This window comes from Mus caroli, unplaced genomic scaffold (assembly GCF_978045245.1).
Source record: "Mus caroli unplaced genomic scaffold, Mus_caroli_1 scaffold_8, whole genome shotgun sequence".
In the NCBI taxonomy this organism is placed as follows: Eukaryota; Metazoa; Chordata; class Mammalia; order Rodentia; family Muridae; genus Mus; species Mus caroli.
This window is the reverse complement of record NW_028227263.1, coordinates 132,864,705-132,936,793: the sequence shown is the minus strand read 5'-3', so window position 1 is coordinate 132,936,793 and position 72,089 is coordinate 132,864,705. Positions and strand designations below refer to the sequence as shown.

General features: G+C 38.9%; 1 protein-coding gene and 3 pseudogenes across 1 annotated transcript; 3 read left to right on the top strand and 1 right to left on the bottom strand.

Moving 5' to 3' along the window:
* The first annotated feature begins 17,506 nt into the window (after positions 1-17,506).
* LOC147003571 (vomeronasal type-1 receptor 4-like) lies at positions 17,507-18,576 on the top strand (annotated as a pseudogene).
* A 22,800-nt stretch (positions 18,577-41,376) lies between these two features.
* Positions 41,377-48,406, top strand: LOC110288449 (vomeronasal type-1 receptor 4-like). Its single transcript, XM_085842235.1, has 3 exons — positions 41,377-41,453; positions 42,590-42,683; positions 46,140-48,406. The coding sequence occupies exons 1-3, from the start codon at positions 41,433-41,435 to the stop codon at positions 47,060-47,062; spliced, it is 1,038 nt and encodes a 345-aa protein (XP_085698361.1). The 5' UTR covers positions 41,377-41,432; the 3' UTR covers positions 47,063-48,406.
* A 4,200-nt stretch (positions 48,407-52,606) lies between these two features.
* Positions 52,607-54,576, bottom strand: LOC110288448 (UDP-GalNAc:beta-1,3-N-acetylgalactosaminyltransferase 2 pseudogene; annotated as a pseudogene).
* Positions 54,577-63,857: 9,281 nt separating this feature from the next.
* Positions 63,858-70,842, top strand: LOC147003570 (MLV-related proviral Env polyprotein pseudogene; annotated as a pseudogene).
* Positions 70,843-72,089: the final 1,247 nt, after the last annotated feature.

The window sequence follows — 72,089 nt, the reverse complement described above, 5'->3', positions numbered from 1 at the left end:
GCTGACCACCTATGGAACAAACACCATTTGTTTTTAAAATGCTGTCTTTTTTTCAACTGGATGGTTTTAGCTGCTTTTTCAAATATAAAGTGATCATATGTGTATGGGTTCATTTTTGGTTCTTAACCATTGATCTGTTGATCTTCCTGCCTGTCTCTCTTTATATCACTATTCTTCTGTAGTACAGTTTGAGATCAGGGATGGTGATTCCTCCAAAAGTTCTTTTATTGTTGAGAATAGTTTTCTCTGTCCTGGGTGTTTTTTTTTTTTTTTTATTCCAAATGAATTTGCAAATTGCTCTTTCTAACTCTGAAGAATTGATTTGGAATTTTGATGGGGATTGCATTGAATCTGTAAATTGCTTTCAGCAAGATGGCCATTTTTACTATATTAATCCTGGCAATCCATGAGCATGGGAGATTTTTCCATCTTCTGAGGTCCTCTTCAATTTCTTTCTTCAGAGACTTGAAGTTCTTGACTTCTATCTTTCACTTGCTTGATTAGAGTAACACCAAGGTATTTTATATTATTTGTCACTATTTCAAAGGGAGTCATTTCTCTAACTTCTTTCTCAGTCTGTTTATCATTTGAGTAGAGGAAGGCTATTGATTTGTTTGAGTTAATTTAATATCCAGCTAGTTTGCTGAAGTTGTTTTATCAGGTTTAGGAGCTCTCTGGTGGAATTTTTAGGTTCACTTATATATACTATCAAATCATCTGCAAATAGTAATATTTTGACTTCTTCCTTTACAAGTTGTATTTCCTTGATCTCCTTTTGTTGTTTAATTGCTCTGACTAGGATGTCAAATACTATGTTGAACAGGTAGGGAGAAAGTGGGCAGCCTTGTCTAGTCTCTTGATTTTAGTGGGATTGCTTCCAGCTTCTCACCATTTTTAGATGTTAGCTACTGGTTTGCTGTATATTACTTTTATTATGTTTACGTATGGGCCTTGAATTCCTGATCTCTCCAAGACTTTCATCATGGATAGGTGTTGGATTTTGTCAAATGCTTTCTCAGCATCTAACAAGATGATCATGTTGTTTTTGTCTTTGAGTTTGTTTATATAGTGGATTACTTTGATGGATTTCCATATATTAACCATCCCTGCATCCCTGGAATGAAGCCTACTTAGTCATGATGGATGATCGTTTTGATGTGTTCTTGGATTCGGTTTGCGAGGATTTTATTGAGTATTTTTGCATCGATATTCATAAGGGCAATTGGTCTGAAGGTCTCTTTCTTGGTTGGGTTTTAGTGTGATTTAGGTAACAGAGCAATTGTGGATTCATAGAATTAATTGGGTAGAGTACCTTCTGTTTCTATTTTGTGAAATAGTTTGAGGAGAATTGGAATTAGGTCTTCTTTGAAGGTCTGTTAGAACTCTGCACTAAACCCATCTGGTCCTGGGCTTTTTTTTTTTTTTTTTTTTTTTTTTGGTTGGGGAACTATTATGACTGCTTCTATTTCTTTAGGGGATATGGGGCTGTTTAGATTGTTATCCATCCCATACCTCTTGCCTGGCCCCCTGACTCCATGATGATGTGCCTACCACCCACCCCCACTCCACCAGACCTTTAAACTCCCTGGGGCCTCCAATCTCTTGAGAGTTAGGTGCATATTCTCTGACTGAACCCAGACCTGACATTCCTCTGCTTTATTTGTGTTATGGGCCTCATATCAGCTGGTATATGCTGCTTGGTTGGTGGTTCCGTATGTGGGAGATCTTAGGGATCCAGGTTAATTGAGACTGCTTGTCCTCCTACATGGCCACCCTCCTCTTCAGTTTCTTCTATCTTTTCCCTAATTCAACCACAGGGGTCAGCAAGTTCTGTCCACTGGTTGGGTGCAAATATCTGCATCTGAATCTTTCAGCTATTTATTGGGTCTTTCAGAGGGCAGCCATGATAGGTTCCTTTTTGTGAGCTATCCACAGCCTCAGTAATAGTGCCAGGCCTTGGGACCTCCTCTAGAGCTGTATCCCATTTTGGGGCCTATTGATGGATCTTCTTTTCCTTAGGCTTCTCTCCATTTCCATATCTGAAGTTCTTTCAGATGGGAACAATTATGGGTAAGAGTTTTGAGTGTGGGATGGCAACCCCATCCCTCACTTGATGCCCGGATTTTCTGCTGGAGGTGGGGCTCAATAAGTTCTCTCTCCCCATGTAGGGCATTTCATCTAAAGTCCCTCCCTTTGAGTCCTGAGAGTCTCTGGTGCATTCTGGAGGATCCCTCCAACGTCCTATCTCCTGAGGTTGCCTGTTTTCATTCTTTGGACTGGCCTCAGGGCTTCAGTCCTTTTTCCCCACCCAATAGAAGATCATGCTCCCTCTCCCTCCCTCCCCCTTTGTGATTGCTTTCTTCTTCTTCCCAAGGGAGACTGAGGTGTCCTCACTTGGGCCCTTCAGCTTTTTGACCTTTTTGAGTTCTGTGGACTGCATCTTGGGTACTCTGTACTTTTATTTTTTTGGCTAATATCCACTTACTAGTGAGTACATATCATGTATGTCATTTTAGGACTGAGTTACCTCACTCAGGATGATATTTTCTAGTTCCATTTATTTGCCTGCAAAACTCAGGATGTCCTCATTCTTTATAGCTGAGTAGTATTACATTGTGTAAATGAACCATATTTTCTGTATCCATTCTTCTGTCGTGGGACATCTTGGTTGTTTCCAGCTTCTGGCTATAACAAACAAGGCCACTATGAACATAGTGGAAAACATGCTCTTGTGACATTGTGGGGCAACTTTTGGATATATTCCCAAGAGTGGTATTGTTAGGTCTTCAGGTAGATCTATTTTCAATTTTCTGAGACACTTCCAGATTGATTGTCAGAATGGCTGTACCACTTTGCAATCCCACTGGAAAGGGAGGAGTGTTCCTCTTTCACTACATCCTCACCAACACGCATTGTCACCTAAGGTTTTTATTTTAACCATTCTAATTGGTGTCATTTTGATTTGCATTTCTCTGATCACTAAGGACTTTGAACATTTCTTTAGATACTTCTCAACCATTCAAGATTCCCCTGTTATGAATTCTCAGTTTAGTTCTATACCCCATTTTTTTCATTGGTTTGTTTGGAATTTTTGGTTAGCTTCTTGAGTTCTTAATATATTTTGGATATTAGCCCTATATCAGATTTAGGGTTAATGAATATTTTTTTCCCAATCTTTAGGTTGCTGATTTGTCTGATTGACTATGTCCTTTGCCTAATAGAAGCTTTTATAAGGTTCCATTATCAATTCTTGATCTTAGAGTGTGAGTCATTAGAGTTCTGTTTCAGAAATTTATTCCTGTGCCCATGAGTGCAAGGCTCTTTCATACTTTCTCTTCTATTAGACTGAATGTATCTGGTTTTATGTTGAGGTCCTTAATTCACTCGGACTTGAGCTTTGTGGAAGGTGACAAATATGGATCTATTTCCTTTTTCTACATACAGACAGCCAATTAGACCAGCACCATTTATTGAAGATGCTTTCTATTTTTCTATAAATATGTTTGGCTTCTTTGCCAAAGATCAAGTTGAGTTAACTTTTGTAAGCCAGCCACTTTGCTGGAGTTGAGGATCATCCATAGTAGTTCTCTGGTAGAATTATATATAATACTATATCATCTGCAAACAGTGATATACTGACTTCTTCCTTTCCAATTTGTATTCCTTTGATCTCCTTTTGTTGTCTAATTGCTTCTGGCTAGGACTTTGAGGACTATCTTGAATAAATAGGGAGAGGGTGGAACACATTCTCTTTTCCCTGGTTTTAGTGGGATCACTTCACATTTTTCTCCATTTAATTTGATGTTTGCTATTGGTCTGATGTATATTGTTTATTATTATGTTTAGTTATGTGTCTTGAGATCTTTCCAAAACTTTTAACATTAAAATGTGTTGTATTTTACCAAAGGATTTTTCAACATCTAATGAGATGATTTGTGGGTTTTTTTTCCTTTGAGTTTATTTATATAGTGGATTACATTGATGGACTTCTGGAATTAGATCTTCTTTGAAGGTCTGATAGAACCCTACACTAAACCAATCTGGTCAGAAGACCTAATTCCAACTCCCCTCAAACTATTCCACAAAAGAGAAACAGAAGGTACTCTACCCAATTCATTCTATGAAGCCACAATTACTCTGATAACTAAACCACACAAAGATCCAACAAAGAAAGAGAACTTCAGAACAATTGTCCTTATGAATATCGATGCAAAAATACTCAATAAAATTTTCTCAAACCGAATCCAAGAACACATCAAAATGATCATCCATCATGACCATGTAGGCTTCATCCCAGGGATGCAGGGATGGTTTAATATATGGAAATCCATCAAAGTAATCCACTATATAAACAAACTCAAAGACAAAAACCACATGATCATCTTGTTAGATGCTGAGAAAGCATCTGACAAAATCCAACACCCATTCATGATAAAAGTCATGGAAAGATCAGGATTCAAGGCCCATACCTAAACATAATAAAAGCAATCTACAGCAAACCAGTAGCCAACATCAAAGAAAATGGAGAGAAGCTGGAAGCAATCCCATGAAAATCAGGGACTAGACAAGGCTGCCCACTTTCTCCCTACCTATTCAATATAATATGTGTAGTCCTAGACAGAGCAATTTGACAAGACAAAGGAGATCAAGGGGATACAACTTGGAAAGGAAGAAGTCAAACTATCACTGTTTGCACATGATATGATAGTATATATAAGTGAACCTAAAATTTCCACCAGAGAACTCCTAAACCTAATAAACAGCTTCAGGGAAGTAGCTGGATATAAAATTAACTCAAACATATCAATGGCCTTTCTCTACACAAAGGATAAACAGGCTAAGAAAGAAATTAGGGAAATAATACCCTACATACTAGTCACAAATAATATAAAATACCATGGTGTGACTGTAACTAAGGAAGTAAAAATTCTGTATGAAAAGAACTTCAAGTCTCTGAAGAAAGAAATTGAAGAAGATCTCAGAAGATGGAAAGATCGCCCATGCTCATGGATTGGCAGCATCAATATAGTAAAAATGGCTATCCTGTTGAAAGCAATCTACAGATTCAATGCAATCCCCATCAAAATTCCAACTCAATTCTTTACTGAGTTAGAAGGGGAAATTTGCAAATTCATTTGGAATAACAAAAATCCTAGGATAGAAAAAACTATTCTTAACAATAAAAGAACCTCTGGGGGAATCACCATGCCTGACCTCAAGCTGTAACTGTGATAAAAAACAACAACAACAACAACAACAAAAAAAAAAAACTGCATAGTACTGGTATAGTGACAGACAAGTAGACCAATGGAATAGAATTGAAGACCCAGAGATGAACCCACACACCTATGGTCACTTGATCTTTGACAAGGGAGCTAAAACCATCCAGTGGGAAAAAGACAGCTGCCTCCTGTTAGACTTTGCCAGTGCCTGGCAAATACAGAAGTGGATGCTCACAGTCATCTATATGATGGAACACAGGGCCCCCAATGTAGGAGCAAGAGAAAGTACCCAAGAGCTGAAGGGGTCTGCAACCCTATAGGTGGAACAACAATATGAACTAATCAGTACCCCCAGAATTCATGTCTCTAGCTGTGTATGTAGCAGAAGATGTCCTGTTTGGCCATCAGTGGGAACAGAGGCCCCTTGGTCTAGCAAACTTTATATGCCCCAGTACAGGGGAAATCCAGGACTAAGAATTGGGAGTGAGTGGGTAGGGGAGCAGGGTTGGGGGAGGGAAAAGGGGACTTTCGAGATAGCATTTGAAATGTAAATGAAGAAAATATCTAATAAAAATATTTTTAAATGTTAAAAAATAAATACATAAATATAGAACAGAGTTTATCAGGGCATGGGGAGGAGAGCTGAGAGTGTAATAGAGACAGAAAAAGAAAGAAAGAAAGAAAGAAAGAAAGAAAGAAAGAAAGAAAGAAAGAAAGAAAGAAAGAAAGAAAGATATAAAGGGGGAGAGAGAGAGAGAGAGAGAGAGAGAGAGAGATAGAGGAGTAGAGGCTGACCATAAGTATAGAGGGTGGGAGGGGGATGGGGAGAGGACTGAGTGAGAGCAAGATGACAAGATAGCCTTTAGATTCTTTTTTTGTTTTTCGGTTTTATTTTGTTTTGTTTTCATTGTCTTTGTTTGAGTTGCTAACACATACAGTATTTTATACAAATTAAGAAGAAAAGGTTTTTTTTTGTTTTTTTTTTTTTAGTTTTATCCAAAACAAAACAAAACAAAATCCAATCCATTTGTGTAAGGTGGGCATTGTCCTTGCTTGTACATTCCTTGTGGTTTCACACTTTCTACTACAAACCATATTCTTTTACCTTTGAACTCTCCTCACTCCACTTTGACCTTCATGACTCCTATGAAAAGTCCACACAGAAATTCCACTGTTCCCATAGTTTGATTTAGATAATTTTAGTTAGTTGTGGGTGTTTTAATTAGTTGTGATAAACACATTTGTAATCATTTTCAAGCATGTTTGTATGACTTTTGTCATCCAATTGTAATCAAGCTTTAGAACAAAGCTTAACTTTCATGAATATTGTTATATTCTTCTATAAAAAGTCTTGAAAGTTTGAAGCGGTGATTACATTAGATTAAAAGGTATGGTACAAGTAAGTTCTGCTGTTCTTCTATCATCAGAAACCATCTTCAAAAAAATAATTTATTGTTGTTATTGAAAAGGCTTTGAGCCTTTCCACTCTGTGCTGTTTTTTTTTTATTGTTAAACTTTTATATTTTTGAGATTTTAGTTTAATCACAATATTTCTTTCTTCTATTTTCCTTCCAAAATTTCTCATATGTTCCTTCTACTCTTCTTCAAATGTATGGGCTCTTTTTAAAAATCAGTTGTTATTTCATGCATACATGTATTTGTATATACATATATATTCCTAAATATAAACTAAGTTAAGAAAGAAAGAAAGAAAGAAAGAAAGACGAAAGAAAGAAAGAAAGAAAGAAAGAAAGAAAGAAAGAAAGAAAGAAAGAAAGAAAGAAAGGAAGAAAGAAAGAAAGAAAGAAAGAAAGAAAGAAAGAAAGGAAGGAAGGAAGAAAGAAAGGCTGTTTTCCTGAAGCAGACACAGGTGAATAGATATTTGGATATAGCAGACATGTGAAAAGACTCTTGATGAAGGGATTTAAATATGACCCTACAGACAGTGGACGATGAGCACTGAATCTTGGTTTGGTTTTCTCTGCCTTGCTATTCTTAGCTAATGACACACATGCATTGGTGGCCTTCCGTAGCGTTGTTGTACTCGACTTGTGATGATGCTGCCATTGAGAGAACCATGCCAAGAACTACTCATGAGGTTCCTGAAGCAGATTGCCACTTCTGTGGCCTTGCCTCATGCCAGTTGGAGAGCCTGACAATTTCATCAGGATTGAACTACTGCTGCCTGGTGTCTGCTTGTTGAAGGACTGGACTGTAGCTGCTGGTGTGTGCCTGGTGTCTGCCTGCCTAGAGGACTGGTCTGAAGCTGATGACTTGTGTTTTGAGTTTGCTGTGGAGCTGAACTGCTGTCAAAGAAGATCAAGCTGGCCCCTAAAGAGCTATTGGTAAACAGGTCCACTTCCCCCATATCTTAATAACTTTTCTCTTCTAATAACTCTGATGGGTGGTAGGCTAGAGGAGAGATTGAGCCCTTATTTTTAAAAAGTAGGTTGCAAAACATTTATGCCTACATGTCCCTCAGATAGAATTCAGATCTTCACATCAGGAAGCAATGGGTTTTATGCTCCAAACCATTTCCCTGGCCTGTTTCAGACTTTAGCAATGTACTCCAAGTACTAGCAAGTAAATAGGAGGTAGTAATGGCTGATAATAGAAGCTTTGTAATGAAATGTTTCTACAAAGAGAAACAGAAGAGGCAAATGCTTTCCAATAATTTTTTCCACAATGACAGTAAGAGAAGGAAGCTAACTTGTATTTAGGTAAATAAGTTAGAGAAAAAGAATACTGTGCTGATGAAGGTAATGGGTTTAGGCTGATCAATGAATTCACTGTAAGTTCACTTGTAGTAAGTTATTAAATAGGCATGGAGGAGGTGGCCATGTAGGAATTTTGGAGAAGGTACCATGAGGTGCTGAGGATAAGGTATATCCTCTTGTTTCAGGATAAAATGTTGTGTAGATATCTGTTAAATTCATTTGTTTCATAACTTCTGTTAGTTTCACTGTGTCTCTGTTTAGTTTCTGTTTCCACGATCTGTCCATTGATGAAAGTGGGGCACTGAAGTCTCCCACTATTATTGTGTGAGGTGCAATGTGTTCTGTGAGCTTTACTAAAGTTTCTTTAATGAATGTGGCTGTGCTTGCATTTGGAGCACAGGTATTCAGAATTGAGAATTCCTCTTGGAAGATTTTACCTTTGATAGTATGAAGTGCCCCTCCTTTTGTCTTTTTTGATAACTGGGTTGGAAGTCGATTTTATTCAATATTAGAATGGCTACTCCAGTTTGTTTCTTCAGACCATTTGCTTGGAAAAATTGTTTTCCTGCCTTTCACTCTGAGGTAGTATCTGTCTTTTTCCCTGAGATGGGTTTCCTGTAAGCAGCAAAATGTTGGGTCTTGTTTGTGTATCCATTCTGTTAGTCTGTCTTTTTATTGGGGAATTGAGTCCATTGATATTATGAGATATTAAGGAAAAGTAATTTGTAGGCTCCCCCAGCCTGGTATAGACCATGCTGCCACTGAGGCGGGGCCACCTGCAGTGTAGCTTTCTGACTTGTCAGGCTTCTTTTTGAAGTGACAACCGCCCTGTTCTTCTGCTACCTCCTGAGAGGCTGAACCTGTTTTCCTGAGAGATTCCTGAATAATCAACCAGCCTGGTTACTGAGTGCTGACAAAACGGCTCCAGGCATCAAGTGTGGAACTGGTGGACTAGTGCTAACAACTTGGCAACAATATGTCAAGAAGCCTGGCATGGCAGTGAGGGGGTCGGGCCTTCCCCCTTATAAGCATGGTTTCTTAATAAACGGGTGAGCCTTGATCAAGTTCTTTGTCATGGCTCCATTAATTTCTCTCAGCGGTCTAGTTTCTCTCTTTTTTAGCCCTAGCCTGCCTCCCAGGTGTACCCTGGTTCTTGTAAGCCACAGGCCGGCATACAACAGATTTGCGCCCGGACCAGGAAAATGAGGAACGGCGGGAGAATCTGAAGGCTGCTTGGTGTAGAGCTCCACAGGAAGAAATGTATCAGAGGATAGTATAGACACGGTGAGCAACAGGTATTTATGCTAGTGCTGGCTTTAAAATTCATTTTTTAAAAGTGTTTCTGGAGGTGTGGAAGGACATGGGCTAAGGCTGGAACAGTGCTAACCCGTCACTGGTTTCCACTTAGGTTTAGCAGCGAATTATCGGAACTAGAAACTTGGTATCAGGTTGTTGTCTGCAGTCAGGAGCTGTATCAGGCGAGAGGAATAGTGTTTAAAAGAATGAATCAGGTGGTTGTGCGCAAACAAGAAACTACATCAGGCAGGAGGAATAGGGTTTTAAATAATAAAATAAAATAAAATAAAATAAAATAAAATAAAATAAAATAAAATAAAATAAAATAGGAAAATGGATTTTGAATCTCCCCCAGACTCAGAGAGAAATCGGGAAATGCCCTGCTCTATTCTCTCTGGCTCTACAGCAGAAGTTCTCTGCCCTCTTTGTGTTGTCTAATGTCTGGTGCACCAAATCCGTTCACGTGTCAATCCATGTGTGTTTGTGTTTAGTTGTCTGAATCACTGAATGTTCTGTGTTTCCTGTTGGAAAATCAAAGATGGCTAAAACTTTATCTGCTGGTTCACAAAGCCACACTTTGGCCAGGGATCAGGCACAGCAGGGGAGCCACTGCTGGGAAAAGTTGCTTTCAAAGAAAGGGAGTCTGCAGCTTCTTAGTTTGGGGACAAAAAAGCTGATAGTGGGTTCCTTCCTAGAAAATTCTCTGCAATCGTAATTAATGTGTTTAGCAAGTGACAAAGTGCTTTTTTATCTTATAATTATAGCTAGAAAAAGTAAAATTCTTTAATTGGTCTAAATTAATAAGATTTGTATAGTCACTTAATTTGGGGTTTTACTGGTGTAATATGCGTTATGTGTCTTCATCATAGAGTATTAGCTTTTAAGTTATTGGGTTTTGCTTTCCCAAGGTTGTAGATATTATTCTAACGTTGCAAAAGAAACTTAAAAATCATGGTTAAAATTGCCAGTGTTCCATTGACTGCAGCTTGCAGTTTGATCACAAGCTTAAGATTTCAAAATCACCCATATATTGTTAATTAAGGTTATTACAAGAGTAATCATCTTATGAGAGCGCTACAAAACTAAGACAGAGTTATCTAGATATGTTTGTTTTTGTACTTAAATTAGACCCTCAGACAGAAGATTTTGGCTATGGTTGCAGCCAGGCAGGAAACTACAGTACAGGCATTTTTTTTTTAACAGCACCAGAATTATAAAGAAAGTTTTAATCATAAATCATCTTAAGACAGACCATCCAAAAGAGGCATAGACAGTTGAATTGTTCCCTGAGAATCTGTCCTCATTGCAGGAGGGCCGGGATGCTCAGATTAAAAAAAATGATATATATATATATATATATATATATATATATATATATATATATATATGTTTGAGGTAATACAAAGCTCAGAGCAGCCTCAGCTAGGAGGCTTGTGTGACTTTCTTTTGTCTTACAAACGGTACCTAAGGAAGCTCTTGAAACTCACTCCTCCCTGCCTTCAGGGAAAATTCCTTTTAGCTAAAAGAGCATTGTTGCAGATCTACCCAGATGTTGTTCTAAATAAAGTTTAAATTCAAAGTTTATAAAAGGTCAGTCAGGCTGTAGAATTTATCAAGACTTTACAATCTGGCTTACCTACTTCATGTAAAGTTATTATAGGTTTAAAAGTTTTTTTTTTTCCTTTGAATTCTGATATTGTAAAGAGTTTTGCTTCTAGTAAACTGGTAATCACTGGAAAATTTTGCCTCTAGGTATGGCTAATATAGCTTTACATTATGTAAGAAAAAATTTTATTGTCTCTGTTTCAATACAAGAAGCTAAGAATTTGAATCTTTCAGTGTATATTGTTTCCTAAGTGGAAAGTATTTTATTAGCTAACGCCTCTAAAGGGAAGTTTACTTCAAATGTTTGCTTTCACACAATGAGCTTTTAAGTTCTGGGGAGTAGCTGTTGCTTCAGAAAGATTCGGAGGCAATATCTTTATAATATTTAGGGCTTTAGTTATACTAGAAAAATGTGGTACAGAAAATCTAAGAAAGAAAAATTGATTTGCTTCAAAATTTTTATTTTCAAAAGCTTTCAGGAGATGTTAATTGGCTAAGACCTCACCTTAAACTCACCACAGGAGAACTTAAGCCCTTGTTAGGTGCTATTAAGTGAGATTCATATTAACTAGTGAGAAACAAAAAGGCTTTACAGAAAACAGAGGAAACTTCTGTGATCAATTGTTATCAATTATGATCAATGGTAGTTAAATATTAGCTGCCTATTTTAGTTATGGTTATTAAATGTGCCCACAGCAATTCTTTGACAGAGATCTTCACTACAGCCAGGTATAGCAGGCTACATTGCATATTAGAAGCAAGTTGGTGAATTCTTCTGACAAATGGAGATTCTCCACAGATACTTAAAAGTTACACTCATACTGGAATTTATCAAGGCCTAGGAAATAGGGGGGTTGTGGTATTGCATTATTCATGAGAAAGTCTGCTAGAGAAGAACCCCCTGGTGTTAGCTTTCACAAGGCTCAAAGGAATAGCACAAATTGTGACTAGTGTGTGAAATCCTTAGCTGTCATTAAGATGACCCTAAGCAGAGCTGCTTTATCTTTACTCTAAACATTTACCTGGTTCCTGTAAGTCCTTTTGAAGTCATTCCTTTGTTTTGTGTCAGGTAACTTCAATACACTTTGCCTGCTGTGACATCCTACCCACTTTATTTTCTGTATTCTTTGACAAGAGAAAGAATTGTTATAAAATCATCCTTCTTCACCTCAAAGCAAAGTTTTGATATCCTATTAAGGCTGCTGTAGTGCTAATAAAGAATTGTAAGATAAATTTGTATATTTTAGAAAACCTATAACCAAAATTGCGTCTTAAAAACCTGACAAAATTTCTGTTCCTTGTTCCAAACAGCACTTAATTTGGTTATTGCAGAATATTGATATATGGCCTATTGCATACCATCTTTTTAAACAAAATTGATAATTACTCTCCTAAAGATAAGTTGAAAATTGTTTTTATGCATGTTTTTGTACCTTCTATAAATTCATGCATGCATTCCATTTACTGTGTTTAAAAACAGCCCTTCTATGGGAGAAAGGTACATGTGAATTAGATCACATGTTTATTCTTTTGAGTTTCCTCCCTTTTTCAGCACAGATAATTAAATTGTGTGCTGTAGATGTTGTTTTAGTTGAATAATCAAACTTTAATTTGTATATTAATAGTCAATATATATCTCATAGCTTACAATTGCTAAAGATGCTATTAATTCTCAAATTTGCAATTGCTTATGCATATACAACTCGTAAGAATAAATGCTGTTCTTTTAAGAAGACTGTTTTTGGACATTTAATAAATTGCTCTGGATTGCCTGGACAAGACCTCTTGAGGCAATGCCATGCTGGATTTATATCTCAGACAGACTACAGGTCTTACATAAGAAGGATTGACTATATAATCTCGTTCTTTATATATTCAAAACAGTAATGGTTTAAGATAATATTTTGGTATTTTTGGAGAATGTCTATGTCAAATTGTAAAAAAAAATTGCTCTTGGTGTCCTCAGTTCCTAACTGTTTCCACATAATAGTGTTAATTCTTGAGGACTTATACTTAATCAATTGCTGCAAATGAATGCTCTTATTTCTGATTAATAAATAAATAAATTATGCACATGTGACTATAAATAACTTTTCAAGCTTTCTAGTTACAACCACTCTTCAAGTGAAACAATTGGAAGTGTAATTAGTCACTGCCTATGTTATATTAAAACAGACTATAACAGTCAAGTATTTGAGATGTTTTGTCAACAATTGTATAATTCTCAAAGACAGGTATTAAACTATATCTTCTTTTAAAAAAAAAAAAGAAGGGGGAAATTATATCCCTGTGCACATTATTTAAATCATACTTTTATTTTAAGAATTTTGAGATTTGAATGTCAAAGAACTTAATAAATGCCTCATAGTATCTTAAAACCAGACATAATCATGTCTAGGTGAGATGAAAAGGATCTACTTATTGGCATATGGCTTGATCCTGAACAGCTACCTTATTGAGGAAGGAGAAAGCTTAGGTTCTCTACACAGAATGCTGCAGAAGCATGACATCTGTCAGAAGAATTTGTGTGACAGGCTGACCTGTGAGTTCACTGAGTGCCCTGACTGTGGTGACAAGAAAGCTGAATTGGGTATATGTTTTCGACCCACCCTTGTTTGCCTTTGTCCCAGATTGGACGAGCTAAGCTGCCTTGCTTCAAGCCTTTTTAATCTTATTGGACATAGAACGTTTGCCTGCAAATTTCATGAAGTAATTATTTTTAATAGCTCAGTAGTATTCCATTGTGTAAATGTACCACATTTTCTGTATCCATTCCTCAGTTGAGGGGCATCTATCTGGGCTCTTTCCAGCTTCTGGCTATTATAAATATGGCTGCTATGAACATAGTGGAGCATGTTTCCTTATTACATGTTGGAGCATCTTCTGGTTATATACCCAGGAGTGGTATAGCTGGGTCCTTAGGTAGTACTATGTGCAATTTTCTGAGGAGCCACCACACTGACATCCAGAAGAGTTGCACCACCTTGCAATATGACAAACAATGGAGGACTATTCCTCTTTCTCCACATCCTCACCAGTATCTGCTGTCACCTGAGTTTGTTTTTGTTTTTGTTTGTGTTTTTTTCCTTAGCCATTCTGACTGGTATGAGGTAGATTCTCACTGTTATTTTGATTTACATTTCCCTGATGACTAAGGATGTTGAACATTTCTTTAGATGCTTCTCAGCCATTTGAGTTTCCTCAGTTGAGAATTTTCTGTTTAGCTGTTTCCCATTTTTTATAGGGTTATTTGATTGTCTGGAGTCTAACTTCTTCAGTTCTTTGTATATGCTGGATATTAGCCCTCTATCAGATGTGAAATTAATAGAGATCTTTTCACAATCTGTTGGTTGCTGTTTTGTTTTTTTTGTTTGTTTGTTTTTGGGTTTTTTTCCCCCTATTGACAGTTTCCATTGCCTTGAAGCAGCTTTGCGATTTTATCAGGTCCCATTTGTTGATTCTTCATCTTAGAGCATAAGCCATTGGTGTTCTGTTCAGGAATTTTTCCCCTGTGCCCATGTGTTCCATGCTTTTCCCCACTCTCTCTTCTATTAGATTCAGTATATCCAGGTTTATGTGGAGGTCTTTGATCCATTTGGACTTTAGATTTGTACAGGGAGATAAGAATGGATCTATTTGCATTCTTCTACATTTTGACTGCCAGTTGAACCTGCACCATTTGTTGAAAATACTTTTTTACAACTGAATGGTTTTAGCTATTTTGTCAAAGATCAAGTGCCCATAGATGTGTGAGTTCATTTTTGGATCTTCAATTCTATTCTATTGATCTACTGCCTGTTATTGCACTAATACCATGAAGTTTTCATCACTATTGTTCTAATGAAATTTAAAAGCTTCTGTAATGCAAAGGACACTGTCAGTAGGACAAAGAGGCAACCTACAGATTGGGAACAGATCTTTACCAACACTACATTAGAGAACTAATATCCAAAACACACAAAGAACACAAGAAAAACAAATAACCCAATTTAAAAATGGGGTTCAAAACTAAGCAAAGAATTCTGAACTAAGGAATCTCGAAGGGCCAAAAAAAAAAAAAAAACACCTAAAGAAATGTTCACTATCCTTAGTCATGAGGGAAATGCAAATCAAAGTGACCCTGAAATGACACCTTACACCAGTCAGAATGGCTAAGATAAAAAACTCAAGTGATAGTACATGCTTGAGAGGATGTGAAGAAATAGAAACACTCTTCATTGCTGGAGGGATGGCAGGCTGGTATAACCAATTTGGAAATCAATCTGGCAGTTCTTCAGAAAATTGGAAATAGTTCTACATGAAGACCCAACTATATCACTACTGGGCATTTATTCAAAAGAAGCTCCAACATATAACAAGGACACATGCTCAGTGTGTTCATAGCAGACTTATTTATAATAGCCAGAAACTGGAAACAACCCAGATGTCCTTCAATGGAAGAACGGATAAGAAAATGTGGTACATTTATACAATGGAATACTACTGAGCTATTACAATGACTTCATGAAATTTGCAGGCAAAATGGATGGAACTTGAAAATATCATCCTGATTGAATTAAGCCAGACCCAAAAGGACATACATGGTATGTAATATCCACTGATTGGTGAATATTAGCCCCAAAGCTCAGAATACCCACAATAAAACTCTCAGACAATATGAAGCTTAACAAGAAGGAATGCCAAAGTACAGATACTTCAATCCTACTTAGAAGGGGAAAACAAATAATCTTGGGAGGCAGTGGGAGGGAAGGATCTGGGTGGGAGAGGGGAATGAGGGAGTTGCAGGATCACATATGGGAAGAAACAGGAGAGAAGTCCAGAGGGCCAGGAGAATGAATAGAAACATATAGCAGTGAATGGGAGGTGGGGGCTGGGGGGACCACTAAGAAGACCCAGTTGCTAGGTATGCGAGAGGCTCCCAGGACCCAGTGGGGATGACATTAGCTGAAATATTCAACAGCCTGGAGATAAAAACCTTAAGAGACCACCTCCAGTAGATAGACATGGCTCCCAGTTGAGGGATAGGGCCAGTCACCTATCTCAAAACCTTTAACCCAGAATTATTTCTGTCTAAAGAAAACACAGGGACAAAAATTGGAGCAAAGACTGAAGAAAAGGCCATCTAGAGATTGCAACTACCTTGAGACCCATCCCATCTGCAGTCACCAAACCCTGACACTATTGCTGATGCCAAGAAGTACTTGCAGACAGGAGCCTGGTATAGCTGTCCTCTGAGAAGCTCTGCCAACACTTGACTAAGACAGATGCAGATGCTCACAGCTAAATATTGGTCTGAGCTAGGGAACCCCAATGAAAGAGTTAGGGGAATGACTGAAGGAGCTGAAGGGGATTGCTACCCCATAGGAAGAACAATAATATCAACTAACCAGACCCCTCAGAACCCTTAGGAACTAAACCACCAACGAAAAAGTATGCCTAATTTGCTCCATCACTCTGCTAGACAGGTAAAAGATGACTGTCTTATCTGGCATCAGTGAGAGGGGAGACATGTGGTCCCATGGAGGCTTGATGGCCTATAGAATGGAGGATGCTAAAAGGGTGAGGCAGGAGTGCGTGGGTAGGTGGGGGAGCACCCTCTTAGAGGTGAAGGGAAGGGGAATGTGGTGGAAGGTTCATGGAGGGAAAACTGGGAAGGGGGACAACATTTGAAATGTAAACTAATAATAATAATAATAATAATAATAATAATAATAATAATAAGAAGAAGAAGAAGAAGAAGAAGAAGAAGAAGAAAGAAAGAAAGAAAGAAAAGCCCATTTCATTAGCATGACGGTTGACTGGGAAGATTATGAAGAGAGCGTTTAATCATTATTTTCCTTTCTATATTTTATATTTTAAGGTCTTAATTGAAATGCAGAACTCAATGATTTTCTCTTATTTGACAGGTTAAGTCTTCACTTGGCAGGTAGTTTCATTTAATGCACAGAATTAATTTAATGTCATGCAGTTTTACTTCTTAGTTCTTGGTGCCTTTTCTTTGCTATTTATTATCTTTGCCTCTACCTACAGCTTACATTTCTAACATTTTCCTCTGAAACTTTTTCAGCTATAGAGTAATTTAAAATTTTTTATGTGTGCACAGTGAGGGACTATAGATATAATCCCATTGTGCAAATCAATATCCATTGTACACAAAGTCATTCAAGATCATAAGTTCTGATCATTGAGTTACACCAACCATTCAAGCAAGAAGTGATTGTGTCTTTCTGAATTTTATCCTGAGAACTGCTGAGACTCAGCAGAGCATTAGGATGGAATGTTTGATTCTTCCTTCATCTTTCTTACTCAAAATTAATCAGTTCCTATGTGGCTTTGTATCTTCTCATATCACCAGATCCCTGTGAATCATTTGATATTATGATTAACAAGAGTTAATGTCACAACATGTGGGAATTTAAGTAATACTTCCATTAGATCTTGATAATTATTTTAAAATTTTGTTGAAGAATACAAATACTAACTTATATTGTATCTACAACTTTTACTTTTCTGTAGAGTCAACACTAGGTTTCTTTATCTCCATAAATTAATCCATTTTAATTCCTGCTATATAAATATAGTATGGTGTTAAATGCTTTATTTAAGATAACTGCATGTAATAATACATACACATAACACATAGTACATTTTGATGGTCTCCAGAACATGATAAATTTATTTCCTTTTTTAATAGGAATAAAAATGACTTGCAAAAAATTTGCAATATGAATTTTTTCTTCTGCCAGTTTACAGTGGAAATGCTTGGCAATTCCTCAATATTATTTTATTATGTCATTTTGATATCCACTGGAAAGCATTTAATGCCCAAAGATATGATTATAGAACACTTGAATTTTTCCAACTGCATGACTAACCTCTTAAAAGGCATTCCACATACAATGTCATATTTTTATTTGTGATTTTCCTGGATGACATTGGATGCAAACAAATAATGTATATTTCTCAAATAACAAGGGATATGTCACTATGGGCCATGTGCCTATTGAGCTGTTTTGAAGCAATCACAATCATACCCAGCAACTCTAGATGGATGGCGCTTAAATATAGAGCAACCAAGTGCTCAATTAGCTGGCTTGTGCACCTGCTTCTAAACCTCAGGATTCCAGCAAGAGTGTCAGGCCACAGTTACAAGAATGATGTGACTAACAGATTGAGTTATGCATACTATTCATTGTTTACGTCTAGCCATGTGAGAGCTGCACTGTGTTGGTTCTTACTGTGCTTCTCTGATGTCTTGTGTCTGGGTCTCATAGCCTGCTCAAGCGTCTCCATGGTGAGTATCTGCTATAGACATAAGAGATAAGTCAAGCATGTCAACAGTGTCCAGTATTTTCTAAAAGTCTCACCTGAAGACAGAGCCACACAGGCTATCCTCATCCTGGTGTGCACATTTGTCATCTCTTACTCATTCTATTCCTTTGTGGCAGTCATTAGGACCTGATCCAAATATCTAGTGCATTGGGTAGAAAATAGTAGAACTGTGCTTTCTGATATTTTGTCCCTTTGTTCTTATCACCAATATGAAATCCAGTTTTATCCTGTTTTGCCCTGCTTTGGCTAGCAGTAATTTACTCCAATTAGAATATGAGCCCTGGTCATCTCTCTTTACTTATATATTAGTGGATATTTTTATATGTTGGACAATGCTAAAACTGCAATTTGAAAATATTAAGCTTCTCACAACAGACTACCTCATGATGTGCAGTGATCAGTAGTCAATTTGTGGTAAACAATTTCATATTCGTGTTATTAACTTTTCTTGTTTTTCTGACAAGATACATAACAAAGGTAACTCAAAGAAGGTTTCTTTTGCCCTACAGTCTGAAGTTTTTGTCCATAATGGTAAGGTAAAAGCAATGGGAAAGATGGATTTATGGAGGGAGGAGCATAATATATACAATATCATTGAATTTACAGTGATAAAGTACAGGTGCACATCCCTGTGCTCAGTTCTTTTTCTTCACTCCATTTTTATTAAGACTGTGCCTTAGCCTAGTGGATTATATCACCCAGATTCACATGGGATTTCTGTCTTCAATTGAACTTCTTTGAAACAGGCTCACAGTCATATCAACAATGAAATGTGAAGACCACAAGTCTATATTGTCAACTTGACAAACATTCATATGATTTTTAAATATAAAAATATTGGAGGATTCTTTTCTATGTCTGTTTGTTCATATGCTTTGTTGTGCCCAATGATATGGTTACAATCCAGGTCTTGGCATTGTCATGATCACTGGAGTATCTCCTTCATGAATGATGTGTAAAAATTGTTTTCCATCACCTCTAATTGGTTAATAAAATACACCAAAATAAAATGAGAAAAGTTCAGGAGTTATATTCCAGTCTTGGAATCCCAAGAAAAATTAAACAGAAAGAGAAGAAAAAAGGTGGAGAGATCATGTGGATGGACTAGGAGGATTTGTCATAAAGTTGTGATCAAAGAGTAGCCATGAGGACATTCAAGAACTAGAGTGAGCCAGGACAAGAGACCAGATGGCAAGTAAGGAGGCATTTGTTGCACATTAGCAGTCTAAATGGGTTAGAATAGATGAGAACCTTTCCAACATAATGCCAGCAACTTCTTAATGAAAATAGCATCTCTGTGTCTTTATTAGGAGCTTAAATATCCTCAAGCAGTAGTAGAAATGTGCTCCAGTTATTTGATGGGAAAGGGGGCATAAGAAAACCTCCCAAGTAATTATATTTATATTTGATGTACCAAATGTAGGGCACAGAATCCCAGCTTAAAACCTGAAGAGAAGTCCTAGATGGAATGCTGTTTCCTAGTGAAAGGTAAGGAAGAATGGGAGACCAAGGGATGTCTAGTGCTTCTGTTTTTTTTTTTTTCAAGGATTTATTTATTTATTTACTTTATATCCTGATCACAGCCCCCTCCCTCCTCCCTTCCCAGTCCCCCCCTTATAAATACCATCCTCAATTATCCCTTTCTGTTCTCCTCAGAGGAGACACACCCCTTGAGTATCATCCCACCCTAGGAAATTACTCCCAGCAAGACTAAGCATATTTTCTTCCACTGCTGCTCAATCAGGCAGTTCAGTTATGAGAAGTGTATCCAATGGCAGGCAACATAGACATCTGTGCTCCAATTGTTAGGGGACCCACATGTAGACCAACCAACACCTATGTGGCAGCTCACAACTATCTGTAACTCCATTTCCAAGGGATCTGACACCCTCACACAGAGGACACAAGGAGGCAGAGCACTAATATACATTAAATAAAAATAAATACATTATAAAATAAAACAAAAGTGTTTCAAATGAGGAATATACTATGGCAATAGATATATGAGAAAAATATGGAGAAATGTCTTAGAAAAAGTTACAAAATATTAATAATGAGGAAGATACTGCAAAAAAAAGACATGTAAAAAAATTATGAAAAATGTTGTTCCGTCCAGCAGGACTTAGTTATTCCGTGGGTCGAGAAGGACCAGGGCCTGAAAGAGAAATGAGCGGAGAAAGGGGAGCGAGACCAAGCAAAGAGTTGTCAAGGTCTGTTTAATGAAGGCTAGGAGCCTGATTATAAGCACACAGTGAGAGAAAATAGGGAGGGGTCGAGGGGGCATAATAAAATACAGAGAAAGAGATGGACATCTGGGGCGAATGCTGATTACAGGCTTCTTGCAGCTTATCTTGGAATGTCAGCCCTAAAACTGTCTGCAGTTTATCTTGGAGTGCCTTAAACAGTCTCAGGCACCAAAAGGAGACATGGAGGCAGTGAAGCTGCCTTAATCTAAGCAGTTCTAGGCGCCAAGTGAAGGAGGGAGTGAAGCTGGCAGTCTCCGGTGCCAGGTGGAGGCAATGAAGGAGGGGGAGACATAATTCCCTTTAAAGGGTCAGCCGGATCTTTAGGGTGAGAGTAACTGTGGGACCTAGTTACCCATGGTTTGGTCTCTCACAAAATGTAGTCACACCTGAGAAGAAAAAAAATTTTTAATTATAAATAAAATTGAGGAAGCTAGTAAGATAGAGATCAAGAAAGTGAAGCCAAAATTCATAGCATCACCATATAATGAAAATCAAGAGAGTTATCCAAAGGTTGTTAGAAAACTCATCTTATAATAAACATCAAATGCCAACAGACAGTGGCCACCGCCAAGAAGAATTTAATTGGCATGCCATAGAAATGATAGAGTTTTAAAATATTATGAATACAACTTTAATAGAAAATCTAATCTCTAATGGCTTTAGGAAAATCCAAACTGTCAAATGTTTTAATTATGGCAAGTAAGGGCATTCAAAAAGGGATTGAAACAATCCCTAGAAACAATGTTATTTATAGAAATAATAAAAAATCAGGATCCACAAAATGAAAAGCTATATCTGGCACCCAATGTGGGACATACACAACTGGCATCTACCACAGCTGGTGATCCACACAAACCCATACTGGAACTTCAGATTAAACAAAGACCATAAGTAACACCTGGCACTAGTTCCAAAGAGCCTTCCCACTCTGAAGACAAACACGCTGTCTTCTTCCCACTTTTGTTTTTGTGTTGGGCTACTGCACTGACCCCTGTCCAAATCCAGACAGTCCAACTGACCACTAACAAAAACCCTGATCTGCATTCCCCAGTCCCTGCAGCCCCGCCAATATAGTGCCACCAAGTCCCTATGCTCCTTCTCTGTCTGCCTTACTTTTAAGGTGTACAAAAAGCAGCACAACTCCCCACCTAAGAAAAAACAAGTGAAGATAATGATGAAAACTTATCAAGTAAAAATTACACTCACAATATCCAGTCTATTTATACTTGGCAGCCTTGGAAAAAGTACTCTAACAGTGAGATATGTCAGCTCCTGGCTGAATCCCAATTCAACTGCAAAGATAAGCATTGGCAAACCTTCACATGTAGATTATATAAAATATAGCAAGCTTGCCACTGGTCAAAAAACTGCTTTTGCTTCAACTACAGACAGAATATCACCCAAGCTATGGACAAACAGCAGTATATAGAAAAGTTGAGTGCTGAGATTTACGAAGACCATGTAAACAGTCTTTTATAACTCCTCCTTCACAGAAAAGTCTGTCAGATATACAAGATGAGAAGGCTAAAGATGATGCTCCTATGACACAAAAAACCCTGGGTAACTGTCCAGGACATCTTCAAACTCTTCCATTTCTATACTTTTGGGACATGCTTGATCTACACTTCCTGCATTCTCAGGTGAAGGTCTAAGAAGATATTCTGGATTTATAAATGCAAGTTTTAATACAAAAGGATTTAAACGCAGAACTCATCAAGTTAGGATAGCTGTTAGAGTAATTTTTCCAAGGTTGCCTGTAGGAAGCCGTGATAATACGTGCCGTCACTAGATGGCGCTAAGCTCCATTGTGCGCATGTGCCGGAGCAAATGCCTGCCAAGTCACTAGTCCGTCCCCTGGGACATTTGAGACTGTGGGTGGAACCGCCAGTAGTATTAACACGTCACACCTGTGGGTATATATAGCAACACGTTTCTATCCTTCTTTGTTCTACCTCACGATTATGAATAAAGTGTAACCACGAAAGGTCTTGACTTGTGTTCTGCGTGCGTTCCTGCGGGACGGGAATAGCGCAGGACAGTTGCCAAATACAAATAGACTGGATATTGTGAATGTAATTTTTACTTGATAAGTTTTCATCATTATTAGTATAAGAAAATACATGTTTTACTAGATGCAAAGTGTGAAATAATGGGGGGGGGGGGTTGAACACTGGACACATGCTAGTTGCTGTGCCCAGTGATTTGACTGCAATGCAGATGTTGGCATTGTCATGACTATTGGGATACCTCCTGTATCAATGATGTGTTAAATTGTTTTCATCACCTCTGATAGGTTAATCAAGTGCTTACGATTCTGATCCTAGTCTGGCACCTACTTTCATCCCTCCCACCACTCACTCTAAATCTACAGTTAAGCCCTCCACTTCTTTCTGGGAAGCCGATCTTCTCCCTCTTGGACACTGGGGCCACTTTCTCGGCCTAACAGAGTTTTGGGGGCTCACCTCTCCTTCTTGTTTCCCTATTGTTGGGATAGGGGAAAACCATACCAATCTCACCAGACTCCACCACATAGTTGCATTTTTAGGGGTGTTCCTCTCACCCATTCCTTTTTGATAGTGCCAATGTGTCCTGTCCTCTTATTGGGAAAGAATCTTCTAGCAAACTTGGGAGTCTCTATGTCTTTGTCTCCTCCCATTTACCTGAGCCATAATTAGCCAGTAGTCCCTCTTCTCTTCCTTCTAGCCACCCAACCTAACTCTGACATGTTGTTTCCTTTCTCTGCTGTCAGGGAAAGGCAAATGAAAATGGCTATCAGATCCCACTGTAACCCTGTCAGAAGAGATGAGATCAGTAACAAGTTACAGTTCATGACGAGGAGGATGGGGAGAACACTCCTCCAATACTGTTGGGAATGCAAACTTGTATATCCATAATAGAAATCAATATAGCAGTTTCACAGAAAATTGGGACTCAAACTACATAAAGATTCAATTATAAAACTCCTGGGTATATACTCAAAGGATGCTTTATGATACCACAAAAGCTCTTGTTCAACAAACTATGTTAATAGCTTTGTTGATAATAGGCAAAAACTGGAATCTATCCATATGTCCTTCAACTGAAATGTATGTAAAGAAAATGTGTTACATTTACACAGATGGGTTTTACTCATGTGGTAAAAACATTGACATCATGAAATTTTCAAATGAATGGATGGAACTAGACAGGATCAACCTGAGTGAGGTAACCCAGTCACAGAAAGAAAAACATAATAATTATTCACTTATAAGTGGATATTAGCCACAAAGTAAAGGATAACTAACCTAAAATCCACACACTAAGAGAAGCTATGTAAATATGTAAAGAGTAGAATTCAAGCTTGGGACACATTAATCTCACTATGAATGGGAATTATAATAAACATCTCCTGGGAATGGGGAGATAGTTCTAGGTACATGGATGGACATGAGAAGAGGAAGGATCATGTAGTGAGATATTGGAGGGAAACAGTACTAATCGAGATAATTGGATTCAGGGGGCATAACCATATAAGCTAGAAACCTAGTGTGATGGAAACTCCAGAGATCTATGATGATGACTCTAACTAAGACTCCTAGCAGTTGGGGATATGTAGCCTGAATAGGCTATCTCCTGTAACCAGAAAAGACTTCTTGTGGAGGGACTGGGACACCAACTCAGCCACAAAATCTTTGAACTAAAATTTGTCTGCCTATAAGATGTGCTGCAGTACTGATAATGCAGAAATTGTGGGACAAGCTTAAGATCTATACCATGAGATGGAGGAACCCATGCCTGAGACTGCCTGGGGAACCAGGACCCAGAGTGAGAATAACACAGTGACCTACGACAGACCCAAGCAAAACTAGGGGGAAAAGTCTACAAAATGATTCCTAATGCTATTCTTATATACTCATAGACTGGTAGCTACCCAAATTGACATCAGCAAAGCTTCACTGAGCAACTAATCCAACCAGATGAAGAGACATAGAGCCAAATATTAGTCAGAGCTTTAGGGAGCCAGTAAAAGAAGTCAAAGAAGTGTATAGGAGCCAAGGGGTCTAGGACACCACAAGAAAAGCCACAGAATCAAGTAACCTGGGTTCATAGGACCTCAGAGTCTGAACAATTAACCAAGGAGTATGCATGAAATGGATCTAGTCCCACTGCAGATATGCTACTGTTCTACAAATTGATCTTCTTGTGGTCCTTCTGAAAGTGGGAGAAGGGCAGTTGACTATTTTAGACTAAGTTGCCAGCTACTGGGACACTTTTCTCCTACGGAGTTGACTCCTCTAACCTTAATATGACAGGAGATGACTATACATGTGGTAACTTGATATGCCATGGCTGGTTGATATCCCAGGGAAGCCTGCTTTTTTCAGAACAGAAAAGGAGGAAGCATAGATGGGAGGTAGGAAGGGAGATAAAGAGGAGAGACTGAAAGGAGACAAAAAAGAGAAAGTGTAATTGGAATGTAAATAAATAATTAAATACTCTAATAAGTGCAATTGGTTCTAAAAAGTCTATACTTATCTATATAAGTTAGTTTATAAACATGGAGCATACTACAGTGTAGTTCACAAAGAATGAATGACAACTGCATAGTAAAAATTAATCCATGTTTTACAAAATGACTTGAAGAAAAGGAGACAAAGACCACTCACTGAATCCTCTTCCTTCATGACTCTCAGCTGCTCTTTAGAGTTTACAGAAATCCTTAAGGATGTCTGTGCATTAGAGAAAGCTCTCAGTTGCCCCAAATTTATCATTGCAATGGACCAACTTCATGTTCTTAGCATTGGCTCTTTTTGCCTTTGGCATCCCTCCCTGTGAGACTGTGGTCACACATAGATGGTCTCTTTTTCTAATTATGCCTAACTGTGTCATTGTATTTGCTCCTGTGATGTGGACACCTTTGCAATGACATGTAATTGGTGGAAAGTCAGTTACAATTTTCTCAGTCATGTAATTGGTGGAAAGTCAGTTACAAGTTTTCTCAGTCCCTTATATAGATGATGTTATGGCTCTAGATTTGAGTTGAAAAGCATTCCTAACAGCAATTAACATGGGATAGGAACATGCAAGCACAAATCCAGACAGAGCCTGGGAATAAGGATCACTGTACATGGAATATTATAACAGCAATGTATTGGCTTTTATTTTTCATGAATTATGATACTGTTTCCTCATATATAGCTGATTTCATAGTTGTCAAAAATACTTTTTTCCACAGTTTTGGATCCTGAACAGTTCAGTGACAGGTGGAATAAGACAGTGGAATAAGAGAGAGAGGCCACAAGGCATCCAGTAGGAGTTGGAAGAACATCATAGAAAAGATAGAGGGTGATTCAGGATAATCTCTCTCGACAAAGAGAGGGACATGTGGTTCTTTTGGGGAAACGTGTGATAGATATTATATAAGGACTGTGATCAGGGGAGGAAATATAATGGAGTAGACAGAAATCAGGAGTTTTGGGTTCCAGGGCAGCCTCACTTCTTAAAGCATACACTTTGTCTGTTATATTTTGTTTGTTTGATGTTATTTTCCTTTACGTAGCCTTTGTTCTCTTGGAACTCACTACTTAATCCAGACTGGCCTCAAACTCAGGAAACTACATTAGGCATATCACCCACATGCTGAGCTTAAAGACTACTGGCTTTCTACAAGCATTCTAGTGTTAGAATCAATTGTGTCCCCAGAAATCTATATGAAGAAAGAAACTATTGATACATAATGGAGTAAGTATTATATTTAGGAAAGCAATATTTTCATAGTAATGATTCTTCTGGCGAAAATTGCTTTAATTTACTATATTTCAAAAGATCATCAACAAGAATGAATATCAATACAGAAAAATGATGTATCTTTTCACTGAAGATTCAATCATTAGCATAATTTGTGGCTAATCCATGATCAGAATTTGGCTTTCTAACCCTACCTTGTGCCATCTTGTATTTTTGAAGCAGAATTGAAGCTTGAAGTTTCAATATTCAAATTTTCAATGTTATACTTTTAGAGTAACTTAGACTTCAGAATTTCTAATCCCGAAATCTCCAGCCTTCTTAGGCATAATGGCATTTAGGATTTGTCTTTTGGGTTTAGGTCATAGATTCTTGAAACAAGAACAGAGTCTTTGTGGTTAAGAACATGGCATGTGAATTTCAGTAGACACAATTCTTACCAAGAATTATATCTGTTAAGACAAAAAGACCACCAACAGATTGGGAAAGGATCTTTACCTATCCTAAATCAGATAGGGGACTAATATCCAATATATATAAAGAACTCAAGAAGGTAGACTCCAGAAAATCAAATAACCCCATTAAAAAATGGGGCTCAGAGCTGAACAAAGAATTCTCACCTGAGGAATACCTAATGGCAGAGAAGCACCTGAAAAAATGTTCAACATCCTTAATCATCAGGGAAATGCAAATCAAAACAACCCTGAGATTCCACCTCACACTAGTCAGAATGGCTAAGATCAAAAATTCAGGTGACAGCAGATGCTGGTGAGGATGTGGAGAAAGAGGAACACTCCTCCATTGTTGGTGGGATTGCAAGCTTGTACAACCACTCTGGAAATCAGTCTGGCGGTTCCTCAGAAAATTGGACATAGTACTACCTGAGGATTCCGCAATACCTCTCCTGGGCATATATCCAGAAGATGTCCCAACCGGTAAGAAGGACACATGCTCCACTATGTTCATAGCAGCCTTATTTATAATAGCCAGAAGCTGGAAAGAACCCAGATGCCCCTCAACAGAGGAATGGATACAGAAAATGTGGTACATTTACACAATGGAGTACTACTCAGCTATTAAAAACAATGAATTTATGAAATTCCTAGGCAAATGGATGGACCTGGAGGGCATCATCCTGAGTGAGTTAACATAATCACAAAAGAACTCACACAATATGTACTCACTGATAAGTGGATATTAGTCCAGAAACTTAGGATACCCAAGATATAAGATACAATTTTCTAAACGCATGAAACTCAAGAAGAACAAAGACCAAAGTGTGGACACTTTGCCCCTTCTTAGAATTGGGAACAAAACACCCATGGAAGGAGTTACAGAGACAAAGTTTGGAGCTGTGACGAAAGGATGGACCATCTAGAGACTGCCATATCTGGGGATCCATCCCATAATCAGCTTCCAAACGCTGACACCATTGCATACACTAGCAAGATTTTGCTGAAAGGACCCAGATATAGCTGTCTCTTGTGAGACTATGCTGGGGCCTAGCAAACACCCAACTGGATGCTCACAGTCATCTATTGGATGGATCACAGGGCCCCCAATGGAGGTGCTAGAGAAAGTACCCAAGGAGCTAAAGGGATCTGCAACCCTATAGGTGGAACAACATTATGAACTAACCAGTACCCTGGAGCTCTTGACTCTAGCTGCATATGTATCAAAAGAAGGCCTAGTCGGCCATCACTGGAAAGAGAGGCCCATTGGACTTGCAAACTTTATACACCAGGGCCAAAAAGTGGGAGTGGGTGGGTAGGGGAGTGGGTGGGAGGGTATGGGGGACTTTTGGGATAGCATTGGAAATGTAAATGAGGAAAATACCTAATAAAAATATTTTTAAAAAAGGAATTATAGTACTTCTAAATGCCAGTTATGGTGGTAGCATACACCTTTAATCCCAGCACTAAGGATTACAGAGGCAGTGAATCTCTGGGTGCTTGAGAGCAGCGTAGACTATATGTAGAGTACCAGAACAGTGGGGGCTTTATAAAGTGACAGTGTTTTAAAAACTAAATAAATCAGAAAACACACACACACACAACAAATACTCGAAGAGGTAGGGCAATAGTACAAACACAACACTGGCAGGAGGACATCCTCAATTCTTATTGAATTTCTGACCAGACTAGGTTACAAGTAACCCCTCTGAAAAACAAGTAAACAGTAAAAAGTAGAAAAGGAAAGAAAAAAGAAGAGAGAACAAAAAGCCCCTGGCTTTGTTCATACTAATTTACTTCTTCCTAAGACAACATCTTCATACAATGTTTCTCAAACCTCATGTTTTCTCAAAATTAAGTAAAAGTGCCCCCCCCCCCCGAGATGAGCCCGTTTTAGGTTCTGTCTTTTCTTAGTTGCTCTTCAGACACCTCCTGGGCACCTCTTACTCCCTGCCTCCTTCCACTATCAAGGATTTAACCCCGTTCATGCAACGTTTGGAATCCAAAACACTCTAGAAATCTGGAAAATTTAACAGCTGTGAAATGAGCCATAAGTGAGAACACAGGATCAGAAGTCAAAAACAACACCAACACAAGAGAATACAAAGACATCCTTACTGATACCCCAAAATATGTTATTGGTAACAGATTATTAGGGAATCTGGACAGAAGAAGGGTGTTGTATGGGAATCATATAGCTTCATAAATGGACTTATTTTCACAGGATATCAAAACAATGAATTTGGCTGAAATACTTTCTAGAATGCTATTGAAGTAAATAGTGGTGTTAATTATCCTGTAAATGCGATCTACCCCCTTCTCATTATCCAGAGAGAGAACTATCCTGAGCCTGAAGAGAAAAGTGTTTTTTGTGGAAATCAAGATGCCTGAAAAGCATGTCACAGTCACAAAAAAATCCTAGTCCCAAGATCTGAGTCTGAAGGCAACCATTTCTGAAGATGTTCCTATGGATGAACCAGGTTTTGCTTTTGTTTGTTTGTTTGTTTTTTCCCAAACCAGAGCAGCCTATCTCTATATATCTCTAAAGACTCGTGAAGAAAGGTTCCTCTCAACACTTTCCAATTTCTTTTTGAAATTTTTGGTGTAATTTGGTTTTGTTTTTATGCCAAGATTATATTAAGGCACAGTGATTTGAAAGTAATTCTAAATGTTCAGATAGATGGTATTAGGGAACCACATAATATTTGGTCTATTTGGAAAGTGTCCAGAGAATAATAAATTCATAATCCGGGAATAACAGTGACAACAGGCCAGATCCCTCGGAGCTCCTAGGGACTGGACCATCAACCAAAGAATACACATGGAGCGACCCATGGCGCAGAAGACATATATGGCAGAGGATGACCTTGTTGGACATTAATGGGAGGAGAAGCCCTCTGGCCTGAGGGTGTTCGATGACCCAGTGTAGGGGAATGCCAGGGTGGGAGGAAGGGAGGTGGGGGGAACACCCTCATAGAGGTAGGGCGGGGTGATGGGATGGGGGTTTCTGAAGGGGAGACCTAGAAAGGGGGAAACATTTGAAATGTAAATAAAAAAAAATCCAAGGAAAAATAAATAGGAAAAAAAAAAGAGTCTAAACACAACCACAGCTATTCACCACTATATACACATTGTGTTTCCATGGTACCCAACAGTTGAGTATATTTCTTTTCATATCAAGACACTGGAAAGAACAGACTTAAGAAATAGATGAAGAAGGGCCTGGTGGTTCTATCCCAAGGAGTGGATTCTGGCAACTCAACCAGGTACTCTGAAAAGCAACAGGTGCTCTTGACTCCTCAGCTGACTCCAGGGTAGCTACTTTTAGGGCAATATCTTTTGTCATGAACAAATATCATAAAGAAAAATTTCTATTTCATTATGTTTTATACATATGAGAATAGAATTTTGTTAATTTCCAAATCATATAGTTGAAAAAGATTAAAAATTCTACCACAATCAAGAGTCAATAAAGACAGATCAAAGAACAACCCTCTGGGATTGCTACTAGAAACATGGCTACTGCTGCAGTGAGTTTCTAAATCTTTGTCATTATACTGAGAAAGGCAAATCCCAACAATCCATGATACTTAATGAGATTGTTCCTTATGCAGGCCTATGTATAACTAGATTCAATAACAGCGAAGTTCAAAGCAGCCTCATTCATTATAACACACACTAAGAAGAATTACTTATCAATTTCCAATATAAATTATTTTATATACATACAATTTAGTGCTCTACAGCATGGCAGTCAACAAAGATTGACACACACAACATTAATGGATCATTTGGAAAACTAGACCTGAAGGATGAGATGCCAACACACTCCTGGCCTTTCTTTTCTCTCATACTCCATGAAAGTTGGAAATTTTTGAATGAAAATGTGGATATGACTACTCCAATATTTCTTTGAGGGGAAGATCTTTAATGTAGATGTGAGAGATATAATAGCCAGAGGTATCTGGAAGGTTATAGGGCAGGTATGGAATAGTAGACATGGTTAGTAGAGACTGAACCTGGCCATCGGAGGAGAATTTACCAAGAAGAGAGGCCAAGGGAACCAAGTTCTTCAAAGTTTTTCAAATACATAGAATCCTATTATAAGAGTTATCCAATAATAGGCAATTTTATGAAAAAATACACCTTTGAGACCAGACCTAATTCTCTCTCTCTCTCTCTCTCTCTCTCTCTCTCTCTCTCTCTCTCTCTATTTCATACATATACACATATTTGTACATGTGTTCATACCTTAATTTGTATGTGTATGTTAATTTTTCCTGCATGTATGACTGTGCACCACATGCATAATATTCCTTCAGAAGGCAGAAGATAGCCTTAAACCCACTAGAGCTGGAGTTATAGACATTTGTGTGCCAACATTTAGCGCAGGAAATAAAACCTCTTCTAGAAGAGCTATCAGTGTTCTCAGCCACCAAGCAATCTCCTAGGCCCTGAGATTTTTTTTTTTTTAATTTTGTGTATGTTCATGTGCCTCAGTGCATGTATATGCACCATGTGCATTGCCTGATGCCTACAGCTGCAAGAAGAGCATGCTGTATCCTATGGAACAGGAGTTATATGCAGTTGTGACCCACCTGGTGTACTTGTTTGGAACAGAACTCAGTTCCTTTGCAAAATCACAATGAGTTTTTCCCCAATGAACCAGCTCTCCACCTCCTAACTGTTATTCATTGCCTCTACTATGTAATTACTACATCTTCAAATGTCATCATTGGCTTGAAAAATTTGTAGAAAAATAAAAGAACATATGTCTCCTTAAAATATTAGCCTTACATAGCAAGTATTACATTTTCTTTCATGTGAAAACAAAGAACAAAATAGAATCAGAGTAAAATATGAATTACTGAGGTCAAAAGAACCCCAGAGAGAGTAAAATGGAGGTATGAATGAGGTAATTAAGGATAAATATGACATAACCACATAATATGAATGAATGAGGGTACCATAATATAATCATTACTATATATAATTAATGTGTAATTTAAAATATAAGGTAATTAAAACTTGGCATCATCCCCTGTGACATTTCCATTCTTTTTATTCCTATGACATTCTGTGTGCTATAACATCCACTTTCTACAAGGTTAATTAGAATATTTTAATTGTGTGCAAATTCTGTTCTTTGCATATATTCATATGTTTAGGGAAATATACCTCTGGGGTGTCCCTTTCTCCTCAGGAATTATATTAATAATGTACTTAATTTATAATAACTTTTCCTGGAAAAATTACTTTTCTCCAAAAAGGAAATACGTCTGTTGTGGACCCCTTCAGTACCCTCTTAGAATATGCCCATGCCACTAAGCCATTTGCTTACCACTGATCTTCTAAAAGTTCCAAAATTTCCATGTTGGTTGTAATATATAAAATGGAATTTGGTGGGGAGACCTTCAACATCTGACTTTAGTGACATTCTTATGAGGGATCAACTTACTGTTTTCTAAATAAGTTTGATACAACCAAACCATCCTCCAGTTTGTTTAGATAGTTTGTATCTATCTACACTTATAGGTTTGTTTCATTCAGATACCTGTTTCTTTAGTGTTGGAATCAAAGGTGTCAACTACCACACCTTGCAGGGAGAAAGTGTCCATGTAAAAAGGCTTAAATAAGGGCACGGGGATATTTATATATCTGCCTGAGACATTTCTGCCACATTAACATTTCTATTATGTACTTATGCACCACACAGGTGTTGGTATCCGTGGAAAATCTGCTATTCTAGACGATCACCATGCATTTCCCCTTTTGCAATTTGTTATAAAAGTTTCTTCTCAGCAAGAGAGATCAATTTTTTCCTTTCAGAAACATTAGCAATGTTTTGTCTTTCTTTGAAGGCTATTAATGTTCCACCTGCATGTTGTAGAAAATACTTAATCTCCATAGGAGGTTTCTGTCCTGCTTTTGATCATTCAGTTCTAGGATAAAAGACACAAAACTTTTATTATTATATTAAGCCTTAATCAGCACTAGAGTAGGCATATACCTACCCTCTATGCTATTAAGATCTACTTCTCCATCAATAACCCCAAGGTATAATTTGACATGTTCCATCTGGGCAATTCTTAACTCCAATTTGGTAGCCCACATAGTTATGTCTTCATAATTCATCTATCCCATAGTGGCTTCTTCCTCTTTCTACCTTCTTCTTGCCCTCCTTATAGTTCTCCTCAGACCCCAAGTCTGGGAACACCAAATGTCACCTACCTCAGATCTGCCCAGCTATAGGTTATAGGCATATTTATTCACCAATTAATGGTAACTTGGGTTGCAAGGTCACATAGCATCACTTTGGTCTATGTGCAGTTTTTCTCATCCCTGGGGGTAACCAGGCCTTGAGGTCACTATTTAGCATTGCAATAGATAGCAAACACCAAATCTCAATAATTTCCCCTCTTAATCAAACAAGACTCTTTTTCTTTTTAGATATAAGCTGAATATAAATGCAACAATTATGAAAACTATAAAATATACATTTATAATATCTAGTCTATATTTTATAACTCAGGAGAAAGTATTCTATTATCTATCCTATCTTGGTGAGTTTGAAGTTCAGTATTTCATTTGGTTTCTATCTTAATTTCTATCCCAATTTGAAATACTAACTTTAAAATATTTTCTTAGACCTAAAGCATCTTTTCTAAATGCTAAACAATATAAGTTTAATTTTCAGACTCTGACTATCTAGTCTTCAACCCCATGAGAAGGAATAAATATTATTTGAGTATTCAGGCAGTGCTGGGCACAGCTTCCAAAAATTATAGAAATGACAGAGACAACTGAATGCCTAGACAGTCCCAAATATTGTTTCTATAACATTGGAGCACCCATCTTCAGCCTTCTGGCCTAGTAGATCTGACAGATATTTTGTCAAGCAGGAATTATGTAAGATTTGCTTAACCGGTCTTGGAAGAGCTTGGCAGTTGACTTCTCTGTGTCTGTTTGCCCTCTCTGGACAGATTTGTCTATAGCTAAACCATGGACATTTTCTTTGTCCAATGGCTAGCTTGCAATAATTGAAGCAACATGGAGGTTATTGATGTTCATCATCTTCTTTGAAGTGGAATAGGGTACAGGAGCAGAGCTGTCTCAGAGTCAAAAGATCTTTTAATAATGAAATAATATTAAATGCAATTTTCTGTGGGTTTTGAAGACCATTGTATATCTGAATTGTCAAACACTGTTTATTCTTAGCTATTTACTATCTGAATAACCTTGAAAGAATTTTGTTGTAATTAAATAAACTAGTATCTAGTATGACTATGGGTGTGACTATCTGACTATTAATTTGTATTTATTAACCATGCCTAATAGTTCCTAACTTGAATGTTTTTATTAAATTAGATATTTTCTTCATTTACATTTCAAATGCTATCCCCAAAGGCCCCTATACTCTCCCCCCACCCTGCTCCCCAACCCTGCTTCCTGGCCCTGGCATTCTCCTGTACTGGGGCATATGATCTGCACAAGACCAAGGGCCTCTCCTCCCATTGATGGCAGACTAGGCCATCCTCTGCTACATATGCAACTAGAGCCACAGCTCTGGGGAGTACTGGTTGAATGGATTAAACAAATGTGATACATTTACACAATGGAGTACTACTTAGCAATTAAAAACAATGAATTCATGAAATCCTTAGGCAAATGGATGCATCTGGAGGATATCATCCTGAGTAAGGTAACCCAATCACAAAAGAACACACATGATATGCACTCACTGATAAGTGAATATTAGCCCAGAAACTTAGAATACCCAAGATACAATTTGCAAAACACATGAAACACAAGAAAAAGGAAGGCCAAAGTGTGGGTACTAACTTGAATTTTTATCATCCTTAACAATTCATAATAGCACTTTTCAAATTAACGAGAACTTTATATTATATCTTTAAAAAATGTATAAGTACAGCTCCATAAGTAAACATTAAAAACACACATAAACATTATATGCATAAAATAATTTTAAATTTGTATTAGTATAAAATAACCTATACCAATGTATCAAAAAACTTATTTTTGTATTAATGTACAAGAAAAATCTGTACCAGTGTAACAAAATATAACCTCATTTTGCATCAAAATAGAAAGATCTTTACCACTGTAAGATTATGGCTATAAAATATTATTTTGTTTAAGAGTAGATTCAATAATCTGATTTTATTTGTCTTATGTCTTATAATATTTTCATATCCTCTCTTTTTCTTTTCAATCCCTAACCTTTACCTAAGAAATAAAAAGATAGTGAAGAGGAAATGAAAGATAGGAATCCCTGAGTCTAAACTCTCTATCTCATTTCCTTCCTGACTGAGACCATAATTATTTGTAAAACATTTTCTAAAATAACAATATTTCTATTGTTCATAAATGACCAAAATCATCCACCTCAACTTAAGGAATTTGAATGATGTTCTTCTTATAACTGCTTCCTGATTAATTGAGACAAAGAATTCCTTTATGGCAGCACAAGAAAGTTAGGAAAAAAAGTGTTAGTCTTAAGAAAGCTAGCTGTAGCATTTCTTGTCAGGTCTCTGTATGCTGAGAAAGTGCAGGCTTAAATTAAGACCTTCCTGGAACAGTCTGAAAGGCTGTACCAAGTGAGCTTCCAAGGTGTTTGGAAGTTGTCCTAGAAGCAAGTCTTTAGGGAATTAAGTTTTGATGAAGTTAAGGCAGGGAGCTGGAACAGCAAGTCTCAGTATCTCAACATCCCTGAGGGTGAACCTTGTCTGCCCTGCATTCTTGTATGTTTTGTTTCATTTTGTTTTGTTTTGTTTGTTTGTTTGTTTCATTTTTGTTGTTGTTGTTTTGCTTTGTGTCTTGTTTTGTTTTTCTGCAAACATAAAGCTCTTAGAGGTAATATATATTTTTTATTAATACAGTGCATGGAGTATGCAATGTTTACAGATCAATTAAAGATGAATTTTTGTTCCTTGTTTGAGCAGGTAAGAGACAACTGTCTTTCTTAATGAGTTGGTTTGATTATATAACCAAACTGTAATATAAATCTCCATTCATGCCATATGAAATGATGACATGGTGAATCTTTAGGACTCTGTCACCAACAGAATCCAGTGGCTATGTATAGCTAAAGTTCTGGCTAGAGACTGGTTTTTTATTTTTATTTTTTTTTAATGTCTCAGCCAGTTTCAGGGCCATTTTCATGTAGAGGGATCAGCAAATCATGTTACCTGTCCTGTTTGATCTTTTTGATATCTTTCTTCCTGTTCACAGCCAAGATCTTTAAGAGATCTTCCTCCATCAAATCTGATCCTTATTACTCAGGAAGGAATCTCTTCGTTCGTTCTTTTGTTCATTCGTTCGTTCCTTCCTTCTTTTCTTTTCTTTCCTGTTAGTACAAACACAGAGCCTTTCCCCCAACATAGCATGCCTTTGATACAGCAATTTGACATCATTAAGAGTATAGACTATGGCGGTTCCTCAGAAAATTGAACATAGAATTACCTGAGGCGTATACCCAAAAGCAGCTCCAACATATAACAAGAACACATGCTCCACTATAACAAATAGTAGTATGGATCACAGGAACAACTCCAAGGAAGCAATTGGGAATCAGAATAGAAACTTTTCTCTCAGCCTTTGAAACACAGGATGACATAGAGGCATGCAGAAGGCACATGGTTTCATTGCACATTCAAAAGGTAAATAAAGAAAATATACAATTAAAAAAAGAGTATAGACTAGTCCAATTTAGACGCTCCCTTTTTTATTTAGGTCTGATCTATTTTGACCTCTCTCATAGAGGAATTGTAATATGATCATAACCAGTGAATTTATAACCACCTTCATTTTGATAATGACAACAATTTAAGACAATTATTATTATTTCTTGAGACAGAATTTTTCTGTGTATCCTGGGATGAATTGAATCTGGCCTTTACATTTGGCTGGCCTCAAACTCACAAGGAACCTGTCTTTCCCTGCCTTCATCTCCTAAGTGTTTATTTATATATGTATCCTGAAAATATTTATATCAGCTCCCATTTCTTTCTCCTTTTTGTAAATTAATATCTCTATCAGTAAATATCCTGCATTTTTCTTTCTCTTTATATAAATTAATTTAATATCCTACTCTATATTCAACTTTATTTAAATTTCCTTTCATTACTGTATAATATATTTGGATAGTCTTCCATGAAAGCCCATGTTTATAGAGACTGATTGATCATACCAGCATGACATCATCCATTTTTACTTTAGCTCTCATGCATTTCTATTAGATTTCCCATGGAAGCCCCATACTTCAAGGAGATAAGCTGGCCACTCAGAGTGGCTTGAAATTCTACCACATGTTAGCTCTCATTAGCATAGCATTTCTTTATGTTTGATGAAAGCAAAACAACTTTGCCCAACCCCGACTCTGGGTCTCCACAATGACCAGCGGAATATATCTTTCCTAGGGCAGAATGGTTTTTAGTAGCACAAAAGCATAATTTTTCTATTGGAAATTGTAAACATACCTTATGTATATAAAAATCCCCAAATTCTCCTTTCTCTTTATATAAAATTAAGATTGAGGTGTATTTTTGTTAATTACTAAGGCCATTTCTACTAATTACTAAGTAAAATCCTACATACTATTCTTAAGGAAAAAATGAGGCTTTTTTTTTATTGTAGATTGTCTTTTGCAAGTGGCTGTATCTATCAGCAAAGGGTCCTTCCCTAGCATTCTTGTGTAGTCCAAGCTGGTCAGAATTTAGAGGCCCACCTGTTTCTTCCTCCTGTGTCTGTTATATTTTAGCTCAGATGCTGTACTGCACCTGCGCAACTAAGCTGACATTTGTCCTTAGCTCAGAGTTGCACTTCAGCAGTAGCACTGAATAGTCCAGGTTGGATGGCATTTTAAGACTGTGGTTGTAGCTCCAGGGTTTTGCTGTCTGATTTGCCATTCAGTTGGTTGGTGGAGGGGAGAGCACACAGCTGTATTTTAGCTCATGCTTTAACCCCTAAATCATTCCCCTGGAATCATGCATTCAAAACCAGCATGGATTTCAATCCTTGTCAAGAATCCCATGCAGCTTGGGGAAAAAAAAATGTTGCTAAGGAACCATTTTTTCTGGCTTCCTAGTCTTAAAGGAATAACACACCTTTTTAAAACAAAGAATCTAAAATTAATTCTGTTAAAAGTGAGTCCTTGCCACATGTTGGTTAACCAATTTATCGTTGAAAATATTTAATTTCAATTTGGAGATTCTGCCCCACTTTTGATCATTCAGCTCCTGGATAAAAGACACACAACTATTATTATTATAATAAGCCTTAATCCACACTAGAGCTGGGCAGATATCTGCCCTCTTTGCTATTAGAATCTACTTTTCCATCAATAACTCCAAGTTATAATTTGCCATGTATCATCTGGGAAGCTCTTAACTCCAATCACTAGTCCTCATGGCTATGTTTTCACAATCCACATCCTTGTCTCTCCACCTTCTCTCCCTCCTTGAAGTTCTTCTCAGACCCCAAGCCTAGAAACCACAAATGCCACCTATCTCACTTCTGCCCAGCTATAGATTGTAGGCATCTTTATTCATCAATCAGGGATAACTTGCTGGGCAGCAGGGAGGGAGTTCCCATAGCTTCACTTTGGGTTACTTCCTGGATTCTCTCCTTCCTGGGGACAAGGTCTTGGAGAAAGTAATTAGCATTACAATACTGAGCAAAAGACCAAACCTCTATGCCCATATCTCAGCCTGCGATTTCCCACCCCAAGAACAGTGTCTAGGCTCTTCCCTGAAGCCTAGCACCCTCCTGGCAGCAGTCAAACCCCCTGCCTTTCAGCTTCCCAAGGGAGCAGCCTGCCCTGAGATGGGTGCAACACAGACCAACAAGAGTTCACCGCATGAGCAAATATCCTGCAAGAAGTGCTCTGTTTGGTAAGAAACCAGGAAATAATATACTTATAGGTTGTGTACTTAGAGTCTGATCACAATCACAGGAAAGACTGATCTATTCCCCACATGACACATAATTATGTTTCCAGTCTGCACACCAGTAGGTTATCTTTCCTTTCATATCAAGATGATGGAAACAACAATCTGAAGAAACAGATGGAGTAAGCCACATTGAGATTATTTCTAATTTTCGAAGTGAGACTCTAAAAATATGTTCACTTATAATGGGACCCACCTCCTGCTATGTGGAGGCTACTTATTGGTAGGGCAGACTGCTATCTTCACTCTGGAGGCTACTTGGGTTTCCATAGTATAATAGATATCATGTTTGCCTGACACTGGGGAGACTACATCTACCTACTAAAGGCTGTTTCCTATAATGAATCTGCTTGTGGCTATATGTATGTGAAGGCTACTTCCTGGTAGGGGAAGTGCCCCCATTATATATATCCATGCAATTATGATTCATTTTGTAGCCAGACCTTTTTCATGATGGTTCCCATTTTTAAGGCTGTAAACTATATTTTCTGTTGCTTTTCTCTTTTCAGTTATGTTCATTAAAAGACCCTGGGCTTTACCACCTAAGTACAGAATCTGACATACATACAATTCTTTTTTTTTTTTTTTTCGAGACAGGGTTTCTCTGTATAGCCCTGGCTGTCCTGGAACTCACTTTGTAGACCAGGCTGGCCTCGAACTCAGAAATCCACCTGCCTCTGCCACCCGAGTGCTGGGATTAAAGGCATGCGCCACCATGCCCGGCTCATACATACAATTCTTAAGTTTGTTTAACTAATTAAATAATTATAATCTACTTAAAGGAAAATTTCTAGTGAATATAAAATGTTTTTATATCAATAAGAGAGAAATAGACATAAAGGTTTATTCTTTTCTAATTCCACAGAAGAATCCACCTGAAGTGTTCTTGAAGGAGGATGTCTTCAGTGATTAGCACAATAAAGTTTTAGGCACATTCATATTTCATCTCCATAAATAGATAGCAGAGAAAGAAGAAATTTCTCTTTTATACACCTCAAATTTGTAGGATCCTGAATGTAATTAATGACAGAACTTAAAAGGATGAAGCTGTCTAGTTACAAGGTAGTAAATATTTTTAAAATGTTTACTTTTATGTATTGTAATATGTATACACGTACCTATACCATATATAATGATTGTTCATGCAGGTCAGAAGAGGGCTCAGGCTTATCTTGGATGACTATTATCTACCAATTTGGTTCTGGGCACTCAACTGAGTCCCCTGAAAAAAACAATTGTTCTTGTCTCCTGATTGTACTATCACCTCAGGATAGTTATTTTTAGGAAAATATATTTTTCTAAAATCATAAAGGCAAATATCAATTTCTTCATGGTTTAGAAACAAACATACAAAAATAATTTTGTTAATTATCACACCATTTATTTTTTTAAAATGCAATTTATAATTCTACCAACACTACATCCACAAAGACATATCAAAAGAGAAATCTCTCATACTGCTACTGGAAGTATCACTACAGTTATAATCATACTTACATTTTCTGTAATTGTATTGAGAAAGGCAAACCCCCATATATAATGATGCTTCGTAAAACCTGCTACTTTGGCATGCATTCCTATTATACGTGCATTCAATTAAAGCTAAGCTCCCATCAGCCCTCTTCATGATAGCTCACACTGAGATGATTTACCCAACTTTATATACAATGTGTATAAAATGTGTTATGCACATACAATGTGTTTCTCTAAAACATGAATCAACAAAGAGTCACGCACACACACATACACACAAAACATGGGTTAATCATTTCAAAACCGTAACCTGAAGAATGTGGTGCATTAATAATTGGACATTTTTGAATGAAAATGTGGATATGACCACACCAAGTTCTCATGGACAAGGAGGTTTTTATTGTAGATATGAAACAGAGAACATTCAGACGCATTTGAAATCATCTAAGGCACTGAGAAATTGTAGCACATTAGACAAGGCCCATAGACAGAACCAGGCATAAGAGGAGAGAGGTGAGGAGAGCAACAGAAGTCAAAGAAAACACTGCAAAATAAACTAAAACAGTGCATGAGAAGAACCAAGAAGACAAGGAAGACCCTGAGAAGAAACAAGACGAACAGTTGGTCCTCTCTGCTCAGCTCCTTTCACTGTCAGGGCTGGCTCTATTTTGTTCTAAGCAGTAAGAACAGAGTTACCCTGTGTCTGGGTAGATATGGGGTAACTGTAGCCCATAAACCAACGTATCTTGGTTTTAAAGGATAGAGGAACTAGGGGAAGTGAAGGGAAGATGAGAGTATAAAGAGTTTTAATTTAAATGACAGGGGTAGTGCTGAAAGGAACCAAACCCTTGTAAGAGGTTGTTTGCAATGCTGTGAGAATCTGGCAGACAGAATCTGCTATGATATGTTAATAGGCCCCTCAGTTAGCCATTTGTCCTGAGTATCTTTGGGACTAAACACACTTGAGATGTTGAAACTGTCTAAGATTCTGGATGACAGGGTAGGACCCTCCGGAGTCAAGGTCACAAAATTATACTTTCATAGCAATGAAAAACCATGTGCCTTCTGCATGCCTCTATGTCATCCTGTGTTTCAAAGACTGAGAGAAAAGTTTCTATTCTGATTCCCAATTGCTTCCTTGGAGTTGTTCCTGTGATCCATACTACTATTTGTTTTGTTTTCTGACAGGAACTCAGGACCAAGGTCTTTAAAAGTTACTTCAGGCTCTTGTGGAGATGCTGTCAACATGGTTCTATATCTGAGTTTAAAATGACCTGTCTTCTGGGAAAGAATATCAGGAGATTATGAACCTTTAATTGAGGGAGAGTGTCTCACCACAGCTTCAGCTGACTCACTTCTCATCAGCATTGGTAAGTGACATCCAGCATTGAGGTAAATGGCATCATCCAGCATTGAGGTAAGTGACCAGTGCACAGGAGTAGTAAGAACTGAAGACATTAGGAAGCAGGTTTGGGAAAAGGCATGCTTGTGCTCCTGGAAACATCTTAACTTTTTCAAAACAGTTTCTCTTAATTTTAGTTGTAGTTGAAATCTATATTAAAAATTACATCAGCTCTACTGAAACAAAGGGGAAAAGGAAGGGAATAAGGAAGGAAAAAGGAGAAGAAGGAAAGAAAGGAAGAAAAAGAAAGAAAAGGAAGGAAGGAAGAAGGAAGGAAAGAAGGAAGGAAGAGAGGGAGGGAAGAAGGAAAAAGGAAGGGGGAAGAAAGAAATAAAGTAAGGAAGAAAGGTGAAGGAAAGAAAGAGAGAAAGAACGCAAGGCATACATAGTAGGAAAATGGGACTGTGGGTTGGTTTAGGCATTGGAACTTGAATGGGCTTTTGGATGAAATTGGACTATTTACAACTTGAGGCAAAGCAGACTGTCTTCAATACTCCCCACATTATGTGAACCGTTTTCCTTCTGTAGGAGGCTACTGAGTTTCTCTTATCACAGATATCATCTCATTTTCTTCTTTCCTTTCTTCACTTAGCCTTTTTCTCTTTCTCGTCTCTCTGTTTGTCTCTGTTTTCCTTTACCTCTTTCTATTAATTTTTTGCATGTCTCCTCCTAAATTTTAGACTTTCAAAGAAAGGTTTAATTGGATATTTTTATTTTTATTTACTGATGACAATGGGATCCACATCCAGGACCTTGCAATGGCTAGAAAAGCTATCTACTACATCCATATCTTATCCTAGTATCTTAAAGTACTTTTATTTATTTTCTTCCTCCTACTCACCAGTTTTTATACTTCTCAAAATCTCTACATCATATTTTTATCTTTATAAAGCAGGATTCAAATAATGGGTGAAAGAAGATACTGATTCTAGTAAATGAAATGATCTTATCAGTGGTAGAGTTATAAGGTGATTGTTTAATTAGGAAAATTGAATTGTATGGAGGCATAAAGATTAATTCATAAATTGAATGAACTATATTTGTCATGGTAGGAAATGTTTTATTTCTGATAGTCAGAAATATAACAGATATTTCTATGATTTCTATGTTTCACTAAATACATCTTAAAATTGTTTTTTATGTGATTCCAGCTCATGTATTATTTGCAAGAACAAACACATACAGTGGTCATGGCATGTGAAGCCTGTCCACTTAGGCCTCTCTACTTCTGGAAAATAGACATAGGTATGTACGGGTTTCTCTATTTCTCTTTTCACGACCAATGTGTAGAATTTCAGAAGATATCACATATATGGTTGATGCCATGGATTGCTGTTACAAAGAGAAACCCAAATGAAAACAAATCTCTACATTTTACTCCTATCTAATATACTTCAAATTCTTATTTATAAACAAAAATGCAAATTCATCACTGGGACCCTAAATTTGATATCACTAACCTATGAGCCTGTGTCAGTCATGACTTTACTTGACTGCATTCACTGTAGCTCTGTACCATGTAACTTAACCTCAACTTTTCATATATTAACCATAATCCCCTTACATTTAAGATTAGAACAAATTTCAAACTATAAACATTTTATACTGCTAAACATTGTGGGTATACAGCTCAGTCATGACCTGAGTTGCAGGACAATTTCATCACAACCCCAAGACTGTGTCCCTGGAACAGTCACATTCTTCTTGCAGCCATTGTGAATCATCACTCTAATGTTTTTTTTTTAAATTTGCATTACACAATTCATTTATTTTTGTGAAGGCAAATGCAGCTAATACAGTGAACATGTATAGAAGTTAATAGATATGTTTTAGGAGCTGTGTCTCTCTTTCCATAATGTTCCTAAGAACTTTAAGAATTGAGTGCAAGTTGTTCACATTTCATTGACTTGACTATGAAAACTGTCATTATTAAAGAGCAAAATTTACTATGAAACTACACTCCTTTTTTCTAATTTGGCTTTGTTTTTTACATGTTTTAATTAGCATACATAGTATTTAGTATTAGATTTCATTATGATATTTTCCATTAAATTTATTTTTCATTCTCTTCTTAAACTTTTCTCTTCCATCCCACCCACGTGTTATATATATATATATATATATATAAAATCCTTTTCACTTTAATGGCACATTTGTTCTACACCCCTCCCTTTTATTCCTCAACAAGTCTTTTTTTCTCATTCTGTGATCTCCCTTTTGGATTTATTGTCTAAAGCCACTGTGTCTCCACACTTTTACATATAGAGAGAGAGACTGTGATTCACATCAGTCTTTGAAACAGAATATCTGCTTTATTTTCCCCAAGTCTATGTCACCTTGCTAAAAATCACTGTAACTCCATCTAATTCCTGAAAGTTTCAGAATTATATTTTCTTTTACAGATTTACAAATCTACTCTGTATTTATACCACACTACAATTATCTGCTGATGACCATCATTTCTCTCCTGCTCTAAATTATGCACGTAACATGGATATGCAGTGTCTCTGTGACAGAACATACAGTCCTCTCAGTATATGCCCAGATATTATATAGCTGTGTTATATTGTAGTCCTTTCTATCTTACTGAGAAATCTTCATATTTATTTCTATAATGAACAAAGTAGTTAACCTCCTCCCATTATAGAATGAAGATTCCTTTTTTCCACACCATAATCTGCATTTCTTGTGGTCTATTCTGTTGATCTTAATCATTCTAAGGAGTGCAATGCAATAACAAAGAATTTTTAATTTGCATTATCTTATAGGTAAACATATTGAATACTTTCAGGAACCATTTATTGCCTATTGGTGCTTTGTTTATAAAGAAATCATTACCCATTTTCTTTTTCTTTCTTTCTTTTGTCTTTGTTATTAGAATTTACTTTATTTACATTTCAAATGTTGTCCCCTTTCCTAGTTTCCCCATCTGAATACTCCCATCCCCTCCTCCCTCCCCCTGCTCACCAACCCACCCACACCTGCTGCTTCCTGGCTCTAGCAGTTCCCTACACCTGGGCATAGAGCCTTTACAGGACTAAGGGCTTCTCCTTCAATTGATGACCAACTAGGCCATCCTTGTCCATTTTCTTAACTACTTGTTCACTGGAAAGTTTATGAAAAGATTTTTTAAATCTGTATTTGTCCTTATGCATGTAGGTTGTAAGCTCCTGAGTGAAATTCAGGCATCAAAGATTTTCTCCCATTCAGTAGGCTATATCTCCACTTGGCTGGTAGTTTCCTTTAATGTACAGAAAGCTTTTAATTTCATGCAGTTCATTAGTTAATCCTTGGTGCATTTCCTGTGTTGTTGTTGTATGGTTGCCTCTAGGCCTTGTATTTCTAACATTTTCCTCTGACAATTTTAGCATTTTAGTTTGAGAATAATTAAACATTAATATTTGTGCCCAGTGTGGGGGGGGGGATATAAATATAATCCCATTGTGCACGTGGACATATACTGTACACAGACTCTTTTAGGATCAGAAGGTCTGATCATTAAGTTACCCCAACCATTCAAGAAAGAAATGATTATGTCTTCCTGACATTCTTCCTGGTAACTGCTGTGTCTCAGCAGGGCATTAGGATAGAATACCTTTATCCCTTCTTACTCAATACTGGTCATTTTCTGTGTGGCTTTGTATAATCTTATGTGCCAGATTCCCTATACAGTCTTTGTTATTATAATTAACAAGAGTTGATGATCTATCATATAGGAAACTCAGTAACACTACAATTGGAACGTGGCAATTATTTTTCAATTATGTTGAAGACAAACAATACTAATGTTTATACTTCTACAGTATTTTACTTTGCTATGGAGTCTGCACTAGGGTTCTTGTCCTCTATATACTAAGCTGCTTTAACTCTTGCTTTTATTTACAGTAATTTGTTTTAACTAACATCTTTTTATTCAGTATGTGATGATCTCTCATTACAGTTTTCACTTCCATCCCCTCATTGTAGTCCCTTAACTATTGGCAATTTTGAGCCTTTTTCTGCACACATTTTGGACATTTCTGAATTCCTTATAGGGTATTTACCCAAGTTGCGAACCCATTTCAACTTATTTTATATTTTAGGTTTTTCCAAATTTAGTCTTAAATATTTTTAAATATTGTAAATATTTATAAATATAAATATTAAATTTATATTTAGTCTAAATATTCTAATAGTTAGAAATATGCATTTCAAATACTTCTGCCACTTTTTCTTGATGAATTTTGAAATGTTTCAAGGAATTTTGCAAATAATATCAATGTCCATCTTTGAAAATTCACTGCAAAACATTGAGTTTATTCAAAAGAAAACATACACATTAATCCTTTATATTTTTATAACATGCTTAATCTGTATATATCCCTAACATTTTTAGTACTGCCAGCATAGACAAGGGTATCAAGAAATTAATAGATATGTCTGTCTCTGTCTCTTGACTTCTAAAATTAAAGATGCCTACCACCACGTCCAGAGAAAATACTAAACTTGAGTAAACATGTCCTATTTTCTCATTATATTAATATAATAGAGAATATATAATTTACAAACAAAACTGTTTTAAACACCTTTTTGCAGTGAGAGAACTATTTAAATATACTGTAGTAATGCATGCTTTATTTATGCTTACTTCACCAATAATGAATACTCGTAATTCAAGTTCAGGAATTTTGGACCAAAATAAGTTTATCTTCTTTTTAATAGGAATGAAAATGGATCCTGGAAATTTTGCAATAGAAACTTTTCTCTTCTGCCAGATTACAGTGGGAATGTTTGGCAATTCCTCAATCCTATTTTATTATATTATTTTGATATTTACAGAAAAGCATTTAACGCCCAAAGACCTGATTATAGAGCACTTGACTTTCGCCAACTACTTGACTGTCATCTTAAGAGGGTTTCCTCAGACAATGGCATATTTTGGGTTTAAGAATTTCCTAGATGACATGGGATGTAAATTAATAGTGTATATTTCCCGAATAACAAGGGGGATGTCTCTTTATGCTATGTGCCTACTGAGTTGTTTCCAAGCAATCACCATCAGTCCCAATAACTCCAAGTGGATAAAGCTTAAATACAGAGCAACCAAGTACATTGGTCCCTCCTGCTCAGTCAGTTGGCTTGTGCACCTGCTTCTAAACATCTTGACTCCACTAAGAGTATCAGGCCCCAATTACAAGAAAAATGCAACTAACAGGTTGAGTTATGGATACTGCTCATTGTTTGCTTCTGACAGTGTGGCAACTACATTGTATATATCTTTAGTGTGCTTCTCTGATGTCTTCTGTCTGGGTCTCATGGCCTGCTCAAGTATCTCCATGGTGAGTATTCTCTACAGACATAAAAGACAAGTCAAGCATATTCACAGTGCTCAACACTTTCTGAAAGTCTCACCTGAAGACAGAGCCACCCAAACTATCCTCATCTTGCTGTGCACATTTGTCATCTCTTACTCATTCTCCTCCATTGTGGCTATCATTAGAACCTACTTAAAATATCCAGTGATATGGGGAGTAAATATATTTACATCTCTAGAAATATTCTTTCCCATATTTTGCCCCTTTGTTCTCATCACCAATATGAAATCTAGTTCCAATCTGTTTTTACTCTGCTTAGGTAAGAGATAACTTCTTCCAAATATGATATGAGGCTGGGGCATCTTTCTTTTCTTATATATTATCATACATTTTATCTGTTATACAATGCTAAAACTACAGTTTGAAAAAGTAAGCTTAATATAACTGACTCATTAAATGGAATGATCAGTAGTAATTTTGTGACAAAACATTTGATAGATTTATTATTTTTTATTATATTTTTCTTGTTCCTTTGACAAAATACCTAACAAGGGCAATTCAAAGGTGGAAAAGTTTCTTTCAACCTCTCATCTGAAAGTTCTGTCCATCATGATAAGGTAGAAGTAGTGGGAGAGATGCATTTGTGGAAAGAGGAACATACACTGTGTGGTAACATTCAGTTCCCAGTCAAAAAAGCAGAGATATGAATTTCTGTGCTCAGGTCTCCTTTCTTTGTCCCTTTGTATTAAGACTCTACATTAACCTATAGTATGTTGTCATCCAGATTCAAAGATGGTCTTCATCACTCAGTTCAAACTTCCTGAAACACCCTTACACTCATATGGAGAATGAAATGAGGATCACATGTATATATTGTCATTTTCTTACACATACATTTTTTAAACTATCAAGATAGTGGGGATGCTTTTTGTGTACTGTGTATTCAGATGCTGATTGCTATGCCCAGAGATTGCTTGTGATCCAGATCTTGGCACTGTCATGATTATTGAAGGACCTGCTGTATCAGTGATGTGTAAGTTTTTTTCCTACTACCTCTCATTGGTTAATAAAGTGCTTATCAGCCAGTAGCTGGGCAGGAGAAGAGAAAAGGACAGGGTGTCAGATCTTAGAATAGAGGTTCCAAGGAATAAGAGACAGGGGGAGAAAGAATAGAGGTGGAGAGACCATGTGGAATAACTGGGGGGATTCTCCATGAGGTCATGATGAAAGAACAGCCATAAGGGCACACATGGACTACAATGACTGAGGAGATGGCCAGGTGGCAAGTAACTGTGCATTTGGCTGGGTTTTAGCAGCTTAGTCAGGTTAAAATAGATCAGAAACTACCCAGCTTAGTGCCAGCAGCTTGTTAATAAAAAACATCAGGTCTCTGTGTCTTTATTTGGAGCCTAAATGGGATAAAACAGCTATGAAAATACCCTGTAGTTACTTGGGAGAGAAAAGGAGACAAAGAAAACCCTGAAAATATACTCTTACATAAAAATCAATATTTTAATGAAACTCTACATCTTAAGGTCAAAATGGCACAGGTTCACACCATAAAATGCATAATTGATAGTGAGGAGATAAATTCAAATGTATCAATATTGATGTAAAATTCCCAACACAGAATCAACAAGGATACCTATGTATACAAGTACACATTTATATACACACACACACATTTATGGACAAGGTATATTTTAATCATTTCAGAAAACCAGTTAATATATAAACTGGGGAAATAGATGTAGTGGCCAGGAGGTGATAAGTAACACCATAGACAACTGAAAATCCATATGGAAGGTCTCTGTATGTCTACCTGTATGAGTATTTCTTTGGACTTATCCTTAACAGAGCATTATATTTATCTCAAACCATAGGTTGCTGACTAAAAAGTCATATGTGGAATTCTTCCACTTGAGTATTTGTTCTGAGTATCTGAATATAGCTAAAAATAATGCACACTACTGTCATTGTTCCTGGCTACCAACTATAACATTATACCAAGACTCTCCTACTGAATATAGCACAAACTGGAGATGGGACATGAGAAATCAAGTTCATATTGACCAAGATGTTTCATCACTGCTCGGTGCATTCTTTAGCACTTGAGATGCAATCAGGATGTTAGAGGAAGAAAGTCACAAATAACCTAACCCATCCTTGAACACTGTGCACTTCAACAATGACCACCTTAGTAAGATACTACCATTTCAACATTGGTAGCCCAACTACTATTGGGGTTACCAGGCACTTTCTGCTTGGATTTGAGGATTGCTCTATACTGATGATTCCCAACCTGTGGTTCATGACTATTAGAATGCATAGATTTCTGATAGTCTCAGGAACTGACACACTGCTCAGTAGCAAAACCACTGTTATAACAAAAAACGTGTTTAATGGTTGTAGATTTTTAATATCAGATGAAATATGTGTTCTCCAATGCTCATGACCCACTGATTGAGAACTACTGCTTTACAGGTAGCCTGGTACTGCAAATCAGGCCAAGATTCATTGGAGGGAGCGTTACAGGCTCCATGGATAATGAATGTCTTAATTTTGATACATGGACATTGCCAACCTACTCTCTAAATTCTTCTATCCACACCAATAGATTAATGCAACCCTAAGAACTCATCAGAGAAATCTCTTTGTGCTGTGAAGTGGTTATGACAGTATTCAAAGTGCAGAGAATGACTGACTCTGTAATGTCCAGTCACAAATGGGTTATTGCTTTGCTTCACCAAAGGTTCAGGTGACATCATGGAAAACAGGATGGAAAAATTCAAAGAACCAGATGAGTGAGAGTATCAGAGAAAATAGTATCTACTGTCCTTGACAGGACATCTGCACTGATGAACTCATGAAAGCTGCAATTCCCTGCGTTAAACACACTGACTTTTAGGTTAGTCAACATTCTAGCATGAGAGAGGGGTTCATAAAACCTAGTCCTCACTGAAATGATGTTCATGGAGTCTGGGCATGAAAAAGCAGCTTTCCATAAGAATGTGGTCCCTAGTAAGTGAACCAGGCTCCAGGGAAAACCTTACACACCTATGATTATATGGAAAGTAGAAATTTCCTTTCCAGGTTATAAAATTAGAGCATATAAAATTAGGAGATTTTACAAATATGAAGGTAGATCTAGAAGACTTAGGAGAACAAGCAAAAGGGTGGTCATGATTAAAGTGGAGTGTATACATATAATGATAGTCACAGAAAATTTAGAAAAAAAATACTACACTTTAAAAATAACCCAATAGCTACTCTACACCCCACTCCAGCTGTTTTTCCATGGGCCAAGGATGTCCTAGGGATTACAGCCCTGCAAACAACCCACTACTCTACCCTTTCCCATAAGCTCCATATACCAGTCTACAAATTTGGGAGAAGACTTCTACTTTACTGGAGGCTATTCTGTTCTAGAAACCCCAGAGGCCTCACAGGTACTTTGAACCACAGTGACACCCAAACAACAGAGATAACACAGGCATAAAAATCCCAGCAAAGACATTCTACTTGATCTGAAGATTTTCTGGTCACCAAAAGCACAGGCCATTCAGGTCAGATCACCAGAGAGGGAATCAGAAACAATATAGAGATTTATTATCACAAGTTGCATAAAAACACAGCATTTATAAAAACAATTTTATAGAAAAATAATTGACTACATTGTGATACTTGTGGGATACCACACTATTGCTGTACTTTCAGCTAAAGTTTCAGAGAAACTAATATTCTTAATCAAAATATGCACTATAACCTTCTTTGGAAAGAAGTTCCTAGTATGTTCTTAACAGACAAGAGCATTTGTTCTTCAGAGTTCCTTTCCCACACCTAGTGGTCATGTATGCACATCCTGACTGGATGCTCGTGCTGGGAGGGATCTCATCAAGCACTTAAGTCTATGTGTCTTCTAGAGGGAAATAAGGCTGAGAGGTGCCCCTCAAGGCCCCCACTCCAGAGAGCTTCAGCAACCCCTTAGGAAGTTATCACAAAGGCCTAGATTGTGTCCTCTTCAGTGAGATAATTATTTCTGGTTATTCAGATTGAGGAAGAAATAGTAAATGCTACTAAAATGGTATGACACCTTATTGTCAAAACCACTTGGGTCAAACACTGGCTTCATTTCCTACTTTGTTAAAAGTATCATCTGGTAGAATGACTCAAGCCTTCCGTCAATGGCTGCCTCACCTGAGCTGTTTCTACAGGTGGTCATCATTTAAAGGTTTATTTTCTTTGATAGACTCCATGACAGTTCCAAAGCTAAAGGGACTGTTGTCATGTCTTCTCAAAGTTCCTGTGTCAGAACTTCTGTTGTCCTACAAAAGTTCCAAGGAAAGTTGCTAAGCAAAACACAAAGCTAAGCTTAGTTCTCCACAGTACTGTGAGCCATATATAACATGCTCTAAATGGAGGCAGCCTTTGACTTCACAGCTCGCCCGCCATTGGAGGATGGCATGGATAACATGCACCATCAGATCTGTCTTATCACTCCCCACTTGATTCTAATTTTAGATGCCGGGCAGAAAAATTGAAGTAAAAAATGACCTACAGCCATTACAGTTTTATTTTGAGGAGAATGAAGATTGCCTACTAGTGCAATGGTAACAGTCCAACCATAAGAGTTTAACGACTGGAATGTATACACCAGAAACAAAACCTTTGCCGTCACAAATGGTGTTATGTTCTATTAGGAAAAGACCATTTGTTTGTATAGTAATGGAATAATAAAGGCTTTGATTACTATTGATTTCTCTGCCCTTTCTGTTTTCACAGCTTACTGCATTCCACTATGTGAAGATGTAAATATGAAGTAGAAACAGTAGTCTAAATCTGAATAGAGTTAACGTCTGCTGTGGACTACTTTTAAAAAGTTTACTACAGTGATTTGGTTGGTCATTCTGAGAAATGCACTTTAAGCTGAGGAACCACATCTTCAAACCTGTAACATGCCTTTCCCGATGTTATACATGCACTGATCCTGTCCTGCACATATCACCACCTCCTGTGCAAGCTTGGGTAAACATCAGGCAAGGTAGAGTGCCTTCCCTACACTTCCCTCTGACACTCGACCCTGTAGTGTTTACTTTTATTCATTCTCACAAAAAAACAGTTTAGTGAGAGTGTCTCAGTACTAACCTGAGACAGTCAGGATTTACATTAAAGAGTAAAAGAAAACATGATATGTATGTTAGTAAACATCTTTAAAAGTAAGATACAAAACTTCAGTTTACAACATCTTTTCAAGGCTAGGTTGTCTGTATCAGAGATCCACAAACTGGTATTTCTAGCAACTCAGACTTTGGTATATGTGGCCCCTGTGCTACACAGCATCTTTGTAGTTTCTTTCTGGCCTAATTAAGTTATGCAGAGCTACTTTGTAATCTTGCTTGAGATTCAAATGGAGTTATTTTCTGAATATGGCCATTTAACCAAAAATGGCATTGATGAGTTGCTAATTAGTATAGGTGATCAGAAATAAGCAATATTTTTATAAAATAATTTGGTATAAATAATCTTTCAATTTATAAATAAAAACATATGCTACAGTTATTAGTTGATTCACTAAGATCTGTGCAAACACTTGTAATACCCTACTGCTTACAGCTCAATACCAGCCATGGCTTTCCTCGGATTTACAGCCCCTGGTCTTTGGGGATCATCGTACTTTTGCTTCACACTGACAAAAATCCCCACACAGTTCCTCCAGTTCCCACAGTTTTCTCAGCTCTTCTGGTGAGTACCGAGGAGAAGACAACATTCCTGTCTCACAGGTTTTCTCACACAGCTACAGGTTGTCTTGGTGTCCTTTAGGTCCTATGGCTGCCATCCAAATGCCCATGCTGACATCTTCACTCTGATATGTCTTTAACCTTCTGGAGTTGCCTCCTGCAGTAAGGAATCTTCCTCTTGCAGAACCTGTATATGATCTGCAAGTCTCTGGGGCCGAGAATAAGGGCTTTGTAATAGTGCATCACCTTCGTAAACAGTGTAGATAAATCTACCTGCAACTCCCTCCGCAACTTACATGAATTCATGAGGCAGTGCTCCTTCCCCAGCTGTGAGGACTCTGAGAACACCCACTCCCTCCATCATTCACTGTCACTCTGTGCAGGTTTCTGGGCATGAAACCATGGAAATCTTGGCTTTCTCACACGATTGTACCTTCAAGGCTCTCTGGTAAGATGAGTTGTTCCACAGGCTTATACCATAGCTTGTTCACTTGTATGCCACAGCTTGGAGGACTAAGTTGGGTGATGAAAAGGGCCTCCTCCTGTACTGCCTGATAGTCAGATACAACTTGATGGTGATGTTCCTTTGAAAACCAACATCACTGGCATCGTAGAACACTTCAGGACTAGAATCATGATTGGCTAGAGCTCACACTGACAACTTGGTCTTCAGAGAATCTAGATGAGCAGGCATCTTCAGGAAAGCTGAATGCCTCAATTTCTTGATTCAAAACTGTGATCCAGACCTTGAGGCTGGAAGACACAAGTTTGTGACCTAGATCTTGGCAAGGAGATCTTGAGGCATTGGGGCTAGGAAAATCTAAGGCCCAGGCAAGATAGTATACACCTTTAATCCCAGCAGACTAAGGCTAAGAGATCTCCTGAATGTAGAATTTTAAATCCCTGAGCTTCTAGCCTTCTTTGGGATGATGGCATTTAGAAATATTGTCTTGACATATGGACACAGTCTTCTGGTTAAGAACTCAGCACATGAATTTCAGGGAACACAATTCAAACTGAAATGATAGTGCTTATAAAAGCCAGTCATGGTAGCACACACCTTTAATACCAGCACTTAGGATACAGAGGCAGGTGAATCTCTGGGAATTTGAAAGCATGAATACATAGGTTTCCCCAGAATGATAAGGGCTTAATAAAGTGACACTATCAAAAATAACACAAAACAAAACAAACACACAAAAAGAATGCTTGAAGTAATAGGGCAGCTCTAGAACTCTAGCACTTGAGAGTGCAATCCAGAGAATTAGAATGTAAGATTATCCTCAATTCTCATAGAGCATTTGAGCAGACTAGGCTATAAGACACCCTTTTGAAAACCAAGTATACAGCAAAAATTATAAATGAAAGCAAAAAGAAGAGCGAACAAAACTACTGAATTTTGGCGACACTATTTTAATTCCTCCCAAGACCACATTCTTATATCATGTCATTCAAACATGATGTTTTCCCAAAATGAAATATAAGCGACTCTCTGCCTACAGAGATGAGCTTGGTTAACTCTCTGTTTTTTCTTTGTTGTTCTTCAGACACTGCTTGTCTATCTCTTGTTCTCTGTCTCATTCTACTGCAAAGGGTTTGACCCTGTTCATGCAGCATTTGGGATCCAAAGCTCTCTGAAATCAAGAAATTTAAAAAGCTTTCCAATGAGCCATATGTGAAAGCACAGGGTCAGGAGTCATGAGAGATATATGGCAGCATTAATGTTCCCTCTAGTGTGGTACTCGCCCCTTTCACCACTGTGACTTGCTATACTTGCTGAGGATGTGTTTTCCTTCCAGAGAAGCATCAAGCATTGCATTAGATATGGTGAGGTAGGGCTGAGTTAGGATTCTGTCTGTGATTCAATCAGTGAAAAAGGATTCTTTCCCTTGTTTTGTTTCCTTGTTTGTTTTTGTTACTATGGTTAGTCAACTATCAAGTGAGGGTAAAACCAACTGATACAGAACATTTACTTAATATCTGTGTTTAATTATGACTCTTCTCTCTTTTATTTATACATTTTATTCATTCACCAATCATTGAAGGAAATTCTCAGTCACAAGACAGAAACTGAATTGCCATAGTTTACCTGAACATTCTCGCCATGATTGATTCATAATTCATAGAACCGTTTAAGTCTAAGTCATAAGCAAAAGATATTAAGTGGGAACACAGAGTTCATTCTAACAAATGGTTCTGCTGGGCATTGGGACAAGACTTCTCTAAGTGCTCAGCTCAACTTCCCACAGATGACAGTGGCTCCTGGACAAATCAGGAGTTGCAATGACTCTAGGAGGTGTTTACTTAGTGTTTAGAATCTTAATGGCAGACCCAGAAGCAGATGACATTTTAGCTGGTCTTGGAGCAGTTTCTCATCACAGCACACTACAAGGACATGTTTTCTGGACAGAGAAATTTGAATCAAGAGGCAAAAACATGGGACTATTTTGTCTGACTGCTGAATGCTTGAAGCCTCCTGTCTTGGTAACTGGGGTGAAAGATGGCTATGTTAGAAAGAAAATCATTTGTATTTGGAAAGAAGTACTAACAAGGTGTTGCAGTTTTGGTTATTAAGGAAATTTTATCCCTCCCCCATCAAAATTCTTACCTGGAAGAAGACCTAGTGCTCCAAAGTAGAAAAAAATAAAGAAAAATAAACCCATTGTTTGATGGATATGCTTAAATTTAATTTATTTACATGGTAACAGAGAGACTGTGGAGTTGACATTTGGGCAAGACTTCTAACAGTTTAGAGGAGGTGCCTTGTGTCTGAGAGATGCCTCAGTCAGGAAGTAGGTCACATTATATATAGTCAGGAAGACTGAGTATAAATCTCATCCCACAATTATAAATATGAATCAAAACACTGTCATATGATCCCAGTACATGGGACGCAGAAACTAGAACTATGAGTGGCTACATAACTTTCCCAATTGTCTATGACAAGTGAATGAGATACCATATCTAGAAAACTGAGGTTCTCTGATGTTGAAATATAGCTCTCACACATATACAGTGTTGTATACACAGCATTGACATCCCCATGAGAAATACCTTTATGAATACTCATGCTTCGGTGCAAATGTTCAAATCTGGAAAGACTTAGTATAAATATAATTACATTGAATCCTATTTCAGAATATATATTTTTATAGTTCTCAGTCACTAATATTAAAAGGTGGTGGAATTTTTCAAACACCACTTACACACATGCATGGATGCTATTGCTCAAATCACATTTTAGAATTTTAGATATTGTGTTTAAATATTTGTTTAGATGGTTGGAAATTTTCTGGTAAATATTTTGTCACTTGAGACATAGTCTTAATGTGTAACCCTGGATAGGCTGGAACTAAGTAAGGGTAATTATAGTCCTTCTGTTTCTTTAGTCCTGGGATTAAAAGTATTAACTACCACACCCTGCTATTTATTTGAGATTTCTCCTCTATAAACAGGTTCTTATTTCAGGTCTTTTTATACTACATTTTCACTCCTTTTTGTTTTAAATTGTTTTTATTTCAGGACTGGCACCAAGTCTAAGTAAACTGCTTCTCTATTGTCCTGTCATGCTCCTAAGAGCAGAGACAGTGTGCCTTGGTGGAGACAAAACACAGGTGTTGGATTTCCCAGGTTTGAATTCTTTTCAGAACTCACTGATAAATAATCAAAGCTACCCTCTACTCCTAAATTAAAGCTATGACTTTAAGGGCATCTTTGCTCAAGGGTGGTTGATTATGGCTAGTAATCAATGGGATGGACAAAGAATTATATATCTTAGAAATAAAGCTGGCTCACACAGCCCAATGAAGTGATGGGTGTAGAGGGAGAAACCACTAATAGACTAATGGCGGGATGTAGGGGTTGGGAAAGCCAGAAGCTCACAGTGTTCCAGAGAGGTTTCCCCTTACCTACTGCCTTTAGCTTTGGAGAACCCTCAGATAAACTTCAGATCCTCACACTGGGGACCAAGGGCTGTCACCTTCTGATTTATTTCTGTTGTGCTTCTCAGATTTTTGAAATGTACTCCAAGTGCTAAAAGTAAATAGGAAGTGATAATGGCTGGTGATAGAAGCTGTGCAAAGCAATATATCCATAGAGAAAGAACAAAATGGCAAATGCTTTCCAATAATTGATTCCACAATGAGGGTAAGAAGGTAATAAAGTTAACTTGTAGAATCAGGTACAGCAGGTTAAGGGGGGAAATATTTTGTGTAGAGATAGAGATAATGGGTTTAAGCTGGTGAATGTATTCATTGTCAGTTCACTTCTACTAGTGAACTTCTAGTAAACAGGCAGGGAGGAGGTGTCCATGTAGAAAGTCTTAAATTATGTTGGTGTGATGACCCTTCTGAAACCTTAAAACTACAGTTTATGTATTTACACAATGTGCATTGTTGCTGCTATCAGAAGCTTGCTTATTCTAGACTATCATCTGGTGTTTTACTCTTTTGAAGATTTTTATAAAAGATTCTTGGAAAACAGGAGCAATTATTGGGTTTTGTCTTATTTTAGCTTTCCTTTTGCAAACAGTTTACAGTGTTTTGTTTTTCCTTGCAAGCTATGTATGAATCTTCTGTGGATGGATATGCATACGTTATTAATGGATTTGTTGTTTGCATTTACTCACTAAATCACAACTGGAAAAAAAATCCTTGAGTGTCCTAGTCATCGCCAATGTTGGCTAAGGCATTTGCTTAGCATCAAACTGTGTGTCATCTATGCTTCTTCTGGGAATACACTGTACACTCCACCAACTTATGGAAAAAGTTCTTTCTAACTGTCCCTAATTGTTTCCATGAATTTATTTGTGTGATTTGTTTTTGTTCTAATTCTAATCTAATGCTAACTCAAGGTGACTTGAAAATAATTCTCAATCCATCACATAGATGGTGTGACAGACAGACTTGTTAGTCTTTTTGGAAAGAGGCCATGAAAAAATAGATTTATAAATTGGGTAATCAGAGTCTGATTCCAGTCACAGGATAATCTGAGCTGTGTGCTCACAATGGTGTTCACAGTGCACAGCAGTTATGAGTTTTTCCTTTCATATCAAGACACTGGGACTAAAAGACTGAGGAAATAAGTAGATTAGGGAAGGTCAATTCTGTTTCTAGGTTTTGAAGTAAGAACCTAAAGGGATGCTCTTGTGTAATAGGAGCCAAATCCTGCTAGGGAAGACAATTTCCTCTCTGTGGAGTCCAGTTCTTGCACTAGGTCTCCCTCCTTCTATACTGAAGTTGCTTGCTGCGATATGATGGTAACTCACTGCATATGGACACTTCTTCCTGAAAGGTGGAGTGTTCTCATTCTTTACACCCTGTGCAAATATGATTCCTTAGGTAACCAGAGATTCCCCTTTATAGTAGACATTTGAAAGCTGTAATAGCTTTTCTGTTACCTACTTCTTTCCCTTATGTTTAATAAATGGCCCTCAGCTTCAAATCTTATGTCCGGAGCCAGATACTTACATAATTATCATGAAAGTGTAATTAATTAAATAATAACCATTATATGTAAAGGGAATTTTGCACTGTATATAAAAAGTTTTATGTCAATAAGAGAGAAATGAATAAATTGCTTTATTCTTTTTTAATTCTTTGTGAGATTCCATGTAAAGTGTTCTTAATAGAGTATTTCCTTCAGTGATTAGCACAGTAAGTTTTTAGGCACATTCACCTTCTTCTCCCTAAGCAGATGGCACAGGAAAAAAAAATCTTCTCTGATATAAATACCTCACACTTGCCAGGACACACACACCATGGATGAATCATTTTGAAATCTCAGCCTGAAAGATGTGATGAACACAGATCTATGTTCTCTTCCTTCTCTCATACCTCTTAGTACTTGGATATTTTTTACTGAAAATGTGAACCTAAACAATCCAAGGGATCATCAAGGAGAAAGTTTTTATTGTATATATGCGGTATAAAATATCCAGATGTATCAGGAAGAGTCTAGAGCAGGTCTAGAAGGTAGTACAGTACAGTACATGGCCAGTGGACTGAATGGGCCATGAGGTGAGAGGAGGTAGAGTGAGAGAAGAAGAGAAGATGGAGGAGAAAGGACAGCTAACAGAAGCAAGAAGATAATGTGTCAAGAGAAGAACCAATAGACCATGAGCACCTGGTGAAAACAGCTGGCTTTATAGGAAAGAGAAACAAGGGAAAATAAATGAGGCTTGTGGACTACAGAAGTTTAGGGTAAGGGACTAGCATGAGAAGTGCTGAGAGGAGCCAGGACTCTGTAAGAGGGACTTGCAATGCTGTTAGAGTCTGGCAGCCAGAATCTGCTTTGGTTAATGAATAGACATTTCAGCTCGACATTTGTCCTGAGTGTCTTTGGGAACAAAGGAGTTTGAAGTGCTGAAACAGCCTAGAATGCTTGGGTGATAGGGAATGGCCCCCTAGGGGCAAGGCCATGCAACTTGCTCATACTTTAATGACACCAAAGTTCCTTCTGCATGTCTATCTGACATAACTTTTCTGCTCCAAGTACTGTAATAAAAGTTCAGCCCTGATTCCTAATTGCTTTCTTGGATAGTTCATTTAATTTTAACTTCTTGTTTTGTTAAGTTTTGTATTGTTTCTGACAGGAAGATGATTACAAGTTACTTCAGACCCCTGTGGAGATGCTGTCATCATAGGTCTAGTGTAGAGTTAAAAATCACCAATCTTTTGGGAAAGAATACTAGATGGTGGCCCTTTTAAGTGAGGGAGAGTGTGTCACCAAAGTTTCAGCAGAGACTCATTTCTGGTGGTGACTCTCTTCATCATGGGGTCATCTAGGGATGAGGTGAGTGACCAGGGCATAGAACTAGTAAAAACTAAAGACAACAGAAAGCAGTCCTTGGAGAATCGATGCTTATGCTCACCAAGTATCTTATTTTCTTCCTGAGATCCTCTTTTAATTGTATGTAAAGTATGTATTAAGAATTTATTTAAATATCTTTGCTGAAAAGGAAAGACATAGGGGAGGAAAAAAAGAAGAAAAATAGAAAACAGGAAGAAAAGGAGGAAGAGAGGAAGGAAGGAACAATATAAAGAAGGAAAACAGCTCAAGACATAGATAAGGTGGGCAAAAGGGACACACACATGGTTCAGGAAGTGCGAACTAGCATAGAGTTTTGTGTAAAATCATGGCTATTTTCAACCCAGGGCAGAGAAGACTGTCTCATGTGAACACTGTTCCTCCTGTAAGCTACTACTGAGTCTCTCTTTTCACTGATACCACCTGATTGTCTTCTTTCCTTTCTTCATTTAGCATGTATCAACCTTCTTATCAAAAGGATAAATACTATACCTCTGTAGGTATATATCATGCTGTCTGTCTACATGCAATTGTTTGTTGGTAGACATTTGGAATGATTTACTCTTTCAGCTGTTTTGGGAAGTTCTGCTGTGGAAGTGACTCAGGAGATATCACTTCAAGACCCTGATTTTTTAAAATATTTTTATTAGGTATTTTCCTCATTTACATTTCCAATGCTATCCCAAAAGTCCCCCATACCCTCTCCCCCCACTCCTCTACCCACCCACTCCCACTTTTTGGCCCTGGCGTTCCCCTGTACTGGGGCATATAAAGTTTGCAAGTCCAATGGGCCTCTCTTTCCATTGATGGCAAGACCCTGATTTTAATTACTTTTTAATCATAATAAGAAGTGGAATTGGTGAAGGAAAAAGCAATTTCTCTTCCATGAGAAAAAGTATTTTAAATACATAGGACACATACACCTTAAGAACATCTTCCAGAAAGGTATTTATAATAGCAACAAAATTAATAAAGCATAAGAAATTTCTTAGAAGATGTACTTTTTTTAGGAATGAAATTATTAAAATTTAAAACATACTCTATACATCATGGAAGAATTACATTTATGCCATGGAAGAAGCCAAATAACACAAGAATGACCATGGCAATATAAGTATAGAGTGTAAATCTGTAAGATTGCATAAACTATAATGACTGTCATTATTCCATGGCAATATTTATTATGAAACTATAATCCATTTTTGTTGTGGGTTTTTGTAACTAGCATACATAGTACTAGATTTCATTCTGACATTTTCAAGCAAATTTATTTTTGACTCTCCTCTTCCACATTTCTTCACCAATCCCTTCAACACCTTCTTGTACCTCTATATATTCTTTATAAACTATTCACTCCATTGCCACATATGCTCTATTTATTACCCTCCCCTTGATTCCTCAACATGTCTTTTGTCTGCATCTTTTGGCCTCCTTTTAGCTCATAACTGTTTTGTCTCCATCTACATTCATATGACCATGTCCCTGTTTAACAAACAACATGTGACCCTGGTTTTTCCTGAGTCTATCACTTTGCTGAATTTTTTGCAAGTCATCTAGTCCCTGAATATTTCATGATTTCATTTTCCTTTATAGATGAACAAAACTCCACTGTGTAAAGATACCATACTTCCATTATCTGCTGATGAAAATCTAGGATGGGCATCATTTCTTTGCTATTGTGAATAAGACAGTAGCATACATGGATGTGCAGGCATCTCTGAGGTAGCCCTAGAGTCATTTGGATGCATGCCCAGAAATTATATGGCTGAAATTCTATATTTAATTTCTTGAGAGATCTTTGTATTTTATTTCTGTATGTAGCACTTTGTCTTCCCAACAGTGTAGAATGATGACTCCTTTTCCCCACACCATAGTCACATGTGTATAATTTATTTATTGATTAACTCAGAAATAAGAGCATTTATTTGCAGCAATTTATTAAGTATAAGTCCTCAAGAATTAACACTATTATGTGGAAACAAATAGTAACTGAGGACACTAAGAGGAAAAAATTTTATGTGCACAATTTCTAAGAATACTAAAATATTATCTTAAACAATAACTGTTTTGAATATATAAAGAATGAGATTATATATCCAATCTATCTTATATGTAGGACCTATAGACTGCCTGAGATATAAATCCAGCATGGCATTGCTTTAAGATGTCCAGGCAATCTAGAACAATTTATTAAATGTCCAAAAACAGCCTTCTTAAAAGGCCAGCATTTTTTCTTATGAGTTGTATATGTGTAAGCAATTGCAAATTTGAGAACTAATAGCATCTGAGAGACGAACAATCTTAAGCAATTGTGAGCTCTGAGATATAATATTGACTATTAATATACAAATTAAGGTTTGAATGTTCAGCATTTTTAAACACCACTCACAGCATATAACTTAATTATCCATACTGAAGCAGGGGGAAGCTGAAAAGAATGAGCATGTGATCCAATTCACATCTACTTATTTCCCATAGAGGGGTTGTTTTAAACACAGTAACTGGGATGCATGCACCCATGAATTTATAGAAGATACAATAGCATTATAAAAACAATTTTTAATTTATCTTTGGGATATTGATTGTCAATTTTATTTAAAATGATGGTGTGTAATAGATCAAATATTAATATTCTGTAATAACCAAATTAATTGCTGTTTGGAACAAGGAACAGACACTTAGTCATGTTTTTAAGACACAATTTTTGCTATAGTTATCCCAAACTATATGCATTTATCTTATAATTCTTTGTTAGCACCACAGTGGCTTAATAGGATGCTGAAACTGTGCTTTGAGGTGAATGCCACCTTGGCCTTGCTCTTGAGAGGCATTAGCTAATAAAATACTTTCCACTTAGAAAACAATATACATTGAAAGCTTCAAACTCTTAGCTTCTTGATTACAGCTCACGAGGAGCAAAAACTCTTTACAATTACCAGAATGCAAAGGAAAAAACAAACCTTTAAATCTATAATAATTTTGTATAAAGTAGGCAAGTCAAATTGCAATGTCCTGATAAATTCTACAGCCTGATTGACCTTTTTTATAAACTTAGAATTTAAACCTTATTTAGAACAACATCTGCAGAGGTGCTCTTAGGAGAGAAGGAATTCTCTTCTTACTTTCTAGGATAAGAATCACATTAAATATTATTTCAGCTAGAAGTGTCTTAGGAGGCCCAGTTTTTTGGCCCGCTTATGCCACATGTTTGAGAAGACTCCTGAGTTGCCAATTTAAGGCTAACCTTCTGTAACCAATGTAACAATTATTTAATCTTAACCAATAACTTATGAGCTGATTGTGAAGACACACAGAGCACATTACCACTAAAAATCCAAATGAAGCAGCTTTAGACCAATCAAAGAATATTAATTTTTTTCTAGCTATAATTATAAAATAAAAAGCACTTTGTCATTAGCTAAATTCAATAATCACGAATGAAGAGAATTTTCTTAAGAAAAAAAACCATCTATAATCTATTTTGCCCCAAAACCATGAGGCTGTATCCCTTAAAAAACAAACAAACAAACAACAACAACAAACAGTTTTCCAGCAGGGGCCCTCCTGCTGTGCCTGATTCTGGATAAAGCATGTGGTCACTCTCAGCATTGCTTATACCAGCAATCTTTTGTTTTTCAACACAAAACATAGAACTGAAGAGTGGAAAATTCCTGGCAACCCGTTAAGGTCATAAACACCTGAGTCATAAGCATCTGGTTCCCAGGCCTCAGCCACTCCTGGAACATACCTTACCTTTCCTGGAACAATCATAATGTTCCAACGACCTCTGTAGAATGTCTCAACGCCCCAGAAGCATTGCCTAAGGTAGCACATGATCTATGATCTAATTGTTAAAAATTTTTTATGATTTCCCCTCCCTTCCCCTGGTTTGTGGTTTTTTTTTTTTCTTTAAAAGCTCTGTAAAACTTCAGGCCGGGGTCGAAACTCCTCTACTCCTGCCTGGAGCATGAGTCTCAACCCCAGCATGCTGGCCTGAGCTCTCGTCCTGTCTCGTTCTGTCTCGCTTTCAATAAAATTCCTCGTGTGATCACAAGATCCGGTCTCAGTGTCCTACTGGGTGCGCGTCGGTCCCGAGACTTGAGTGAGGGTCTCCCTACGGGGGGTCTTTCATTTGGGGGCTCGTCCGGGATTTGCGCGACCACCCAGGGGTCCTAGACCCACTTAGAGGTAAGATTCTCTGTTTTTGTCACAGTACTGTGTCTGTATTCTGTTTAGAAATCTGGTGCGATCGCGGTTTCGGTTTTTGCGGACGCTCAGTGAGACTATGCTCTGGGAGAGAGAGTGGTGTGGATAAAGGGTAGACGTACCCAGGTGTCCACCGTCCGTTCGCCCTGGGAGACGTCCCAGGAGGACAGGGGGAGGACCAGGGACGCTTGGTGGACCCCCATGGGAAAAGTCAGGAGATAGTCCTTCTCCTTGACGATCTGTGTCAGCGTTCTGATTCTAGGCCGACTGACTCTTTTCAGTGCCTTTGGTCGACACAAGGTCCACGTCGGTTTTGGTTTCTCTTTTCTCTCGTGTTTGTGTCTGCTTTTATTGTGTGTGTTGTCGAGCTCGAAATGGGACAGACAGTGACGACCCCTTTGACTTTGACTCTTGATCACTGGACTGAAGTAAGGACTAGGGCCCACAATCTGTCAGTAGATGTTAAGAAGGGACCTTGGCAGACTTTTTGTTCCTCCGAATGGCCGACCTTCGGAGTAGGTTGGCCACCGGAGGGAGCCTTTAACCTGCCTCTTATTTTTGCTGTCAGGCGCATTGTTTTCCAGGAAGTAGGAGGACATCCTGACCAGGTCCCCTATGTCATCGTCTGGCAGGACCTGGTCCACAATCCACCACCTTGGGTTAAGCCTTGGGCCGTGAGGCCCTCCGGAATGACGGTGGCAGTCGCAGAAACTAAACCCAAGCCAGCCCGACCCTCGGCTGGTCCTCCGGCACCCCCGAAGATCTATCCCGAGATCGAGGACCTTCCGTGGGCAGAGTCGCAGCCGCCCCCTTACCCTCTGCCACGGCCATCTGCACCCCCTGCCCAGGCCCCGCCACAGGCCCCTATTGAGAGAGACGGAGCGGTAGGGCCTGCGGCTGGGACACGGAGCCGGAGAGGTCGTAGTCCGGAGGGGGGACATGGACCCGATTCCACTGTCACCTTACCCCTCCGTGCCTATGTTGGTGGCCCCCCACCAGGCCCCGACGAACTTGCCCCATTGCAGTACTGGCCTTTCTCATCAGCTGACCTGTACAACTGGAAGACTAATCACCCTTCCTTTTCAGAGAATCCCTCGGGCTTGACTGGGCTTCTCGAGTCCCTCATGTTTTCCCACCAGCCCACTTGGGATGATTGCCAGCAACTTTTGCAGGTTCTCTTCACCACGGAGGAGAGAGAAAGGATCCTGCTGGAAGCCAGGAAGAATGTCCCAGGACAAGATGGGACCCCCACTAATCTCCCCAATCTTATAAATGAAGCCTTCCCCTTGACCCGTCCTAACTGGGATTACAACACTGCGGAAGGTAGGGAGCGTCTCACGGTCTACCGCCGGACTCTAGTGGCGGGGCTCAAAGGGGCCGCACGGCGACCCACCAATTTGGCCAAGGTAAGAGAGGTTCTTCAGGGTCCAGTGGAGCCGCCCTCTGTTTTCTTAGAACGACTAATGGAGGCTTACAGGAGGTATACACCGTTTGATCCCTCCTCTGAGGGACAAAAAGCAGCCGTGGCTATGGCTTTCATTGGTCAGTCAGCCTCTGATATCAAGAAAAAGTTACAGAGATTAGAGGGGCTCCAAGATTATACTTTACAGGATTTAGTAAAGGAAGCTGAGAAAGTGTATCACAAGAGAGAGACAGAGGAAGAGAAACAAGAGAGGGAGAAGAAAGAGATAGAAGAGAGAGAGAATCGGCGTGATCGCCGCCAGGAGAGAAACTTAACTAGGATTTTGGCCGCAGTAGTAGGTGAAAGAAAGTCAGAGAAAGGACAGTCAGGGTACCTGGGCAACAGGGCAAGAAGACCTCCAGGAGAACAGAGACCTCCACTTGAAAAAGACCAGTGTGCTTACTGTAAAGAGAAAGGACATTGGGCCAGAGATTGCCCCAAAAAGAAGCCAAGAGGACCCAAGGTGTTGACTTTGGGAGAAGTCTAGGGGAGTCGGGGCTCGGATCCCCTCCCCGAGCCTAGGGTAACACTCTCTGTGGAGGGGACTCCTGTTAATTTTTTAATAGACACGGGAGCAGAACATTCAGTCTTGACTAAACCGTTAGGACAATTAGGAAATAAGAAGACCATGGTAATAGGAGCTACTGGCAGTAAATTTTACCCCTGGACCACTAAGAGAGTTTTGGAAATAGGAAAAAATCAAGTAACTCACTCTTTTCTTGTGATTCCTGAGTGCCCTGCGCCCCTTCTGGGACGGGACTTGTTAACCAAACTAAAGGCTCAAGTTCAGTTCACCTCAAAGGGGCCAGAAGTCACTTGGGGAGAGACCCCTATAGCGTGTTTGGTTTTAAATTTAGAAGAAGAGTATCGCCTCCATGAGCAGGGTCCCAAGCAACTGCCAGACCCTGAATGGCTCTCTGCTTTTTCTGGAGTCTGGGCTGAGCAAGCAGGAATGGGATTAGCTAAGCAAGTACCACCGGTCGTGGTAGAGTTAAAAGCCGATGCCTCCCCCGTCTCGGTCAGACAATACCCTATGAGTAGGGAAGCCAAAGAAGGCATCCGGCCACATATTCAGAGACTGATAGAGCAAGGAATTCTAGTGCCTTGCCAATCCCCTTGGAACACTCCTCTCCTGCCAGTGCGAAAGCCTGGGACTAATGATTATCGACCAGTGCAAGATTTGAGAGAAGTTAACAAGAGGGTGCAGGACATTCACCCTACCGTTCCAAATCCTTACAACCTACTAAGTTCCCTCCCGCCAGAGCGGACTTGGTACACTGTTCTAGACTTAAAAGATGCCTTTTTCTGCCTTCGATTACACCCTAACAGTCAGCCATTGTTCGCTTTTGAGTGGAGGGACCCAGAAGGAGGACACACGGGCCAGCTAACCTGGACAAGGTTGCCCCAGGGATTCAAAAACTCCCCTACTCTTTTTGATGAAGCACTCCACCGTGACCTCGCGCCTTTTAGGGCGCAGAACCCTCAGATTTCTCTTTTACAGTATGTAGATGACTTACTGGTTGCAGCCTCAACTCGGGAACTGTGCCTTGATGGAACCAAGAAGCTCCTGAATGAATTGGGTGAGTTGGGGTACCGGGTATCGGCCAAGAAAGCTCAGCTATGTCGCACCGAGGTGACCTACCTAGGATACACTCTTCGAGAAGGAAAGCGATGGCTCACCGAGGCTCGGAAAAAGACTGTGATGCTGATCCCAACCCCCACCACCCCGCGCCAAGTACGTGAGTTTCTGGGGACGGCAGGCTTTTGCAGACTCTGGATACCAGGGTTCGCAACACTGGCGGCCCCTCTATATCCACTTACTAAGGAAAAAGTCCCTTTCACCTGGACTGAGGAACACCAAAAAGCCTTTGACAGCATAAAGGCAGCCCTGCTTGCAGCCCCCGCTCTGGCTCTGCCAGATTTAACTAAACCTTTCACCCTATATGTTGATGAGCGGGCTGGAGTAGCCCGCGGAGTTTTGACTCAGACTCTGGGGCCCTGGAAGCGACCGGTGGCCTACCTATCTAAAAAGCTAGACCCAGTTGCCAGCGGTTGGCCCTCTTGCCTGAAAGCCATTGCGGCAGTAGCCCTGCTTGTTAAAGACGCTGATAAGCTTACTCTGGGTCAGCATGTGACTATAATTGCTCCCCATGCTCTGGAGAGTATTGTACGACAGCCCCCTGACCGGTGGATGACTAATGCCCGGATGACCCACTACCAGAGCTTGTTGTTAAATGATCGAGTGACTTTTGCTCCACCTGCCATCCTCAATCCTGCCACCCTCCTCCCCTTGGTGGATGACTCTGTCCCTGTACATCGGTGTGCCGATGTGTTGGCTGAAGAAGCTGGAACAAGAAAAGATCTGACTGACCAACCATGGCCGGGTGTGCCAAATTGGTACACAGATGGCAGCAGCTTCGTGGTGGAGGGAAAAAGGAGAGCAGGAGCGGCAGTGGTAGACGGAAAGAAGGTAATTTGGGCAAGTAGCCTTCCGGAAGGGACTTCAGCTCAGAAGGCCGAGCTTCTGGCGTTGACCCAGGCACTACAGATGGCTGAAGGTAAGGCAATCAATATTTACACTGACAGCCGCTATGCATTTGCCACAGCCCACATTCATGGGGCCATCTACAAGCAAAGGGGACTGCTCACCTCAGCTGGTAAAGATATTAAAAACAAAGAAGAAATCCTAGCCCTGCTAGAGGCTATCCACCTGCCAAAAAAGGTGGCTATTATCCACTGCCCAGGCCACCAAAAAGGGCAGGATCCTGTGGCCCAAGGAAATCAGATGGCTGATATAGCAGCAAAGCAGGCAGCCCAGGGGGTGATGGCTTTGGCAGGAAAGAGTGGGCCCTCATCAGGACCCTCACCAGTGACTCACCCTAATTGTATATTCTGCCAAAAGGAAGCAGTATTGGTGGGGGGAGGCGAGCCCCAGCCAGGACCTCATCAAGCAGCTCGCCAGGACCAAGAAAAAGAATATGATATCAGGGAGCTCATCTGGACTGCGGACCGGCTTCCTTATTTTTCTCAAGAGCATATCGAGCTGTCTGCCAAACAAGGGAGAGAGTTTGTCCAGAAACTGCATCAATTCACCCATCTAGGGGTTGACAAACTCTTGAAACTTATTAAAAATTCCAGGTATCAGATCCAAGGATTAAATGCGGTGGTACAACAGGTAGTAGAGTCCTGTCGGGCTTGTGCGCTCACTAACGCTGCCCGACCTTATAAAGAACAAGGAAAAAGGCAACGAGGAAACCGTCCTGGAGCTTACTGGGAAGTTGATTTTACTGAAATCAGGCCAGGAAAATATGGTAATAAATATTTGCTAGTATTTATAGACACTTTCTCGGGATGGGTTGAGGCGTTTCCTACAAAATCTGAGACGGCGCAGGTGGTTGCTAAGAAAATTCTGGAAGAGATTCTGCCTCGGTTTGGGATTCCCAAGGTAATTGGCTCGGACAACGGGCCCGCATTTGTTGCCCAGGTAAGTCAGGGATTGGCCTCACAATTGGGGACTGATTGGAAGTTACATTGTGCTTATAGACCCCAGAGCTCAGGACAGGTAGAAAGAATGAATAGGACTCTAAAAGAGACCCTAACTAAATTAGCCATTGAGACCGGTGGTAAAGACTGGGTGACCCTCCTTCCCTTTGCGCTCCTTAGAGTCCGAAACACACCTGGACGTTTCGGTCTCACCCCTTATGAAATCCTGCATGGGGGACCGCCCCCCTTGACTGAGTCTGGCGGGATATTGGATCCCTGTGCTGACTCTTCCTCACCCTCTGCTCTGTTTACTCATTTAAAGGCCTTAGAAGTTGTCAGAACACAGATCTGGGACCAGATCAAAGAAGCATATGCACCAGGGACTACAGCAGTACCACACGGGTTCCAGGTTGGAGATTCGGTCCTTGTCAGACGACATCGAGCCAGTACTCTTGAGCCTCGGTGGAAAGGACCATACCTGGTGCTGTTAACAACCCCCACGGCAGTAAAGGTAGACGGAATCGCCGCCTGGATTCACGCCTCCCACGTCAAGAAGGCTCCTAGCCAGGATAAAGGCAACCATGAAGACAGCTGGACGGTGGCAGCTACTGACAATCCTCTTAAGCTTCGCTTGCGTCGCAAGAATCACCCTAGGCCTGAAGGACCACAACCCACACCAGCCTCTGACCTTAACTTGGCAGGTTCTCGGTCCTGATTCGGATCAGGTCTTGTATACCGCCTCCAAACCGGCACCACCAGGGACGTGGTGGCCAGACCTAGCCTTTTGCCTCAAACAGATTATTCCAGCTGCTAGAAGCACTCCCCCTAATTTAGTAAGAAGTTATGGGTTCTATTGCTGCCCAGAGCACGGTAAGCGGTCCATATGTGGAGGGCTAGCCTCCTCTTATTGCGGCCAATGGAGTTGCGTTACTTCCAATGATGGTGACTGGAAGTGGGCTAGTGGTCATGCTCCTGATAAGGCTGAGTTCTCTTTCCAAAACTCAGGGCCTGGACCACATGCCATAATGGAACTGTATGGAAGAACTGACTGTCGCTCTGATGATCTAGATAGAATACTGATCAAATTTACAGACACAGGAAAAAATCAGGACTCCAAGGCATGGATAAGGGGCATGCGATGGGGAGTAGTTTTTTATGACTATAACGGGGAGCCTGGATCGTCAGTCATAGTTCGTTTGAGCATCAGTAGCCCCCCAGCCCAACCAGTAGGACCTAACTCTGTTCTAGCCGAAAAGCCCTCAGTACCGCTTCCTAGACCTACTCCACCAGACAATTTGGCCAAGACTCACACTCCTTCCTTAGATCGGGTTCCAACCACTCCCAGGCCCCCAGACACTGAGAATCGCCTGTTTAGCCTAGTACAAGGGGCATTCCTGGTCCTCAATCGCACTAATCCCAACATTACTCGGTCTTGCTGGTTGTGCTATGCCTCAAGCCCCCCTTATTATGAAGGAATTGCTCAGATCAGGACTTATAATAAAACTTCAGACCACTCTCTATGCCCTTGGGGGGAGAACAGAAAGTTGACTCTGGCAGCAGTCTCAGGAAGTGGACTTTGTTTAGGTCAGGTACCTCGTAACAGACGGCACCTCTGTAACCAGACCCAGGACGTCCAGTCTAGTGAAGGTGGTCAATATCTAGTGCCCCCCAGGGACACAGTATGGGCTTGCAACACAGGTCTCACTCCTTGTGTGTTTACTTCTGTTTTTGATGGTTCCAAGGATTTCTGCATTCTGGTTCAACTTGTTCCTAGACTCCTGTATCATGATGACCGCTCCTTTGTAGATGAGTTTGATCACCGAGTCCGCTGGAAGAGAGAACCTATCACCTTAACCTTGGCAGTACTTTTTGGACTAGGAATAGCCGCTGGAGTAGGTACAGGTACCGCTGCCTTAATTCAGACCCCCCAGTATTATGAAGAATTACGTGCAGCTATGGATATTGATCTTGGAGCTATAGAACAGTCTATAACCAAATTAGAAGAATCTTTAACTTCCCTATCCGAAGTAGTTTTACAAAACAGAAGGGGACTGGACTTGTTATTCCTCAAAGAAGGAGGACTCTGTGCTGCCCTAAAAGAAGAATGCTGCTTTTATGTTGATCATTCAGGAGTAATCAGGGATTCTATGGCCAAGCTTAGAGAACGCTTAGATATGCGTAGAAGAGAAAGAGAAGACAGACAAGGATGGTTTGAAAGTTGGTTTAATAAGTCTCCATGGTTTGCTACCCTTCTCTCTACTATAGCTGGGCCCTTAATAATTCTTATGCTCTTACTTACTTTTGGACCGTGTATTCTCAATAGACTAGTGACCTTTGTAAAGGAAAGAGTAAGTGCTGTTCAGGTAATGGTCCTGCGGCAGCAATACCAGTTTTTGCAAGAAGATAGCGTCTAGCTCTAAGATTAGAGCTTGTCACAAAAAGGAGTGGGGAATGAAGAGTGGAAAATTCCTGGCAACCCGTTAAGGTCATAAACACCTGAGTCATAAGCATCTGGTTCCCAGGCCTCAGCCACTCCTGGAACATACCTTACCTTTCCTGGAACAATCATAATGTTCCAACGACCTCTGTAGAATGTCTCAACGCCCCAGAAGCATTGCCTAAGGTAGCACATGATCTATGATCTAATTGTTAAAAATTTTTTATGATTTCCCCTCCCTTCCCCTGGTTTGTGGTTTTTTTTTTTCTTTAAAAGCTCTGTAAAACTTCAGGCCGGGGTCGAAACTCCTCTACTCCTGCCTGGAGCATGAGTCTCGACCCCAGCATGCTGGCCTGAGCTCTCGTCCTGTCTCGTTCTGTCTCGCTTTCAATAAAATTCCTCGTGTGATCACAAGATCCGGTCTCAGTGTCCTACTGGGTGCGCGGCGGTCCCGAGACTTGAGTGAGGATCTCCCTACGGGGGTCTTTCAGAACATTTAGCCATTCAGACGACTAGACACGAACACACATGAATTGAACACGTGGACAGACCGGTGCACCAGACATTAGATAAGACCTTAGACAAAACCACAAAGAGAGCAGAGAACTTCTGCTATAGGGCCCAGAGAGAACAAAGCAGGGCGCCCCTAAAATTTCTCTCTGCTTCTGGGGCATTTTTCTCCTGCCTGATGCAGTTTCTGACTGTGGCCAATCCGCCTGATTATTAAATCCAAACCCTTTTATCTCTCTCACCTAAAAAAGCAGCTTCTGGAAGCTGCGGCTGACTGCCTGTTACATTCCTAGATCCTGTATCTCACTGCTGAACCTAAGTGAACCCAGCATGCAGGTTTAGCGCTGTTCCAACTTAGCCCGTACCACACCTTCTCCGGTAAGAATTTTCTTTAATTCTTTTCTTCTTCCATGGAGCTCTAAACCAGCAGTGTTTCTTACAAATGTCCTCTGCCATTCCCAGGTCCCGTGTTGGTTCGCCAAATTGTTGGGGCCGGCCTGCGACTCTCAAGTCCGGGTTTGAGCCTGGGAGGCATCTTGGAACTGGAAGAGAAGAGGGAATCTAGGCAGGTAGAGAAATAATGGAACCAAGACAAGCTAGTCTGCTCAAGGTTCAAATTTTTAATGGCGGACACACTTTATAAAGGAGAGGGGAGGCCCATTCCCGCCAAGCTGGAGGTAACCACTTGTAGAGTGTAGAATTAGATGTATCCTT

Bases quoted from the DNA above. Each gene is read 5' to 3' on its own strand.
- LOC110288449 (XM_085842235.1), top strand. From the start codon at position 41,433: ATGGCATCATCCAGCATTGAG. The intron at 41,454-42,589 runs GTAAGTGACCAG...ATGTGATTCCAG, and splicing joins TGGCATCATCCAGCATTGAG to CTCATGTATTATTTGCAAGA. The intron at 42,684-46,139 runs GTATGTACGGGT...TCTTTTTAATAG, and splicing joins CTTCTGGAAAATAGACATAG to GAATGAAAATGGATCCTGGA.